Source organism: Cupressus sempervirens, chromosome 6 (genome assembly GCF_028749045.1).
Source record: "Cupressus sempervirens isolate cs-2001-9-10 chromosome 6, ASM2874904v1, whole genome shotgun sequence".
NCBI classification, from domain to species: Eukaryota; Viridiplantae; Streptophyta; class Pinopsida; order Cupressales; family Cupressaceae; genus Cupressus; species Cupressus sempervirens.
The window spans coordinates 251,329,776-251,401,864 of record NC_143123.1 but is presented as its reverse complement, the minus strand read 5'-3'; the positions used below and the strand labels follow the sequence as shown (position 1 = coordinate 251,401,864).

Genomic DNA, 72,089 nt, shown 5'->3' with positions numbered 1-72,089 from the left:
TACATTGTATAGAAAATCATTCTTTTCATTTTGTCTATCACACATTGACCAACACAGGTTTTGCACATTTTTGCAATTTCTTGTGTTGTTTGAAGCGTAGAATTATATTGTTATATTTTTTCATTGGACACCGTTATCTTTTGCAGAGGTTTTATTTTATATAGCTTTTGGTTGACTTGCTCCATTCTTAATACCTTGGCTACAACTCTTTGCAAACTTACCATACTATATTTAATTCCTAAATTATTTAGCCTAATGCATATTTACATTGTCATGTGACCAAAGTTTGTATTTTTTACTACAAACTGGTATTTATTGTATCCCTTAATGATCAGTTTCTATATTTCAGAATTTCTATAGTTCTTATTTTCACCTTGAACCTATGTGGTGCATTCCAACCTCATTTTGTCAATTCTTCTTGTCTATTTTTATTTGTGCCTCTCTTCCTAATGGAATGTCCTACTCCTCATCTTTTTCTTTAGCCTACTATGTTGTTCTTTTATATACCGCAGTGTTTATTTTCTTGTAATTTTCTCTTGTGTGAATTCTTTCTATTTGTGTGTGGATGGTGACTTTTGTCTACTTGTGAGTGTAAAACATGTTCAAATTTGTCAGTGTAGTGGATTGGGCAATTTTTTGCAATTTTCATTTTTTTTTAATTTGAAATTACCAGTCTGTTTGTGCCAAGACAATCTGTATCATTCTCTTCTCAATGGCTAGAGAAATGAATCAATTTTCATCAAGTTTTCAATTAAAAGCTCTTTCCCAAATGGAAGGCATCAAATCCTTATGGAAGGCATCAACTCCTTATGGAAATTGCCTTTTAGGTGCCTACCAAAAATGGTATGATTCTTCAGAATGATGGGGCTCCTGCACAAGTAGCATAATGATATCTTTATGGGATATATTGGATTTTGCCCAAAAATAACAAGTCCCACAACACAAGTTATTTATAAATAGTATTCTATATATATAATACGTAATTGCAATTCAATTTAGAAAAAATTGTATCAAGGATTTATGATCATTATACAAATGATATTGAAAATAGAACACCCTAAATTCACTTGTATCCATTTCACTGCATACTTCTAATAGCTGACCATATTAGGAATTAGGTGGAAAAGCTTGATAGGATGCTGGGAGAGTTGACACTGTCCTCCTCAACTAAGCTCAAGGGCACATAATGAGTGTCCAAGTCATATGGCCCCTTGGTCCACGAGAATGGCAGGATGTCTATCATCTTGTAGTTGTTGTATTTAATGATAGAACTAGTAGTGGTGCATCTTTCTATCAAACATTTTCAAATTGATCCCAAATATGATGTCTGATAGAAATCAGATAGATAATTATTAATCTTATGTTCCTTGTTAAGAGGATCAAAGATATTCTTCCTCAACCAAGGCCAAGGGCATGGAATGAGCCTCTGAGCAGAACCCTTAGTCCATCCATCTCACGATTGGCATACTTGATGAGGGAAGACCATTACTACTGCATCTTCTTAACAAATTTATATGGAGATTAATAGAAGAATACTTACATACTAGTTACTTTCTATTATATTCTTTATTTCTATTATTTTATACATCGATTCTTTTCTAATTCAAACATGATAGTTTGATTTCCATGAGGTTTTGCAAATCTTCAAGACCACAAGATAGATTAAGCATCAATAAGTAATTGTGAAAGATCCCCACCCCAACCTGATCCAATTTTTCCATTTTTTTTGGTTTGATGTATGTTTTGGACTCCCACACTAGTACATTTGACCCTATTTTTAGACCAAAAATTTCAACCATCTATTAAAATGTTTTAGATTTGGTCGGAATATGCAAGAAAAAATATCTTTTTTAAAAAATCCATGCTTGTGTGGGTCAAAATTTTGACCAACACGGGCTTCATATTGTTTTGAAAATGAAAAAGGTCAATGCCCTATTTCATTGTCAATGCGGTTGTTTGATGTTTTACTGTTGGAGTTTCAGGGTTCAGAGAATAACATTGTGATTGTTTCCCTCGTAAGATCCAATGATGATAGAAATATTGGATATTTGGCTAAGAAAAATAGGCTGTGCATTTCTATATCGCGAGCAAGAGGAGCACTATATTTTTGTGGCAATCACAACTTGTTGTTAGATTTCAAAGAAAAGGATTGTTTGAGCAAGGAAATATATCTTCGTTGTCCAAGACATCCTTGCGACCCTCCTTTTGTTCTGTGCATTAAAGATGCATCTTCTTTCAATCCTCTGTTCTGCACATGGCCTTGTAGGGCTCTTCTCCAATGCGATCACCTGTGTGAGAGCACTTGTCATGATGGTAAGCATCCACTCTATGTCGAACAAGTTCTTTTTCACTTCAAAGATTATGGTCACGAAGCAACAAAGAATTACTCACAAGATGAGGAAACAAAGCTTTGTTTGGAGGAAATAAGCTATGCGTTTGATAAGTGTGGATCTTCATCAAATCTCTGGTTTCTCTAGCTGGTCCTTGGAAGCAAAATCTAGGTAAGTAGTTTGGATCTTCTTTTATTTTTTAGGCCAAGACCAAAGATATATGGCAGGATGGAAGATAGTACCTAAATATCTAATGTCAAATGTCCCTTCAAATCAAACAACTCATAAAAATTATTGCATGTGCTTGAATTGCAATAAATCTTCTCTTAATGCATTAAGTGTAGCTGGTAAATACTTTTATCTACTATAATGTAGATCACTGCCTTATGTGTCAACAAATAGAATCAATACCATGAGGAAAAATACAAAACCTGTAGTAGACCCCTCAAAGCAAAGTACCCAAAGGAGATACCACTAAAAAGAATTTGAAAAATTCATGGTACTTTCCTATAAATTTTGCCCATCTTTTCTCATGTATATACATAGACATAGGAAAAGAATCATTCTCTATACAACAAGCTTTGATCTTTTGATCTGATATATTGACTTTAATATTGGAATTCATTATCTTCTTTTCATATTATCTAAATCGAATTGTTTCTCCCAGCAAGCATCCAAAACTTTATCCCAAATTTTTAATTGTATTTGCTACAACCCATGTGAAAAAAATGAAATTGTAGATGGGCTACTTAGATCCAAAACTTTGTGCAGCCATTTTAGAACAAGAAGCATTTTCATATCTACATTCTATCTTGTGTTGTGTTGCATTTAAGGAAGCCTTGCATATGATAATTTTTCTTATGCAAAAACTCCACAAATGGTTGTGTACATATGTCTATGACATCAGCAACACAAAAAAAAACTCAAGGATAGCTCTTCAAAGAGTAGAGGTAGCTACTCACTATACAGAAGCATTTTCCAAATGTTTTTAAGTTTATCAGCACATCCGTGCATCCCCTTTGTGTAACTACTACTATTGAAAATAGATAAGAAAGACTTAGAATCAATTGAAAAACAACACACAATAATCTAATCAACTACATAAGAACTTCATTCAAATCAAGTCAAGTGACTTACACAAAGAATCTGCATGATTTTCTATTGTTGAGAATGTCGATGGGAAAAAATGATCACAGGTTGCTAGTTGAATATTATGACCCAACCAAAGAAGAACTATTTTTATAATGAAATGAACCAAGACTGCTTTCCTGCAACTGCCACTCCAATCCATAATTACCTATGCATAAACAAGTAGCGTTAATAAAATGTATAATATATGTTCAAAATAGTCATTGATAAGATACAATCCATAAGTAGGAGGTATTTTTCCACAACAAGTCAAATTGTGATATTGCTATCAAGGTTTAATTGTGTGATTTTTGAGTCAAATTCATTGACCCATATTTCATGACTAGTGGTTCACCGAAACCATCTCTCATGAGAATGAACGAAACACTTAGCACTCATTGGATCTAGGTGGTGCTCACAAAGGTGAAGCATTGGGACTTCTTGGGAGGTTACCCATCCCAGTACTACTCTAGCTTGAGTGCGCTTAACTATAGAGTTTCATACATAGTTAAATCCACTCTACTTGCAACCCCATTTGCAAAACCTTCACCAAGTGTTATGCCTTATAAACCATTCATTAGAAAGCCCCTTAAGCGTATCAATTGATAAATAAGAGTTATTTTTGCACAATTCAAATTGTGATATTGCTATTAGGATTTAACTATGTGATTTTTGAGTCATACTCATTCACCCATATTTCATGAGTAGTGGTTCACCAAACCCATCTCTCATGAGAATGAATGGAACACTTAACACTCATTGGATCTAGGTGATGTTCATAGAGGTGAAGCACTGGGACTTCCTCGAAAGTCACCCATCCCAGTACTACTCCAGCTTGAGCACCTTAACTACCGAGTTTACTCTATGGTTATACCCACTCTGCTTGGAACCCTATTTGCAAAACCTTCACCAAGTGTCATGACTTATGAACCATTAATTAGAAATCCCCTTAAGCTCATCAATTGATAAGTACGAGATATTTTTCCACAACAAGTCAAATTGTGATATTGCTATCAGGATTTAACTGTGTTTTGAGTCAAACTCATTGACCCATATTTCACAAGTAGTGGTTCACTAAACCCATCTCTCATGAGAATGAATGGAACACTTAGCACTCAATGGATCTAAGTGATGCTCATAGAGGTGAAGCACCAAGACTTCCTAGGAGGTCACCCATCCTAGTATTACTCCAGCTCTAGCACACTTAGCTATGGAGTTTCCTCCATGGTTAAACCCACTCTGCTTGCGACCTCATTGGAAAAACCTTCACCAAGTGTTGCGCCTTATGAACTATTCATTAGAAAGCCCCTGAAGCTCATCAATTGATAAATAGGAGATATTTTTCTACGACAACTCAAATTGTGATATCACTATCAGGATTTAACTGTGTGAGTTTTGAGTCAAACTCATTGACCCATATTTGATGAGTAGTGGTTCACCAAACCCATCTCTCATGAGAATAAATGGAACACTTAGCACTCATTGAATCTAGGTGATGCTCACAGAGGTGAAGCACTGGGACTTCTCAGGAGGTCACCTATCCCAGTACTACTGTAGCTCAAGCACACTTAACTACGGAGTTTCCTCTAGTTAAACCCACTTTGCTTGCAACCCCATTTGCAAAATATTCACCAAATATTGTGCCTTACGAACCATTCATTAGAAAGCCACTTAAGCTCATCAATTGATGAGTAGGAGATGATTTTCTACAACAAGTCAAACAAATGCAAGATACTCCTACAATGTATGCATAAACCCACAAGAGCAAACAATGCTCAAGATGGGGCCATAACATAAAGAAATAATTTCTCAAAGATTGTTTACTTAAAATCTAAGTTATTGGCCTTCGTAGTGGTTTGGGTTCAGGTTCATAGGTCTGGTTTGAGGAGTTTATCAAAAAGAATCTGGTGTTGAGTTCGTCAATACAAAACATATAAAATAAAAATATGCATATTTGCAGCAGTATTTCAGTTCAAAATACTAATGATATATTAGTGAAACTCGAATGTTATAATATATATTAAAATAAAATAATAATAATGACAATTTTCAATAGTGAGTCATCATTTTCTTTAAAAATATATGGGACTTACAAAATATCATCACCATCTATATTAGATGATCTAGGCAGTGGTAAATTAGAAGAACCACAAATAGGGCTCCTCTAGCATTGGCATTGGCACTAGCACTCCAATGCCCACAAATTTTCCCATAGTCATCATCAACATCAAGTGCAGCAAAGTGGGAAGTGGAAGATCCAAGTCAATATGTTATGGGCTTATTATCTCAGTCCCTTGTGTCCCCTCTTAGCCACTTTGTTTAAGGAGCAGTAGATTTGAATGCACATAAACCAAGTCCTTTTCCTTTTTTTAGTGTAGCCAATTGCACTTTACTAAGAAGATCTAGGAGTGTATGTAGCTAATTTCACTTTACTAATAAGATCTAGGAGTGTATGTAGCCAATTGCACTTTACTAAGAGACAAGGCATTGTGAAAAAAATTTAATCAATAAAATAATCCTATTCTCTACAATTCAGTCTCTGTCCCATGGAACAGTGAGTTCCTATGATGTATCAAATGCATTTTGACTAATATTTAATGTGAGAACATTTTATTATTTTTTTTATCTTGTCCACGTATTCTTTTAAATTTCATTGCGGGTTGAGTAAGGAATAATAGACTAGTGCTTTCAAACCAGTGACTGGTTAGGCATAGTCAACTATACTTATTCTGAAGTTTCCAATGTAGATTCTCTCCTACCACCTGTAGTCACTGTTATTGGTGGGAGAGAATGAGGTTGTTATAGTTTATTTGTAATATATTAACCAAATGGAGGAGAGTGGGAAAACTTGGTGTAAGTGCAGTGTTGGATGGTAATTGCTGATGGAGGTTTAGCCCGGATTAGACACTAGTCTAATAGACAGTGGATCGTTTCATGTTTGAAGATGTTTGGGGGGTGAATCCTTCATGTTGGGACATAAATTGAAGTGCCGATGCAATTAGTTTGGCCTAGAGTGGCTTGGAATAGTTTTTTTGATCAAACCCTCATGGTATGTCCCTAAAATCAAAGGTTTAGTAGCTAGGAAAATGGGTATGGGATAAAGTCACAAAAACCTAAGAATATATGGTTTTGAAACATTAGGAAAGACTATTTCAGCCTTTGGAGTCACAAGGATGAATGGAGATGTGGGTTATTTTGTAAATGTGAGGAATTAGGCCTAGCGTGGATAGGTTAGGGGTATTAGATCTTGGGTATGGTCCAAAGGAGTTGGTAATAAAACTTAGGGAGGATTTTTAGATCCCAAAAGGGTATCTAAAACACATTTCCTTGGTGGTTTGGAAAAGTTGGAGGAAAACCCAAATTAGTGATTGGTGAGGGCTACTAGCTTTAAGGGTTAGATGTGAGTGTTGGGTAAGAGATTAGAGGTCAAAAATGAAGGGATGGATGGAACATGGTTGTTAAGCCATAAGAAGATGTTTCATGAAGGAAGAATGAAGGTTGAAGCCTTGAAAGAAGTTATGGTGTTTGGGAAGCATTAAGTGCACTTGCGTAGCCTAGAAGAAAGTTCTTGAGGGGACATTGGAAGTGAGGAGTGTTGCAAAGTTGATTAGATGTTGATGCCTCATAAAAATGTTCATAATATGACCATTTCAATTTGCAAACCTCTGTAATTCCTCTATTGCGATAACAACATATTTGGCATTAATGAAAAAATGTCTAAAAATAAAAAAGGGAGGAATCATAAAACATCAAGGAACCAATTAATCGAGCAAAATCAAAGAAAATAAGAAGTTAAATATGAAAATCATCAAATGGGAATAAGAAAAGATTATCACTTTAGACCATTAATAAAGGATCGATCAAGAGGATTGTCCATTGAATCAAGAAATTCTGAAAAGTAACCAGCAATATACATATATACATGTATAAATTTAGTAAGTTTCTTGAGAATCATAAAAAGAGATTATTCAAGGAATTGATTACCAATTCATCTTGGATTCCTAATTTTTTTAAAAATTCTTTGGAAGATACAGGAGTCATGTTTCCCTCAATTAAGTAGCCCACGCTTGTGGACACCTAAAATCCTTTGGAAAATAAAGTATTTTTATTTTCTGAAAAATTTCTGATCACATCATCATTTATTAATTAATTAATTAATTAATTTTTATACCATTAAATCCCTTTATCTTAATTAAAAATATTTAATTAAGGAATCCCTCCCAAAAATGTTCAAATCTTATTTAAACATTATTTCTTTATTTATTAATTATTTAATTAATAAATTGACCAAAAATCTCAAAATAAATAAAAATTTTATTTTTTGCCCAAAACTTGGCCAATTTCCTTAAGACCACTAACCTCTTCCAAAATCTTCTAATCCTTCTTTAATTTTAATTAAAAGCTAATCCCATCATTTCCTACCCCTAATCCCAACTCAAAATATTTAATTAAGATTAAATATTAATCCTCATGTTTATTAAAAAAGTTTTAATAAATATCCCCTCAACCCAAACTCTTGAAATAAATAAAACTTTATTTATTTCCTAAAAATCTAATTCATCCTCATGCTAAGAAGTTCTAGACTCTTCTAGAAAGTCTTCATCTTCATCCTAGGAAGTTCTAGACTATTCTAGAAAGTCTTTATCCTCATCCAAAGTCTAGACTCTTTTAGAAGATCTCTTTAAACCTAATCCTAATCCCCTCCTAACCTTGTCACATTCCCTAAACATGAGTTAAAACTTACTAACCCTAGCCAAAGTTAACAAATATCTCCTCCTTCACCCACCCTCATTAAATGTCATCCACTTGCCTATCCCTAAGCTAATCCTAAACTATCCTAATCCATCCTCTAATCATTTGCACAAGCCTAAGCAAGCTTAAAACCCTCCTAATCAAGCCCAAGTCGAAATTGCTCTCATCTCCCTCAAAATATCTCAACCATAAAACTTTATGAAGTCCATCAGGCCATAAATGACTCTTCCAAGCCCTTTTATTGCTCTTACAAGCCATTATGAGGGTCTTTATGAAGATTTTATCTCTTGAGACTCCTTCGTTGACTCATCCTTCCCCTTTCCTCCATCCTCTCACCATGTGACATGTGTCACTCCTTGATTGGCTATAAGGAAGCACAATCCATGTGCTCTCTTCTCATGCAATCTGAGCCCTCCATGAGCTTTTCCCCATCCTTGCATCTTAGCCCTCAATCCCTCAAGCCTCTTGCCTATAAATTGGATCCTTCCCCTTTGCAAAATAACACAATCCATGAAGTAAAGTCATAATGCCATTTTGAGAAACCATTTTAAATCAAAACCATACACTCGCACCCAAATTCCAACTCCATTTGAAGCCCTTTTTGAAGCATAAAGCTTGAGCATACATCCTATCTATTTAGACAAAGCTACTCAACAAGAGAGCTTCTCATTGAGAGAGCCCATTAATGGATCATATTCTCAATTGAGAGCTCATCTTAGTCTATCTTGAAGTTTATGAATTTTGTTTAGTTTGGATAAGATTTATTTAAATTTGGTTTCTATTAGCATACTAACATTGCTCATATACAACGCCAAGTTGGTTTGCTTGTGGGCCATAGGGTCGAAGACTTGGATGGTTTTTTTTCTCTAGGGCTAAGTTGTGGGTGACAGTCTCTGTGCATCCTACCATGCTTTCCCCTCAAATTTTTCTAAATGGTTGGCTGTAAGAAAGATGTTATGAATAGATCCAATGCATTTAAGATACTCTTGTTTATAACAATATTTACTTATGATCATAGTCCAATGTTTTCTTCCCTTGAAAAAATTACTTGTTCATAAGAAATTTCATTTTCAATAGCTTTTTTAGTCAAGTTTTGTATGTCATTTGCTGATTTTGGCTAATTTTTCTTGTTTTTGTGATTGGTAGGATTGTATAAATTGGTTTTGTAGGTCCACATGAGCATGAAGAAGATAAAGGAACTCATAGTCTATCTCATAGTATTTGCAGATTTTTCAAGCTTATAGGTGAACAAAGCACTTGGAATTCTTCTTCCTCTTCTTGTCTATATTCTTCTTATTCCATCTACTTCTTCTTCTTCTTCTTGTGGGAGATCTTGGCCATTTTTTTTTTTAAGGAAGAAAAATCATACACACTTCTTTTTAGTGCTTAAAATGAATCCCCAAATCATACTTAAATCCATTAAAAATTTAAAAAAATTTCAAAAAGAAAAAATCTTTTAACAAGTGAAACTAAACCAATCTAATCATTTGCATCCTTGCAAGATCAAGGTTTTAGATGCATTCATGCAAAGTTAGGAACACTTCATTTTTGGGAATTTAAAAAGAACTTCAAGTTTTCATTTCAAAAGGTTCAAAATCAACACTAAGTGCACACTAAAATCTAAATCAAACTCAAAGCATCAATCAAGGATAAAATGAACCTCATTTGCAAATATTTTAAAGTTCTTTTAAAAATCTCGTGAAAACTAAGAGTCCTAAATGGTTGCCAAAAATTGTCCTAAAAGCTTTGTTATTTGTTCCAAACAAATGTCTTGTTGCAAAATCTTGAATGTTTCTTAGGTTTTTCATGCATCAAAACAATCTAGGAATATCGTTTTTGGGCTTAAAACATGCAAACTAGAACACAAAATCTTGAATGAAAACCAAAGTCCAAAGAGTCATTTTCACTTTTGAGTTCAAAAAAATATTGAATGATCTAAGGTTAAAACAAAGCACTTCAAAGTTCTTAAAACAAGACACAAAATCTCAATCTTGAATGCTCAAAGGAAAAAACTTGAATGTTTAATCACTTGTCTTTGAATGCATGTTGCTAAAATCACTCTTGAGTGCCATGGATTAAAATCAAGTTTGTTCTTTTTATGAATGCATGATTAAAACAACAAATACAATCTTGAATGCAAAAGATAAATTAACCATTGCAATATCAAACACTTCATTTGAAGCTTCTAAAATTGAACAAAACAAATCTCTTTTCCACATGCAATCTAGGTAAAGTTTGATTTTTGAACATTTAAGAAACTTTGTTAAGTTAAAATACAAATTTGCAAAAATCAATTTGAGTAGTTCCTTGGACTCATCTCTTTTCTAATCACCCATCAAATATTAACCATTGGTTGCAATCTCAGCGCCATTTATGGGGGTGGGTCTACTTGAAAAAGGTGTTAAATGTTTCACAATCTAACTCACTCACTTGGTCTTTGAACATTTGCTTTAACTTTATCAAAATTCTTAAATAATCAAAACTCTAGATTAAATCGATCACACTTCAAGTTTGGGCACTAAAATTGAACAACTACTGACGTGGAGAGCCTCCGGGCGCATGCTTGAAATCGAATCTCACACACTTTTGTTTTGGGCTTAAAACAAACTCACACTCAATCTTGAATGCCTTAAAAAAAATTAATCGATACTTGACGTGGAGGGCCTCCGGGCGCGCGAGTTTGCTTTTGTTGACCCTAACTCTTCTTATTATTTGCATTCTTCGATCGATTTACTTTTGTTGGCGCTTCAAGTTGGAATTGAACATTGTCTCTTAAACATGAGTGCTTGCAAAGTCTATATTAGCACACATAAGAGTCAGTTGGTAAAAGAACAAGCATGTTTTTTAGCCCAAGGTCATCCAAGTCTTCTCTCCCCTTGTCGTCTTTCGAGGCCATCTTGGGTGCATAAGCTTAGGATCCAAAACCTTGTTTCTTTTTAGGAGGCCTGGTTGGTGATTTCATCACCCCTTGGACGACCTCAACTCCAGTGTTCTGGCAGAGTATAAGAATCAGGAGGTGAATCGAAAGACACCTCTCTTGGGATCAAGATGTTGTCACTCAGGCTAAGCCTCAAGGAACTTTATACCCTTGAGAAGTGAAAGAGGAGAAGTGGGTTACCACTCCTCTCGGCTGTGTGACATCTTTTTGGTCTCATCTACAGATCTGGGCCTCACGTACCTTGCGTATAACGAGGACTCCCTAGCTAAACCAATTGTCAGCCTTGCAGAAAACCATCTAGGGTGTTAATGTGTTTGGAGTGACTGATCGAAACATTTGTAGAAAATACACACTCCTTGGCACAAGTATCACTTTCTGAGAATCAAAAACTTCTATCTGGGTGTTCCTATCTATTGCTTGTTTTTATTTTACTTGTTGAATGAATGTTTGCCAAACTTGGTCAATCCTAGCTTAGGGCACACTTAGCATAGTCGCTGCCTATTTTAGAATTTGAACAAGTTGAAGCAAAATAATCAAGGTATCTCAAAGCCAAGAAGATTCAAGAATTCATGTCAGAGCAACCCAAACCCAAAAAAAAGTTTCACAAAGTCAAAATCAAGCCATCTCTAGCATACTAAGAGCTTTCAGCCAAGAGAAAAGAAATAACACCAAGCTCGTGAATTTCCAAACTCCACAAAGTAGAGGACAAAGTTGCTGACGAAGCACTTCAAGAGGCTTGGTTAGAGCGCACCATCAAATTCAGCCAACAGCCAGGAGTTAATCCTTCTTATGCCTTACCAACTAGGCATGATTTCTATGATTAGACCCCTTGTTTCTCCACATCTTCTTGGAGAAGCTTCACTTTAGAGTCATCTTTGTAGAAAATTCATCCATCTTAGGTTATCTCCTTAAGAATTATTAGCTCATCCATCTCATTTAGAATCAAACCATCTAGCCAGCAATTCAAAAACTGTACATCTAAGCTTTCAAAATTGTTGTCACCTTGCTAAAAGTTTTCCATTCCTAAAATCTTTCAAATCCACCAATCTCACCAAGGTTATCCCTTTGATAGAGATTTGTCTAGGGTAATCTAGCTTTGTCACTTGTCATCCCTCATCACCTTGAGCTAAAGGTTGGGATCCACAAGTGGTCAATCTCGTGTTCTTCCTAAAGAATCATCAGTCTATCCTTAGGTTGACACAATAACCACCAAGCTTGCATATAGGAAAGTAGACCTTTTGTGCTTTGGCAACATATCTTTGAAGTTAGAATCCCAAACCCAATCCTCCTTAGGTTTTTTCATATAGCTTTGACTCAACCTAGGAAATCATTTGCATAGAAAAGCCTTCCCCCTTTTGTATCCACCAGCATTTGTTGCATCTCATCCCTAGGAGCATTTTTCATGCCACTCGTCACTCGCTTAGCCAAGAAGAAAGAAACAATGGAGCCCTATCATTTAGATCGAACAGCCTCACCCCCCTTGAGCACTCATCCATCCTTTAGCCCGGAGAAAGCTATGCCATCACCTACTAACATTGAAGCTTTCATGAACCAACCAGGAAATGCAGTATTGGTAAACACCATTATAGACAAGAACAAAGAGACAATCGTGGCTAATTTTTGAAGGGACAATGTAGGAACCTTTGACTTTGGAAGAACCCCTCCATTATCAGATCCATCTCACCCATTGTTTGGGCAGCTGCCACCACCCATAGGCTCTTATGATCCAAATTATCCTTAATGTATGCCAAAAGAAGAGCCACCAGCCAATCCATATGATCCAACAGACCCAAACATACCATCATCCACCCAAGTTGAAATCACCATGCCGCAAGCCAACCCAGCCACCACCACTCCATCCTTGGTTCATACCTCTCTGCTCCAAACCCCCTTTACCCAAAACACCTCACTGTTCACCCCCTTCACTATTGTTGCTGCTGCTTCCCAACCCAGCCTTCCAAATCCACCCATCTCCCAAATTAGTGCTAGCATCTTTGGCCAACCTCAGCAATATACAACAGGGATGCCACCCATGGGGCCAAGTAATCAAACTTTCATCACCCCCAGCTTGTTCACTACAGCCCAAAGCACAATCCCATCATTTCCATTAGGTCTTGGAAGCTTAGTGCCATCGGCCACAAATACACAAGCTACTAACCTCACTCCACAAAGCTATCAAACCCCACAAGCTACTACCAATGTTCTTCCTAGCTCTCAAGTGACCCAAGCTCCCACCACCACTCTACCAAGCTTCCAAATCCAACTGCCAAGCTATCAAACCCCATCTATTCCATTTCCTAGCTTTCAAATCCCACCACCTCCACCACCAACTAATCCATTACCTCCTATTACCAACTACTTTTCAATGCCACTTCTAGGAGGTAACCCACCAATCCAGCCAACCACCAATTATTTGCAGGTACCATCCCAAATGGGGGCACAACACACATACCTTGGTCAAATCCCACAAGCCCCCCGATCCTTTCCCCAAGCTTCACAACCATCTTATACCTTACCTCCTCAAAGCCATTCATTTATCCCACAGCCAACTTATGTTCCTCAATCCCAACCTCAAATCCCATATCAACAGTAAGCCTCGCAGCACATGCAGCAATATGTGCCACATCCCCCTCAACAACCCGTCATCCACCATGCAGCTGCCCAAATAATGTACAATCCCTATCAGTAAATCCCTCATAGTCATCCATATTCAGTGGCCCCATCCAGCACATACCTACCTCAAGGCACTCCTACATTGGGGGCACCCCAGCCATCACCTATCAATTCAGAATGGGAGCAAATGAAGACAGCTCTGAAAGCCATCCAAGAAGGGAATGATCCAAAGACATTCAAGTTTGAGAATATGTGTCCTTACCCATTTGACAGAGCCATTACCATGACACCATTTCCCAAACACTTTGAGGTACCCAAATTTGACAAATTCAGAGGAAAAGGAGACCCTGTCACACATATCAAAGAATTTTACATGCATTGCCAGGACATGGCATACAATGATGTCTTCCTCTTGCACCTTTTTCCCAAAAGCTTGGCTGGACTAGCTCTTGAATGGTTTTATAGAATCCCCTATGGCACAATTAAAAACTTTTCTGAATTATCTAAGGCATTTGTAGCCCAATATGCCCATCTTGTTGAAACAGAGCTATCAATAGTTGATCTTGTCCACACCAAGAAAAAAGGTGGAGAAAGCCTTGCCGAATACCTGCAAAGATGGCAAACCCTTACCACCCGCATATCCTGCACCTTGCCAGAACACCATGTGGTGAAAATGTTTATTGATAATACACATCCCAGCTTGGCTCACCACATGACCATGAACTATTTGCAGACCTATAAAGATATCAAAGAGAAAGGAATGATCCTTGAACAAGGACTCATTAAAGATGGTGTGGTCAAGATTTACAAAGAGGCCAACCAAAATCAATCACATTCCAATGACAAGTCTAGATATTGGAAGAAAAACAAGCACGTTGCAATAGATGGCGTCACTGACACCAGACATGTGAATATTGTTGGTCCTTCTCACAACCAGTCCAACCCACCATATCAACCAAACAATCAACAAGCTATCAACTACCGACAACAGAATAACCAAAGCTATCAAAACCACAATCCAAGACCCAACTTTCAAGGGTCTAGAAATCAAGCTAATGCCATCAATGTAGCTATAGGACAAAAGCCCAGATTCCAACCTACACCTAGAAACTATACACCCCTTGGTGAGCCATTGGATGTCATTTTTGAGAAATTAGTCAAGGAAAACCTCATCAAATTTCCTCCTACCCAGCAAATTCACCCAAGCCAATCCAAAGCTGCATGGTACAAAGACAATGAGTACTGCAAATTTCATAGGGTAAAAGGTCACACTACCCTTAGATGCATGAAACTGAAAGACTATGTGCAGGACCTCATTGATCAGAAGTAAATCACTGTTGGTGCCCAAACCTCTCCCAATGCAGGCTTACAGATCTATCAAAATGCTTTTCCTCCTCACAACAATCAAAATCTTGGAAAAGCACCTATCCAAACCAACAACAACAACACCAACAACCATCAGCCAAACCAACAGGATGGGAAGAACAATGACCACACTTCATCCTATATAGACTATGGTAGCCTTATAGGTTGTATATCTAAGAAAGAGCCTTCTATTAATGTTATCAATATCCAAGGACCAAACAATGAGTGTGCAGTCACCACTCAAAGAGTGCAATTTAACATCGCAGGCCCACCCGTTACACCAACACCATCGGCTCCATCAAAAAGCTAGTATAATATCTTGAAACACCTTAGGAACATGCCAGCCCAAATCTCCATTTTAGACCTTCTTCGCACTAGTCTTGTATACAAGAACATCCTTGACAGTGCTCTCATAGAATCCCGTGTCCCTTCTGATATCAATGCTACTAATTTTTGTAATCTTGTTGGACACCTCTCATCCTCATGTGCCCTATTGTTCAAACCCATCGACATACCCGTGGTCGAGCCAGATCACACCCTTTCGCTTCACATAGCCATCATGGTATCCAACTTTACTATGAAAAGAGTAATGATAGATAATGGATCAGCCTTGAATATTTGCACCCTAAAATTCATAAAACAAGTTGGGTATACTGAGGCAGATATGATCAGTGAGGTTATCACCATCAAAGCTTATGACGATTTGGAAAGAACCATAGAAGGAACTATTTTGTTGCCAATCAAGGTTGGGCCAGTCATCCAAGAAACACTCTCCCATGTTATTGATCTAAACCTACCATTCAACATCCTCCTCGGTCGCCCATGGATTCATGCCATGAAAGCCGTTCCATCCACTTACCATCAGTGCGTCAAATTTTTGCATCAAGGCACTGAGGTAACCATCCATGCTGATCCAGAACCCTTTGATTACTGCAATGCGGTTGAAGCTTCATATACAAGCCATTTCCCTAGAATTGATATCGGCACATCCATTGCCAGCTCATCCCACACTTATAATGACCCAAAAACCATCCTCGCCTCTACCCTATCTACCGTGAAGATCAATAACAAAGGTTGTGGAGAGTATAGTCTGTCAGATGCATTTTCTATCGGGGCACTCCCACTTGATCCACATGCCCATGGAAGACTGACATATCACAAAGCTAAGGAGATTCCACCTCCTCAATACAAACAGTTTGGCCCAACAACCTTTGTATCCTCGAAAATCCCTCTTCATGAGGAGCTCACTCCAGATATCAACAAATGGTTACATAAGGATGCACCTCAAAGAAATCAAGCATGCCTTGATCACTTTAGCCAAAAGTATCCCCAAGAAAATAAGCTCATCACTGACAAATGGAACTATCAAGGTCGTGGTCTAGGACCAGAAAAAAGAGGCATGCAGTGCCCCATCGATGCACACAAGTGGGAATCGAAGTCAGGTCTTGGCTTTGGCATACCCACAACTGGGGGCACCAATGAGAATGGTCATGCTTTTTTGAACATTCACTGTGACCTTATCAAAATTGAAGACATTCCTGAGGAAGTTGAAAAGAGAGCCTACGACGATATCCTAGACCAAATCTCCCTCGGAGACTCTATTCTCCAAGAACTATCCATCCACCTCATTGACCTACCACTTGCCCATCCACAACTCATAGATTAGGACCAACCAAGTGTCATACACATTGATGAGTTCACATCAGAGGAAGCACTTCTGAGATTCATGGGAGCTGAAACACCTCACAAGAAAATAAAGCCAGATTCTGCCTATATCTACAAGCTAGATCCCAAGGGGTATTTTGGAGAAAATCCCCAACCTAGTTCTGATACACCCAAAACTAGAACTAGGGTGAATCTGAGACTAGCTAAGGTAGTGAAGAGAACCCCTCAGCAAGAACATCCAGAGCCACAAGCAGAACATGAGGATTTAGCATTACCTCCTCAAGATAATCGATCAGAGATATCTTCTATTCTAATTGAGGATACTAGGGAAGTCAACATCGGTTCTTTAGAGATCCCTAGGCTTATTCACATTGCTGCATCCCTATCACAAGACCAAGTTGATCTCCTCTTTGAGGTCTTAAGAGAGAACATTGGCCAATTTGCATGGTCATATCAGGATATGCCAGGGCTTGATCCAAAGCTTGTAGTTCATCATCTTGCAGTCAATCCATAGATCAAGCCTATCAGACAAAAGCTTAGAAAAATGCACCCCAAGGTGGCATTACTGGTCAAAGCTGAGTTAGAAAGAATGTTAGCTGCTAAGGTTATCCGACCTATTGAATATTCAGAGTGGATTTCCAACATGGTCCCCATCACTAAGCCTTTTGGTGACATCAAAATCTACACTAATTTCAGAGATCTTAACAAAGCTTGTCCAAAAGATGATTTTCCCTTGCCCAACATAGATATGATTATAGATCTTACAGCTGGACATGAAATTTTGTCCCTCATGGATGGATTTTTTGGGTATAATCAAATCAAGATTGCAGAAGAGGATCAGCATAAGACAACATTCACTACCCCTTGGGGAACCTTTTTCTACAACATGATGCCTTTTGGCCTAAAGAATGTTGGGGCTACCTATCAAAGAGCTATGACAACCATTTTTCATGATCTCATCCATAGCATTTTGGAGGATTATGTGGATGATATCTTGGTCAAGTCTCATACCTTCATGGATCATCTTGCTGACCTAGAGAAAGTCTTTGATAGGTTAGCCAAATATCATCTCATGCTAAATCCCAAGAAATGTGTCTTTGGGGTCACATCTGGCAAGCTTCTAGGCTTTATAGTTTCTAAATGAGGTATATAGATCAACCCCAAGAAGGTCAAGGCTATCTTAGACATGCCTCCTCCCCAGACACTGCGACAGCTTCGTTCTCTTCAGGGAAAGCTTCAATCTGTTCGGCGCTTCATCTCCCAGCTTGCAGATAAGTATACACCATTTTCACATTTACTAAAGAAGGATTAGAAGATTTTGGAAGAGGTTAGTGTTCTTAAGGAAATTGGCCAAGTTTTGGGAAAAAAATAATTTTTTTATTTATTTTGGGATTTTTGGTCAATTTATTAATTAAATAATTAATAAATAAGGAAATAATGTTTAAATAAGATTTGAACATTTTTGGGAGGGATTCCTTAATTAAATATTTTTAATTAAGATAAAGGGATTTAATGGCATAAAAATAAATAAATTAATTAAATAAATAATTAATTAATAAATGATGATGTCATCAGAAATTTTTCAAAAAACAAAAATACTTTATTTTCTAAAGGATTTTAGGTGTCCATATTTTGTCCCTCTTTGATGTGATGCCGCAAGTGGCATGGTATCAAAGATAAGAAAATAAGATGCCCGCTCCATGCTTCCATCTTACCACCTATCCAAGCTATTCCACCATCTATAATCTACCCTCTTGGTTCACTTACGTTCATCCACGATGGCCCTCTCTCAGCAGAAGAATTAAGAATAGTATCTCCCCATTGCAATACACCTAATAAATCACTTCTACCATTTTCTGCAAGCAAAAAGTTTTCTCAGCTTGTTCAAATGCTCAATCGATGGCATTATCAAGGTCAAGGTTTAGGACCACAAGAGCAAGGAATCAGAGAGCCTATTATTGCACAAAAAAATCTAGGATTTCATGGTCTTGGATATGTATCCAAAGGCTCACCATCTAAAGGTGTTGGTACACCACACCCCCAAACCAAGCCTATCTCCAAACCCCCCATGCCAGCCTCCCATCACTCCTTCAAGAAATCTTATGTCATCCCCCCTCCACCATCTTTGCAACCCAAAACAACCTACCATATCCCCCCTTCATCCACTAAATCCATTTTGGGTCCCTATGTCCCAAAATCTACCATCCTCCATCCTCCTATCAGCCATCATTCAAATCCTATTCCCTCCATTCCTATGCAAGATCAGCAAAGGCACATATCGAGGTACATCATCCATCATCATCCCCCTACACGCTCTCCCATATCCTCTCCATCTCACAAAGCTTCTCCTAACCATCTTCCCAAAGCTTACCACAGCAATGTAAATGCCAACTTCAAAATGCATAAAGCTAAAAATCCACATCCTAGGAAATCATATGTCTATTCTAAAAGACATACTCCAAAAAGGCAAAATCCAATCAAAGAATGCAAAACAATGCAAAATCCTATGAAAAGAAAATCCAAAACCATGTGGATCCCAAAGAAAAAAGTTGAAACCCAATGCATAATGGCATCCACCATTACTAATCCTCCATCTCGTGACTCATGTCCCCCATCTCCTAACTCCATCTTGGGTGCCTATATCCCTAAGCACGCTTCCACAAATCCTCCATCACGCCCGCATCTACCATCTATACCCCATATGCTCTTTTCACACCCATCCCAACATGTGCCAATGTTGATCCTACAAGCATCCTCATCTCATGCTCTTTTCCAACCTTTTCATCCCTTCATCTCCTACCATCAATCCCATCTAATCCAATCTATTGCATAAATCACACATCCAATGTACCAACAACTAGCAACAAAATTGAACATTCCAACAGCCAGTGAAAAATCTCAAAAAAAAGCCAAAATAGCTGAAGAAAGCCAAAATCATTCCAACTAAGTCCAAAGTCAAAAGGTCAAAAAAAGAAAAAAAAGAAAAAAGAAAAATAAAGCGTCCACTGGTGAAAACTTGGCAATTCAAGCACCTTGGACAAGTACCATGATGAAAACTTGGCAAACAAGCATCATGCGTAATCCAACCATCCCCAGCTTAGCCTATCACCCTCATGCTTTTGGTCATCTCTTGACATCCAACTCCATCTTCCAATCTCTACACCTATCCTCCATCCTCCAGCTTCCATCTCACACCATCTACTGATCTTCTACAGCTTCAGCCAATCATCCCAGCTATCATCCATCTCCCTAGCGCCTTCCGCTTTTCCATCCTAGCTTGAATCCTATCACATCCATCATAAGACCTCCTTCCACATGTCATCTTCTAACTAGGGGCACTACATTCCTTGGAGATCTTGTCTTGTCCATCCTCCCTTGTCATTGGTATCTAGCTCTAGGCTATCCTCATGCAAACCCAATGTCATATCTTTATATCCATCATAATCCTAGCTATCTACCATCCTATCCAGCCATCTCATCCTACTCCTCTAGCTATCCTTGGTCACAAAATCTCTCATCATCATTGGATGCATCTTGCCAAATCCATATCTTTCGCTATCACCCCACCCTTAGCTTTTTCATCTTGCACAACATCGAACCATCCCACTATCCTATCATCCTGAGCTTTTGCCTACTTGTAACTATCTTGGTTAGCTTTAGCTTGTAAATATCTTGGTCTGTCAGCTTGTACATCCTCTTTAGCTTAGTATCATTGTATCTATCCAGCATTCATGTTAGTTTGTCCTTGATCAGCATCTTGCACCCATCGTACATCTTGGTTAGCCATTCCAATGCATCCTTTAGCTAGATTTCCTGTCACCAAAGTGTTATCTTTCTTAGTTTAGCTTGCTAGATGCATCACTCATCCAAATCCACCAGCTTAGGTGCTCTCCGATAGGTCCTTGCAAGATATAGCTTTCCTCATGTCTGATCTTGGTCTATTAGTACCTCGTCCTACCCATCTCATTGGCAAACGGTTCTCTTTTGGATTTTTGCTTTCTTTTGATTTGGACTCTTCCCTGTTGGGTCTTGAAATATCTTTTCCAAGCAATCTCCTTGTTCCCTCCTCAAGGTTGCCACGATCTTCCATATCATGGTATACTGCGAATGGGGCAATCAAAGCGTAAGGTCTTGATCATGTCTTTTTTTTGTTTTTCTTTTCTATTTGTGGGTTACTCAGTGTTGGTTCCACGCCGCTTCCTTTAGGAATCATGTGCGATGTTGGGGCAATCCTTGCATGTTTGTTTTGAGTCAGTTTGTCAGTCCTCTGGATAGTTGGTGAAAAGGCCTTGATGTTTTTGGTAACCTTGGCAATTAACCAACAATCCTATAGCAAATCTAGTGCTCAACTACATGGTGGTACTTCTCTTTGAAGTATCCCCCTGCTCAAAAAAAGCTTCAATGGTTTCCCTTCATCTCCATTATCCCCCATCCATATCCAGCATTCGTCTCTCCTACCCTAGCTCATGCATCATTATCTCTTTGAATCACTCCTCACCTTTAGCTTTAGGGATCCACAATCCTAGTCTTAGGGATCCACCAATCCAAATCAATCCACCAAGCCTCATCTTTCAAGATCCACAATTCTAGTCCTAGGGATCTTTGAAACCCATCTTCCACCAATCTGACTCTTTTAAATCCTGTTGCATCAGCTTTTTAATCCCCTCATCCATCTCCCATCCTGGATTCCTTTTATAGCACTCCGCTCCTTGATTCTCTGCAATCCCTAAGATCTTAAGCTTGCTTTCTCTTGTGCCTCTGATTCTCCTTTATCATTCTCTCATAGTGAGAGTTTGAGTTAACTACACCTCTTCTCTTAAGCCAATCTGAGTCTTCTTGCTCATCTTGAATTCTTGTACTTTTCAAGAAGCCGTTGAGCCTCACTTTCTCTCCCCACCGCTTTCTTGAGGGGGCATCTTGCAGTCCATTCTCTTCTCTTTTGCTCTAGCCTTGGGCATCTTATTTTCTTATCTTTGATGCCATGCCACTTGCGGCATCACATCAAAGAGGGGCAAAATGTGGACACCTAAAATCCTTTAGAAAATAAAGTATTTTTATTTTTTGAAAAATTTCTGATGACATCATCATTTATTAATTAATTAATTATTTAATTAATTTATTTATTTTTATGCCATTAAATCCCTTTATCTTAATTAAAAATATTTAATTAAGGAATCCCTCCCAAAAATGTTCAAATCTTATTTAAACATTATTTCCTTATTTATTAATTATTTAATTAATAAATTGACCAAAAATCTCAAAATAAATAAAAAATTTATTTTTTGCCCAAAACTTGGCCAATTTCCTTAAGACCACTAACCTCTTCCAAAATCTTCTAATCCTTCTTTAATTTTAATTAAAGGCTAATCCCATCATTTCCTACCCCTAATCCCAACTCAAAATATTTAATTAAGATTAAATATTAATCCTCATGTTTATTAAAAAAGTTTTAATAAATATCCCCTCAACCCAAACTCTTGAAATAAATAAAACTTTATTTATTTCCTAAAAATCTAATTCATCCTCATGCTAAGAAGTTCTAGACTCTTCTAGAAAGTCTTCATCTTCATCCTAGGAAGTTCTAGACTATTCTAGAAAGTCTTTATCCTCATCCAAAGTCTAGACTCTTTTAGAAGATCTCTTTAAACCTAATCCTAATCCCCTCCTAACCTTGTCACATTCCCTAAACATGAGTTAAAACTTACTAACCCTAGCCAAAGTTAACAAATATCTCCTCCTTCACCCACCCTCATTAAATGTCATCCACTTGCCTATCCCTAAGCTAATCCTAAACTATCCTAATCCATCCTCTAATCATTTGCACAAGCCTAAGCAAGCTTAAAACCCTCCTAATCAAGCCCAAGTCAAAATTGCTCTCATCTCCCTCAAAATATCTCAACCATAAAACTTTATGAAGTCCATCAGGCCATAAATGACTCTTCCAAGCCCTTTTATTGCTCTTACAAGCCATTATGAGGGTCTTTATGAAGATTTTATCTCTTGAGACTCCTTCGTTGACTCATCCTTCCCCTTTCCTCCATCCTCTCACCATGTGACATGTGTCACTCCTTGATTGGCTATAAGGAAGCACAATCCATGTGCTCTCTTCTCATGCAATCTGAGCCCTCCATGAGCTTTTCCCCATCCTTGCATCTTAGCCCTCAATCCCTCAAGCCTCTTGCCTATAAATTGGATCCTTCCCCTTTGCAAAATAACACAATCCATGAAGTAAAGTCATAATGCCATTTTGAGAAACCATTTTAAATCAAAACCATACACTCGCACCCAAATTCCAACTCCATTTGAAGCCCTTTTTGAAGCATAAAGCTTGAGCATACATCCTATCTATTTAGACAAAGCTACTCAACAAGAGAGCTTCTCATTGAGAGAGCCCATTAATGGATCATATTCTCAATTGAGAGCTCATCTTAGTCTATCTTGAAGTTTATGAATTTTGTTTAGTTTGGATAAGATTTATTTAAATTTGGTTTCTATTAGCATACTAACATTGCTCATATACAACGCCAAGTTGGTTTGCTTGTGGGCCACAGGGTCGAAGACTTGGATGGTTTTTTTGCTCTAGGGCTAAGTTGTGGGTGACAGTCTCTATGCATCCTACCATGCTTTCCCCTCAAATTTTTTTAAATGGTTGGCTGTAAGAAAGATGTTATGAATAGATCCAATGCATTTAGGATACTCTTGTTTATAACAAGATTTACTTATGATCATAGTCCAATGTTTTCTTCCCTTGAAAAAATTACTTGTTCATAAGAAATTCCATTTTCAATAGCTATATTGATAAATTGCCTATCTGAAGATAATTTCTTGGATGTATATCCAGGTCAATCTTTATTAATCAGTATTAGTCCTTTTGTGCACTCTTCATCCTAATTTCTTAGATAATACTTGATGATTATATTTTGCTCATGCAGGGGACTACTATTAATTGTTGTTTGATCTGGTCATGCCTTAAACTCTAAATTGTCCTTTAATGAGTACTGGTTGCTGGTTGAGTACTGTTTATTTATCACTTAGATTCACATCACTTGTATCCCTTTCAATGTTTAAACTTTAGATGGAACCCTCCTTTATTGGTGGGAGGGTCATTGCCTTCCATAAGGATTGTGAGTCACTACTTTTCATTGTTACCTTATGAGTAATATATTATTCTCCAAATTGATCTTTGTATCCAAGTAGAACACCAAACTAGTAGAGATGAATGGATTTTTTAGTGTTGTAATACAGAATGCAAAATGAAAATGGAGAAGATGACAACAATTCTTATGCACAGATACCCTTATCCACATGAACATTTACAACATGCTATGATTGCAGTTGTGGTTGGTTCTCTTTTCTTCATATTAGTTGATAACTTCCAAACTCTTATTCACAAGTTGGATAAAAACAATATAATGTGGTGGTCTATATATGCATGTTTCTTTGGTTTTCTCTATTTATTTTCCTCTCCTTTCCTGGGATGAACCATTCAGCCAAGCTACTCAAACTTCAGTCAATGGTACTGCACAAATTTTCAAATATGATATAAATTATGTGTTTAAAAGCTTAAAATTTATTGGATAATATTTATATGGCTAAGTGACATTTTTGTCCAAATATTCCTTGCTTAAAAAAGTTCTGAACCAAGGAATGGATTTACACATTGTAGGTATGTGTTGTGGCTTTTAATTGCTGGCGTGTACCATTTACCAAGCATGTAGTCAATGGGAGTCAACATCAAAATGAATGTGTCTCTATTTTTGACATTATTTGTATTGTCTATCTTGGCTCTTTTGGTTTTCCATATTACATTTCTTGGGCTGTGGTATATGGGCCTCGTTGCACGCTTTGCAGGAAAGTGGCCTGAGATTCTTGCCATTTGCAAAATAGTGTTGTAAGAGCTATTATTTGTCTGAAACTAATCATATGTTAATTTTTTTGATATGAAAAGTTTAGCATTGAAACCCAAGCCTTTCTTCTTATGATTAAGTTAATTTTGTCTGTTGTTGCTGCAGGTTTTAAGCACAACATGTTGTGTTTTTTATAGCTATTGTGGCAATAGAGCCCCAGCTAGAAAAAAATCATTTGGAAGCAAAGATTTTGGTCTTGTTTTGGATACATTTATAAAAGGGTGGCCACAGGTACATGAATTGAAGGAGCAGGTTTTCTCTAATTGGCTTGCATCTGTTGGATCTGCAAGTGACTATCCAGTATTTCCCAAATGGGTTATTTATGGTCAGGTAAGTGGCTATCTATTTGAGAGTGACTTTCTTATCTCCAATCTAGTAATACACAATTTGCAATCATAATTTTTATTGGACAAACTATGTTCCAAAGTAACAACTAATCTTTACAACTTAAGTATGTTCTGAAGTAAACAAATAAATTTGGATTGTTGTTTTTTCTAGATTAGATCATGTGTGATTTTTTGTATTCAGAAATTCATAGATGGTCTAATCCAGAAACAACAATGATTAAATTTATAGATTGTGGGAAATCTGATACCATTAAATAAAATTTGGTCAATGCGAATATCTTTACTAACCATATGTTTATTTTGCAGTCAGCTAACATAATCTCACCTATGTTTTCTTTGTGGGCAACATTTATAGGATTATACATTGCAAATTATGTAGTTGAAAGGTCAACTAGGTATGTCACATTGAAAATTTCTTTACAAGTTTTATTGTTTTGAAATTATCATTTGTCACTTTATCTTGAATTTTGTGAAATTTCATTATTTCTATTTCAATTTGTATTTTTAGATGGGCTTTGACACATCCTTAGTCAGCATCAGTTTCTAATATTTGGAAGGCATCTACAGCTCCAAATTTCTCAGACATGGTTCCTTGGTACTCAGGGTATGTACTTTGTTCCACTAATTCCAAGGTGTACTTTTTCCATTGAGGAAACTTCTGTTAGTGATTCAAGATGACAAGAGTGTACTATTTTAGGACATCGACAGATTTGTTCAAGATAGCATTTGATCTTTTGGTATCTGTAACATTGTTTCTTGGACGCTTTGATATGTGAACTATGCAGGCATGTCTACTCAATAGATCAAAGTTTCTTAATCTGTAATCTTGTTATGTTATTCTCTTTCATTGTAGTAAGTAATTTTGATATTACTTGCCATGTTTTAAAATTTGTCGAGTCTTACTTTGTGTGATAATTTATAGTTTCTTTATTTGATTAGGCAACAATGACTAAGGCATAGAGTAATGAACCAAAGGAAGGTTTTCTTTTTAATCATCTAAGTGCAAGAGAAGGACTATGGTTTGACTTCATGGCAAAAACTGGGGATGGTGGCGATTCTACATACAGTGTTGCTCGATTGCTTGCTCAACCTTCCCTTCAAGTAAGCCAGAACAATATTGTTAAAGAACTTCCACGTGGAGACTTGCTTCTTATTGGAGGAGATCTTGTGTGAGTTGATTCTCATTTTCACTTATGCTAGGATTAATCAGAGAAACAAAAATGAACTCTGCAAATAATTCAAAGTTTTGCTTGCCCAGTGATTTTTTCTATGGCAATTTTATACTTGAAGGATTCATATGTTGAAACCAATGATGAAAGTGTGACATGGATTAGCTGATTGGTGCCTAGGCTGGTTCAGAGTAATTTGAATGGATTTTATTTGCAAAAGACTAAACAGTGTAGATTACATATATTTAATATTAGCCAGTGAATTTGACTTTAATTCTAGAAAATAATGGCAATGTTTTGCACTAGGGAATGACATATGTGCTAGATATAGATTTAGTTGATAAATATCTTCACTAAAAATTGCATATTTTTGTTAATGTTCTAAGCTTAAATGAAGTAATATAGGTACTTGAAGCAAAAAAGTTACCGATTTTCATGTGTCAAGCTAGACTGAATTTATGAAATTTTCTTGAAGCTTGTTTTGATTAATACTTACAGTCATCAATTACTTTTTCAGCTAAAATGGCGAGCATTACCTTGTTACATTGAAACAATTCAAGAGGAGATCAATGCAAAAATGAGGGGCATACTTGTTGATTGGCTTTTTGAGGTTTGTTTCTTATTGCATTTCTTCATGCTATTTGTATATTTATTTTTCCCTATTGTAGTTGTGCAATTAATTTTTATAATCAATTCAAAATTAGATTGTTGTAACAGTTTTTCGAGGAGTACAAGCTTGTGCCAGATACACTTTACTTACATGCTTGTTGCCTCATGTGTACTTCTTGCATATTGTAACATTTTCTTTTCTTTTCTATTCTTTGGTCACTTTTTAACTACTGCTTTGATGTCACTTTTAGGAAGTACGAAGAAATTTGTGCTCCACATGTGGAAGAATTTTGTTACATTACAGATAACACTTACACAAGGGAGGAGGTACAATTTTCCTTTTGTATTGCAAGATGATTTGTCACATCTCTCTTGGACGGTATTCTTAAAATGGGAATTATCCCCGATCTTCAAAATCCTATGCTAGAGCATTACATAGGCTATAAAGTATTAGAGATGAAGGATTGTATTCATGCATTGCATAATTTACAACTAAATAGCAAAGGGTGTGCATTGACTATAGTTAGGGAGAAGTATCACCAACACAAGGTATCTAAATATCTTCTAGCATTTAAAATTGTAAATTTATCACCCCCATAGTCAATAATTTCCAGCATCTTTCTTTTGTATTTATAGTTCAAATTTGTGGCAAACTTTTCTTTTGTACTATGATTTGACAGGCTTCTATAGAGAAAAATCAAAAGAGAAATAACAGTATTTTATGCATTGTAGGTCAAGACCCAGTGCACAAGCTCATCAGAGAGTTGATAACACTGAAAAGAATCAGTGAACAAGTCGACTCCCATTGATACCCCCACCACCAGGACTTTAAAATATTGATACTCACGGCCAGAAAACTAAGCAGACAATGGATTTCCTTAGTGGTGATGCTTACGAGTCCCCAACTACTACAACTCCACCAACAGCTAGCATAGTTAATGAGAAATACACACATTCACCACTAGTATCTCTTTCTCAGCAAACTTTTCCATATCCTTTGAATTCACAATCAAATTCTCCATATCAAAATGAAGGTTACTCTTCAGGGATGTCATCAACACAATAGAATGAATACCAAAAGTTTCCACACCATGGCCCAGAGTCATATTTTGACAAATCTAGCTAGGGTTTGCAATGGTCAAATCCAGCAAGGCAGTCTCTTTGTCCACAACAATCAGTTCTGTTATATGGGCCACAATCACAGAATTCAAAGGCATCAACACAAAAGACTTTTGAAAGCCTTCCTCTCACTCCTTGGGAAGTGGAGCAATCAAAAAATACATCACAAGGTGTAGATAATCTGCAAGGACCTCCCATATATAATAGCAATGTTATATCAATTATTCCCCCTCCTCTAGCAAAGTACAATCAAAGACAACAGTCTTTTCAGTAGCAACAAGCTTTGGGTTTTGGCCAGTCTACACATGGTTACAGTGAATCAACACATGATGAGTTGATATCAAGGACACAAAACATCTCCATTCATGATGGAACTTACAATGATGCATATCCACAACAATCTTTAACTTCTAGCAAACAAGTTAAACTTGAAGATAAGTTGTTTGAAGACCTAGTTGACTTTGCCAAGGCAAAAAGTAAAGCTTCACCTAGTAAAAGCAGAAGTTTTTAAAAATTAGAGGTTGTTCTCTAGGATGGTTTGTACTACATATCTTCAAGTAGCTTGCTACAATTGATGGTTTAGGTGTAGCATCAGTTTTATTGAAGCCATTGTATAGTCTTTTGTTCAATTGAGGTTTAGTACTCATTATTTGCTATATTATTCCTAGTGCACTGCAATTTAATTTATTTTTTGTTACTTTTATTGTCTGATATGAAATTCCTTTTGAAGATTTTTATATTGAAACAAACTTATGTTCTTACCTACAAGGTAAATGATTTTAGTAACAGTGCCAAAAGATCCATATATATATATATATATATATATATATATATATATATATATATATATATGTTGCAATGTATTACTGAAGCTTGTTCTGTTTAAGATCTCAAGTAGTGTGTGAGCATTATCTTTTCTTATCATAGTATTTGTGAGAAGTAATTGCCTGTGTGGCCTTGCACTATTCTCTAGTTCACAATTTGATTGTGGCATTTTGTTCGAAGCAAAGCTTTATAATTACAAATCTAGGATATTTTAATAGATTGTTTACCTATTTGAGGGGATAAAACCCATTTTGGTGCCCTAAAATAAGATAACTATATATAGAAACTCAATCATTAAGACATTTAGTATGGACTTGAGCTATCTTGATGGAACTATTTCTGATAAGAGTAGGAAAGAATGGTTACTGTTGATGTTTTTTAGGCATTCTATAAAATAGTTCACATGCCTTGCATATGATTTAACATTTTGCATGCATCCTGCACTCTCTCATCTGGCTAATAATAGATTACGAAGAGTGGTCTGAAACAATGATGCTAAAAACACACACAATCAAATCCAAAATGAAATTGCATTACAAATGGATTGTGAAAATTTGATATTGTTAATTTTGCATGCATGTCTACCAGGACAATCACAATTTATATGTTTAAGTTATGATTGTCCTGGTAGACATGGATGCAAAATTATATGTTTAAGTTGTGATTGTCCTGGTAGACATGCATGCAAAATTAATAATATTAGATTTCCACAATCCATTTGTAATGCAATTTCATTTTGGATTTGATTGTGTGTGTGTTTTTTAGCATCATTGTTTCAAACCACTCTCCATCATCAACCGAATGAGAGAGTGCAACATGCATGCAAAATGTCATATCGTATGCAAGGCATGTGAACTATTTCATAGAATGCCTAAAAGAATTTGACACCCACACATTGGTAGAAATTTCTACCTTCATTGGTCAAAATTTCTACCTTTATTGGTCAAATTTTTTTACCTTCATTGATAGAAATTTCTACATTCATTGGTCGAAATTTCTACCTTCATTGGTCAAAAGTTTTGACCTTCATTGGTCAAAATTTCTATCTTCATTAGTCAAAATTTTTTACCTTCATTGGTCAAAATTTCTACCTTTATTGGTAAAAAATTTCTCTCATCATTGGTTGAAATTTCTACCTTCATTGGTCAAAATTTTGACCAATTCCTGGTAGAACTTGCATGATGGCTATGGCAGTTTTTTGACCAACATATTGGTCAAAATTTTCGACCAATGGGTTGGTCAAATTTGGTCAAAGTTTGGTCGAAAATTGGGTCGTAATTTCAACCAATAATGGTCAAAAAATGGTCTCAAATGTACTAGTGCTTGCACAATCCATTATAGATCTATTCCTTCTTTTTGTTATTCCATTTTGTTCAGGAGTTCTAGGTGCTGAAACCTATCTTTTGATTCCCCTTTCAATGCAAAATTTATTGAACTCATGTGAAATGAATTCACCACCTCTATCAAACCTTAAGCATTTTAGTCTTTTGCCTGTTTCCTTTTTCTACTCTGGCCAAATACCATTTGAATTTTTCAAATGCTTCTAATTTCTCTCTAAGGTACATGACATGCATCATTCTTGAATAATCATCAACAAATAGAATGAAATTTTTTTCACTAGTATAAATTTCAATGCCAATAGGTCCACACAAATTAGTATGCACAATTTCTAGAACTTCTTCAGTCTGATAGTTCTTTCTTTTAAAACTAGTCTTTCCCTTTTTACCAATTTGACAATTCTTACATAGACCAACCTCAGGTTTCTTTATGTCAGGAATACCTCTTACTTTCCTAAATTTACTAATCTTTATTAAGTTGTCAAAGTTTATATGACACAACCTCCTATGCCATAACCAACTTTCTTCAATTTGAGCAATGAAACATGAACATTCACCAAGTTCAAGATAAAATAAGTTACCTTTTGTTTGAGTGCTTGATCCAATTAGCTTTCCTTTGCCATCGAGAAATATTGCTTTTCCATGCATAAATTCTACTTTGAATCCATTATTGAGTAGCTGTGCCACACTCAAAATTTTTTGCTTTAGTCCTTCTACCCAATATGCATTATCACATACAAGTTCCTTGGTTAGTGAGATTCTTCCTTTTCCTCTTATACAACAAGGTTCATTGTTACCAAATCTTACACTGCCACCATCATAATCTTCAAAATATTCAAACTTAGTTTTATCACCAATCATGTGATGAGAACAACCACTATCTATGATCCATGTATCATTTTTTCTCATATGAGAAATTAGTGTCATTTCCTCATCATTATTAGATTCATCTTTTACAACAATGTAGACAATTTCATCTTCTTCTTCATCATCAGAATCATTAGAATCTTTTGCCATAAAACATGTTTTCTTACCTTTATCCTTGAATGATTTGAAGTCTTTATTGCCATTGTACTTGTGACCTTTCTTCTCATCTTTGTTCTGCTTATTTGGGCACCTAGTAGCAATATGTCCAATTTCTTCACAAGAGAAATAGATTAGAGGAACCTTACCTTTGTATTTCCCTTTGCCTCCTGTATATTTTCTTGCTAGTAGGGCTTCAACCACCTCAAGATCACTATCAAAACTTTGTTTTGATTCTTCATCATTGTATGATTGTGGATCCTTCATCTTTTTCCCTTTTTCTTTGAGTGAAAGCTTGGCTTCAAGTGTTGATTCAACATTCTTAGCAGCTGGAACATAATTTTCATAGTTGTCTAGCTCAAATGTAATCAATCTTCCAACTATGGCCTTTAAATTTATTTTATGATTTGCCTCACATCTCATTTCTTGAATTGCATAGACTCTGATTACATAAATAGGAATTAGGGTTCTAAGAACTTTAATTATAACTGTCTCCTCATCGATATCTCCTCCAGATGCTTTGATTGCACTAACACATGCTTTAACTCTTCCAACATACTTTGCAATGTTTTCATCATCTCTCATCCTCATTTGATCAAATTGTCCTCTCAAGCTTTCTGTTTTGGCTCTTCTTACATTATCATCTCCTCCATAGATTTCTTTCAGCTTGTTCCACATTTCAAAGGTATTTTTGCAATCCTTGATGTCATCAAATTCTTCATAACTCAAAGCAGATGCTATATCTATCATCATGTTATTGTGATTCTTCTTTTTCAGAAATATCATTGACAAATAATGTACCAGAAGGTTCTTCATATTTTTCATCAAGATACTTCATCCCTGTATCACCAATAGAAGCCAGATGAAGCCTCATCAATCCTTGCCATCCTGAGAAGTTATCTCTATCAAGTCTTGGAATTTCCCTTTTGTAAGACATCCTGATCTTTAGCTTAGATCCTTGAAATATTTTTCTGTAAGCACCAAAAGCTTTGATACCAATTGTTGGAATTACAGATAGAGTAACTGAGAGGGGGGTGAATCAGTTACTAACAAAAATTAATCCACAAATCCCTTAGATGTCTTAAAGATCTAGTTACTGCTTGTACTTGGAAAACAAATGTCGTAACTCAATAAATTAAACTATTACTTTCTTTTCAAGCATTCATGCATGTAATTGAAAATAAAGTGAACACAACAGACACCAGATTTAACGTGGAAACCCAATATGGGAAAAACCACCAAGTAACTAGTCACCAATTGTTCACTCTTCTGAAGTGAGCCTTGTTAGGAGCCAACCCTGTTAAAGGTTACAATACACACTGTTAGGTGTGACCCTATTAGAGGATTTAATCACCCTATTAGGAGTGTCCTTGCTAGAGGTCTTTAGAATAATTCAACTGAACTGTCACCTTATTAGAGGATTTACAAAATGACTGTTAAACCAACTCTATTAAGAGATTTGAAATCACTGCCACAATGGTTAAAAAGAAACAATGAATTGACCTGAATAAGATGCAACTAAATTTGTTGGATACAGGTCTCTATTCAGCATCATTAGATCCTCCTTGATCAAATATGACTCTACTACTCCTCAATGATCTCTGATCATCCTTCAAATTCACTTCCACAATAATCAATCTTCATATCACATTAATTTCTCATACCTCCACACCATACCATTTTGAATTCGCAACTTGACCTCTTACTTATACCATTCAAATTGTCAAGTCAGCCCATTTACATGTTACATTTACCAATAAACCATTCATCAATTGGCTACAGATATTACTCTGAAAAAAATAAATGTTATTTCATAAGACAATGAAATCCTTTATTGGCCGACCCTTCTCGGTAAATACTACTTCTAGGAATTTCTAGAGTTAACCTTCTTGACTCGATTAACATTACAATATCCTTAAAATCCTTTGGATTTCAATTTTACTCGATAAGAACTACTTTTTCAAACTACCTTTGATGACTGAGTGAACTCGGTAAGAACTATTTCTGTCATATTTTCTTCGATTACCGAGTGAGCTTGGTAAGAACTACTTTTGTCATATTTTCTTTGATTACCGAGTGAGCTCGGTAAGAACTAAATTTCTTTGATTACCTTGAAAGCTTGGTAACCAACTATCTAGTCAGTAGACACTACAAACTATCTTTACTAACTTGTTGGGCTCGGTAGACACTATCTATTGTCTTGCTGACCTTCTGAGCTTGGTAGACACTGTTCTTTGCCTTGCTAACCTTTTGAGTTTGGTAGACACTATCTGATGACAGATATGACATTTGTGTGAGATCAAAGACAACACACAATTGAACAACTATATCCAAAAGAAAAGAGTGGCACTGGCAATGGAATTGTAACCCAAAAGAAAATGCAGGGGACCCAGAAACTAGTTTTTGACATGCACAAACTTGTTAAAATGCTAGGTTTTACTGATGAATTCCATGATATTTTGGATCATGTTATCTATGGAAGGAGTATTAAGGCAATCAAATATGCAATTTAAGATAAGTGGAATGATGCACAAAAAGAATCAAAATATATTAAATCGAACACCATGATAAGTACCATTGTAAAAGTTGCAACTTGGATTGGTGGAATTGTCTGCTTGGGGTTCCCTCAAGTATTCCCTTGTCCATAATTTTTAATAGTTTTTGCTAAGAAATATGATGAAAACAAAAAGGTAATTGTGAATCAAAACACACAGGAAGTAATTTTTTCCATCATGCAGAGTAAATTTGGTAGACTATTGGACCTAGGCTTTGAAGAACAAAACCCAACCCACATTGACCTAGAAAAACTGGTAGAAATATATGATAAATCAGGTTCAGATAATAAACATTGTTATATCAGAGGGTTAGTAGATACATTCAATCTTCCTTGTGATCATAAACCTCCTTACAAATTGGAGAATTTTTTGTAGTGGGTTTAGGATATTGTATCTCAGCTATCAATTTGTTTAGGTTTGGAAAGTAACGAGAAAGTGGGTGCCAATGTTTTGGAAATGATTTTCAATATTCATTATCTAAAACAACCTATAATATATAATTATATTGGGCATATTGTACATCACATGAATGAACAATTGTTAATGATTAAAAGAGGGGCAGAGCCACTATCACAAAAGACATTTAGATACACAACCTACTTGTGCTATCTTTTGTTATCAAAGCATCATCAAATTTTTGAAACAAACAAGCTTTAGCTTAATTTTGGTAAACCAATATTCAAATGAACAATTGTGATTAGGATAGGTGATCCCTAAGGGAACTACAACCACTTTGTAGACTTCTTTTTGGCACCACTTTATCATAAAATTACATGCACTTCAATGCCTAGATTGCTTGTGTCTTGTAAATGATTAATTCAACTGGGAAGTCAAATTAAATTGGTTGATTGGTACTTAATGAAAGAGTGTACCATATTAAGATTTTACAGTTCAATTGTAGAGCCCTAAAAACTTCTTGTACATGTGATAGAGAGGGTATTTGCATTGGAACATGTACGGTAGATGGAAAGCACAGATGTATTGCTTCATGGTCAGCAAAAGTAAACCATTTTTCCTTCATTTCCTATTGGATGTGGAGGATTCACCTTTGAGAGGAGAGCATTCAATGTGGTACAACAATTGTTTGAATTTTTTAAATTGGATGTTGCTTGGCACTGGTAGTATGACCCACTAAACATAATTGGTACAAATCTTGTATAGAATGGAAACTTCACAAGAAAATGTCAACATGAGTGTGTGTCATTGATTGAAATGTTTAAAAAATGGACTAATGGGAAAAGGTCAAAATAGAGATGGAAAAATTCTCCAATGAAAAAAATATGTCAATACATGAATTGTTAGCACAAATTAAAAAAATTACACAGATAGAAAGAAAAAGTGCAGCCTACAACATCCTACAATTTCTACCAGAAAGTAGATCATCCAAGTAAAAAATATCTTCTAGATTCCATAAATCATGATTATGTAGCTACAAGGTGGTGTCGATAAAAAATTAATGCATTTTGGGAGATGAGGAAGAATCTTGGTGAACCAAACATCTCTACTAATTTTGAAGACTTGGTTGAGGATGAAACATTTAGCAAATTATGGGATGATGAGCATCTAGATACAATAGTAGCACAATGTGATGCAACTGATGAAGGAAATGAGTATGAGGTTTGTAAGGATTCTTCATCCATGGCCACAGGTACTACCACTGGTTCCACTAAATCTACTACTCCAAGTAGTAGTACATTTGATTCAATAACAACCGGACAATATGTTTTACTTAATTAGTAGACAAGGGAAAACTATGGCATAGGGGAAAATATGATAAAAAAAAATGGGTTATCCAAGTGATGGTGGGCTAGGCATAATGGGTCAAGGAAATTGGTATCCACTCCCAGTACCAGATGCACCAAAATGTGGTTGTAAACCAAAAATTGGAGATGAGTTAGATAACCCATCAAGTTCAAAAAAAGGTGAACCTAAGCAATTTTTCATCCTAGATGGATATATAACCTCCTAGGTGGAAATAAAAAGAATTATGAGGTGTCTAAAAGGTATTGAAGATTATGGTTTGTGGTATAAGAAACAAGACAACTTTGAATTGAAAGCCTTCATGTTAGAATATATAGCCCACCAATATAAGCCCACTAATTGGGAGGGGGTGTGAATTAGTTATACAACTAATATCACAATTATCAACCTTATTAAACTTTAACCATATGGGAAATATAATTAGAAACCACAACAAGATACTCATACACAATAACACTAGATATCTTAACTAGGGAAACCCTTGATCAGAGGAAAAATCCCAGTGGGTATGGTACCCACAAGATAATGTACTAATATAAATATTTCTTGTTAGAAGATGGACCTTGTTAGGAGTCTATGAATACACTCAGTACATGTGAGTCCTTGTTAGGAGATTCCAACCCTGTTAGGAGTTGTGCCAACCCTATTAGGAGTTGTGGAAGATAGTTTGACCTACTCTCCAAATAGCTTCAAGGATAAGACAAATGAACTCACTATCCAAATGAGCTCCATATTATTCCTTTCAAAATAATAGAAATGAAATGTACTTCCTTCCTCTTCTTCTCTCATATTAATCAAACCTTTGCTCCTTCTAACGTTGTAACTAGATCACAAAAATCGCACCCAATAATCTCTTGGATTTCTTACACACATTTATGAAACACTTTGCTCCTTGTCACACTTGAAATTTTAGTTGATTACTTTACAAATAAGGAAAAAATCTTTCATTTATACCATATCTTCAAAATAATTCCTTGAGTCGGCCTTGAGGCTTTCCCAATTAATTATAATAAGATAATTAATTAATTACAATAACTATAACATTGTCGATGCAGAATCTATACAAAACTTCACACATATAATACTAGGGCTTGCACACTTATTGACATCACCAATAGATTTTCCTATGTCACTACCTAACTGTGCATCTTCTCACTCCATCTCATATGTAAGATAGTGAACAAACATCATGAACTGCTTTCCAATAATCTGTCTCTAAACTACTCTCTGTAAATCAAGTAGAAATTTCATATGTCTTCAACTTAGACTCTATGCACTGAACTACATCATTAGAACATTGTACTAAACATTTCCATAACCATACATCACCTTAAAATCAAACCATTATTCATACAACTAAAATCTGTGTCTACCACTCAACCAGTCTTTACAATAACCATACTATGTTGACATCAATGACAAACACAATCATGAATGCAACATATCAATACTCTCGAATTCTTGGGATAATACCCCAATGTAGTATCATCATAATTTATGCTAACAATCTCCCCCTTTAGCATTGATTGCAACATAGATGAAAAACCATCTAAGTTCCAAGAATACCAAAATAGTGTTCTGTTGTTGCTACTAAACAACATTAGTTTTTCACATGCTAAATAATTCTTACTACTTTTTTCTTCTTCTTCTTCTTTAGGATTGACAACAATTGTTCACTTCACATTAAAATTCTCACAACACATCAGGTACATATTCCTACTTTCTTACATGATCTTTCTAAATCTCCCTAAAGAGATATCTCTTTCCCATTTATACTTAGGAGTTCTTCTCCCCCATTTCTTAGGAGATTTTTTTTATGCATATTCTCTCCCCCATTGACATCAATGTTAATGAACTCAAAATTACAAGATACCAATTGTTAAATACCAATTGCTAATATTTTGCTCCAAGTCTTCAACTAGCTCAAGTGTCCAAAGACACTATTCAAAACTAAATACTAAGAGTCCTTAATGAATCAACTCATCATAGATACTTCCCCATAGGGAAAGCATCAACATTTAGTCTAGTCTAACAATAGTGCTTTGTACCATTGGATTGATGCATTTACTACATCATCTACTCAAAAGTAGGTAGGGACATAACCCTAAGCATGACTCTTAAATACTCAAATGTATCTTTAGGAAAAGTCTTTGTAAAGATATCTAAAATTTGATCTTTAGTACTCACATACTTTAATCAGATCTCTTTTTCTATTGCTTTCTCTCTCAGCACATGATACTTAATAGATATATGCTTAGTCTTAGAATGCAATGTAGGATTCTTAGATATACTCACTATACTTGTGTTATCATAGTAAATGGTAATAGGTTCTTCAAACTCAATTCTGATATCCTTCAACATTTACTTCATCCACATAACTTGATTATAGTTATTTGTTGTTGCAACATACTCTACCTTAGTTTTACTATATGAAATACAATATTTCTTCTTTCTTAACCAAGAAACCAATCTTCCTCCAAGAAATAATGCTCCACCAATGGTGCTCCTTCTACCATCCATATTTCCTACCCAATCTACATTAGTATATGCACATAGAGTGAAATCACTTAACTTATCATACCAAATTCCATAATTAGATGTTCCTTTCAAATATTTGAATATTCTCTCTACTATTACAAAGTGATACTCCTTAGGATCTGCTTGAAATCTAGCTACAATCCCAACTACATTTGCTATATCTAGTCTAGTGTGAGTCAAATGTTGCAAACCTCCAATCATATATCTATACTTCTTCTCTAATGTAGGTGTCTCATCTTTGTTGGATAAATTGTGTCCAGTTATCATAAGTGTACCAATAGGTTTGTAACTTTATAATCCAAACCGTTTCAACAAACCTTTTAGGTACTTAGCTTGTGAAATGAAAATACCATCACTATTTTGCACAATCTATAATCCTATGAAAAACTTTGTTTCTCCTATCATGCTCATTTCAAACTCATTCTTCAATTTTTTAGAAAACCCACCACTTGCTTCATTATTACCTCCAAATACAATGTCATCAACAAATATTAGTATTATCATCAAACCATTCTCAATTTCTTTAAAATACAAGTTACTATCTTTTATACTTTTATCAAATCCAAGCTTTTCCAAATAACTATCCAACCTTACATACCAGGTTCTAGGTGCTTACTTTAGACCATATAGAGCTTTCTTTAGTTTGCACACCATGTCTTTGTCTTCTGATAAAGGAAAACCTTTGGGCTACTCAATATATACCTCTTCTTCAAGTTCTCCATTTAGGAAGGCTAATGTAACATCCATCTAATAAACCCTTAATTTCTTATTTGCTACATAAGCAAATAACATCCTTACTACTTCCATTCTAGCTATAGGTGCATATGTCTCCTTTTAGTCTATGTCTTCTTCCTATGAATATCCCTTGCATACAACTCTATCCTTTTTCCTCACAACTTCACCTTGCTCATTCATCTTGTTTTTGAATACCCATTTCATTCCTATCACATCCTTATCTTTTAGTCTAGGAACTAATTCCCATGTATCATTCTTCATAATCTAATTTTATTCTTCCTTCATTTCTTGAATCCAATGATCATCTTTACATGTTTCATTTGTGCTCTTAGGTTCAACTTTAGATATCAAACATATCTGCTCATTTACTATGTTTCTTGTCATCACACCATTGTCTTTGCTTCCAATTGTCTTCTTAGGAGGGTGATTCTTTATCAGATTCCTATTAGGGTTAGGAGTTGACATTTGAACTCGTATCTCATCTCTAGGTTCAAATCTCTTCTCTCCTCTTTGCTCAATAATTAACACATCATTCTGCAAAATATTTTTAGTCTCAAAGAAAACGCATGTATTTTGTCTAATAGTTCTAGAATTGTCTTCTTCTCCATCTAAATTATAATCTAGCATCTTTTCCTTAGTTCCAAACTTTTCATCAATCCTTACATTTTTGCATTCAACTATTGTCTGAGTTCTATACTTTAAACATTTGTATGCCTTGCTTTTCAATGAATAACCAATAAATATACCTTCATCACTTCTTGGATTAAACTTACTAATATCATCATCTCTCTTAATGTAACATTTTTTTCTAGATATTCTGAAATACTTAACTAATGGTGAATGATCAAACCATAGTTCATAAGGTGTCTTGACCTTTTCTAATCTATACTCTGTTTAGAGTGTATACTATTGTATTGACTACTTCTCTCCAAATTTTCTTAGAAACATCATTCTCAAACGACATTGCTCTTGTTTCCTTTGCTACTAATTTATTCCTTCTTTCAGAAATCTTATTTTGTTTAGGTGTTCTATGTTAGGATAGTTACCTTTTAATTCCATTCTCTTCATAAAATATATTAAACCCTTTAGAGGTGAACTCTCCTCCTCTATCTAATCTGAAACACTTTATCTTAACACCAGATGCATTCTCAACTCTATTCTTTAATATCTCAAACTTCTCAAAAAAATTAGATTTCTCTTTAAGAAATTCTATCCACATCATTCTAGTAAAATCATCAATGAAAATCATAAAGTACCTTTCACCATAGAATCGTCTTGTTCTTGAAGGACCACTCAAATCTGTGTGAATGATCTCTAGCTTCTTTATGGTAGTGAATTTCTTACTAGGAAATGATACTTTCTTTTGTTTATCCAAAATACATTCTTTGCAAACAACATTAGTAGGATTTGTAATCCTAGGCAAGTCTCTGACTGCAAATTTACTTCTGATCTTTAATATATTATAAAATTTTATGTGATAGAATCTTCTATGCCACAACCAACTGTTGTCCACTTTAGCTACCAAACATATCATTTTAGTAGGATTCAATTGAAATACATTACCTTTGGATCTTGTGCCTATTCCAATCAGCTTGCCATATCTATCTTTGATAATGCAAGTATTTTTAGTGAATTTCAACTAATAACCCTTTACCACCAATTGTCCGACACTCAAAAAAATACGCTTCAATCCATCAAAAAAATAAATATTGTTAACATTAGTTTTACCATCAAGAGTAATTGATCTAGTTCATGTTATATGATTGGCTACATTGTTACCAACTCTTACAATACCTCCATTATGATTCCTAAACTTGACAAAGTTATTCATATCACCAATCATGTGATGTGAACAACCACTATCAATTATCCAATCAGATTTCTTGTCTACTTGGGAAATTAGAGCTCTTTATTCTCTAATTTCTCTATCAAGATCATCTCCCTTGATAGCCACAAATCCCAATTCATCGTCACTTTCACTTTGACCTTTCTCATCAGATTCTTCATCTTCATTTGCATAAAAATAATTTCTATCTCTTCTAGGCTTAAACCTTCTTACAATCTTTTTCTCTTCTCACAAAAAGGGTTGTACCTTTCTTAATCTTCTTGTCTTCCTCAAACCTATTGCTACCAAAAAAATCTCCATGTGTGCTTGCACTCCTTCTCAAATTAGGTCAAATTTTTAGGGCACTGAAGGTTGTTTTGACTCTAGCTAGTTCTCCATACTATCTCAAATCTACTTCTATAGATTCTAATATTCCAACCAATGTTTCCTTGGTTAAATCCTTAGTGTAGGGCATTAATAGTTGAATTATTTGAGCTACTTTCTTGAATGGTGGCATCAAACTTTTTAAGATCTTCCATAGTACTTCATCTCCTTCCTTGGTTCCACCAAGAGACCAAATTCCTACAACAATTTTTAATATTCTACCAATATAGCTTCTTACAAATTCATTTTCGATCATCTTAGCATCTTGAAATGTGCATATATAATTTTTTAATCTCATTATTTTTCACTAGTACATCTGAGACCATTTTTTGACCATTATTGGTCAAAATTTTGACCCACTTTTCGACCAAAATTCGACCAAAGTTGACCAACCCATTGGTTGGAATTTTTTCGTTCGAAATTTTGACCAACCTTCTGGTTGGTCAAAATTTTGACCAAAGTATTGGTCGAAAAATGTTCATAGCCATTGTGCAAGTTTTGTCAGGAATTGGTCAAAATTTTGACCAAACAAGGTAGAAATTTTGACCAAATAAGGTAGAAAATCTTGACCAAAAAGGGTAGAAATTTTGACTAATGAAGGTCACAAATTTTGACCGTTGAAGGTGGAAATTTTGACCAATGAAGGTAGAAATTTTGACCAATGAAGGTAAAAAATTTTGACCATTGAAGGTAGAAATTTTGACCAATGAAGGTCAAAAATTTTGACCATTGAAGGTAGAAATTTTGACCACTAAAGGTCAAAAATTTTGACCATTGAAGGTAGAAATTTCGACCAATGAAGGTAGAAATTTCTACCAATGTGTGTGTGTAAATTTTTTTTAGGCATTCTATAAAATAGTTCACATGCCTTGCGTATGATATGAGATTTTGCATGCATCCTGCACTCTCTCATCTGGCTGATGATGGATTACGGAGAGTGATCTGAAACGATGACGCTAAAACACACACAATCAAATCCAAAATGAACTTGAATTACAAATGGATTGTGAAAATCTGATATTGTTGATTTTGCATGCATGTCTACCAGGACAATCACAACTTAAACATATCCATCATCAGCCGGATGAGAGAGTGTAGGATGCATGTAAAATCTCATATCATACGCAAGGCATGTGAACTATTTTATAGAATGCCTAAAAAAATATTGACAGTAACTAATATGCTTCTTCATTAATATTCCTGATACAATAAGAAAACTTGGCAACTATGCACAGCAAGTTATACGCTAAAAGGAAATCATTTAGGAATACAAAATTTGAACAACCATATGTTAAGATTCTACAATTTGTATCACTTGCCTGAGTCTGACAGTTGAGAATAAGTTCATCATCCTCCCTACAGTATGTTCCAATGGCCTACACATCCACAAAAGTTTCAGCATCTCAAATTTGTAGAATATGAATTGTCACTCTCCAGGTCAGCTTGCCAAGTCACTCCCACCCAATCACCTCAATGAGTTGACTCTTTCAGTCAGCTCACCAAGTCTACTATTCAAGTATGCACACCAGGTCAGCTCACCAAGCCAGCCAACCAAGTCATGTCACCAAGTTGACTGTTCAAGTACGCTCATAAAGTTGACTCTTTAAGTTCACTCATCAAGTCACACCACCAAAGCACCTCATCAAGGTCAATCTTTAAGTCCACTCACCAAGTCAGCTCACCAAGTCGCTGCACCAAGTCGACTCACCATCTTGCCTCACAAAGTGGACTTGCTAAGTCAACTCGCCAAATTGCCCCACCAAGTCAACTGTTCAAGTATAGTCACCAAGGTTACTCTTTGAGTTCAATCATCAAGTCACCCCACCAAAGTGCCTCATTAAGGTCAATCTTTAGGTCCACTCATCGAGCTTTCTCACCAAGTTAGCTTGCCATGTCACGTCTCTAAGTGGCCTCGCTAAGTTGGCTTGCCAACTTGCCCCATCAAGTTACCACTTTAAGCCCACTCACCATGTTAGATCATCAGGCCGGCTCCCCAAGTTAGCTCGCCAAGCTAACAATTGAAGTATGTTTACCAAGTTGACTCTCTAGGTTCACTCACCAAGTCTGACCCCTAGAATAACTCTCCAGGTTAGCTCACCAAGTCACCCCCACTTGCCCCACCAACTCGCCACTTTAAGTTGACTCGCCATGTTAGCTTGCCAAGTCGACTCCCCTAGTCAGCTCGCCAAGCTGACAATTCAAGTACGCTCTCCAAGTCGACTCTTTATGTTCGCTCACCAAGTCTACCCCCTAGGTCAACTCACCAAGTCACAAACTTATCTTATCTTGTGTAAACATGGTTGTTAAGTTTTATTTTGCCAAGTCTTTTACTTGTGCTTATCTAGCATTGTAGGAGATGTTCATACTCTTGACTAACTTATTTGGGCCTAGAATGACCAAAAAAAACAATTCCAAACTCCTTTTTCCAATTGCTTTCCAAACTAGCTGTATATTTCTTTGCAGCCCTTTTTGTAATTAGCCCTCCTATGTAGGTTTTTGATCATTATCTTGCAAACTTTCTTAACAACCTACAAGACAAACAACAATTTAGGATACCCATTTGGACTATGTAAAGGGTTTTACTAGTTTAGACCTTTGATACTGCCTGTACAACACATTTCCCAAAAATAAGGGTTTTGTGGCTTTACAAAGATCTTTGTTGTATCCTGCAATGCTTTTGACCACTAATGTCAATAAGTCATAATATTAGTAACAATTATGAAGCTATCTGTTATTGATACTAACTCAAATAAAAACCAATGCACCAGAGAAGACCTATAAAGTATACTTAAGAGTGCCCTCAGCTATTTTTAATACATTTGAGGACACAGAGGAATAGAAAAGAAGCATAAAATAGATATCTTTGCTGCTACTCATAATAAATAGAAGACATACTCAGCCATGGTTGCATGATATAATCACAATGTTACACCCATTAATAAATAGTATGAAATGCTTGCTATAACAATAATCAATATAGTCTTAATCAAAAACAATAATTAATGTTGCCTCAAAATAACCAATATTTAAGAGAATTATATGAGAGCTTCTAAAAGAAGAATGATTTTTCACCACCCACACCGCCCAATTAGCAAAAGGAAATTCAATGTAATAATGTGATCAAATGTATATAGAATGGAAATCTCTCCAGACTAAAGGCAGGCTTATGGGTTACAACAAAAAGAACCTAATGCCCACACTTATTCTCAATATGGTAGAATGAGTTGCAATCAACTCTGTCGCTCTGATTATAAAACTCCTGTAATAGACTAAATTACTCAGAAGTTTCACAGACATCAGATTCGATAGCTGTATAACTATTATTTATAAGGAAAAGCTTATAATGCTCCAACAACAAAATTTACAATATCTTCATATTGATTGTTATCCATGTACATTTAAATGAAGCACAGAAAATGAAATTGGTACATATAAGAACTTCTAAAGCTGAAATGTATACATCGAACACCAATATAATTCTAACAATCAATTCCAATGGCACACCCCCAACATCACTTGAGGAAAGGCAACAAACAATTAAGTACGCATATATCACAGACTTAGGAATTAAATTGCAATAAAATAGTCCCATAGAAGAACAACCATGCACTGAGTCATGTCAACGAACCTAGAAATTCCTTGTGGCAGTGGCAATGCAGCAGATACAACATTCAGTTGATTTGAGAATCCATTTGCTGAAAGGTTCACTGGCTGGCCTTGACTCTGATTTGTCTGATACTGTGGTACACGTTGTCACCTTTTTTGCTCCTAATACTTGGGCTTGTCACCTGAAGGTGAACTTCCTAGCATTCTTTGAGAAGCACTAGGTGAAGGTTGAGCCTTTTTTGCTTGATAATAATAATTGTTTTGCCTGTGCTGAGGATATCTGTTTGGGTAGGAACCATTTGTCACTATTGCCCACTGCTGAAGTTTTTGGAAAACTTCTTCTACAGGAGGAGTGGAGGAGGCATCTTTTGGTGCCTATATCGACAATCAGCTCCATTCAAACAGATACCATGTTTATACCTATATCTTTTGGTGCCTATATTGACAATCAGCTCCAAAATCGATAGAATTCAAAAATTGTCAACTACAATGCTCATATTTAACCAAATCTAGGACCTAAAGCCAGTGGATATCATAATGCATGAGTATCCAATAACACAGTTCACAGCTCATCACTAAATAGATACTAAACATAATCCTAAGTAAAACTCACCAGTGAGCTAGAAGATGGGGTTGTCATAGATGTTGTAGGAGGCCTTTGTGTAGGAAGAGGCATCCTCATATTGTTCATCTATTATAATAAAATGACCTAGTAGTGAGGAATTAAATAGGAAAAATAGTCACATGGATAACAAACATGCACAAATAGCAAAAACAATAGATCGACATGCAATAATCAATGAGTCTCAAACATAACAGGGTCTTGAGAAATGTGATTGCTACAACAAAACACCCAAAATCACAACGAAACTTGTTTCAAAGTGAAAAAATTGCTCAAATACAAATTACATAATTAAAATTTCAAAATTAACTTACTCTAACTGCTATCACAAAATGACAAAGTGCACATTTTACAGAAGGTGCTCGAAATGGATACATAAGTGTTGTGCAACAATTCCTGCAGTTCACATGTGCAACCTAATTTTCTGTTTCAAATGCACATTGTCCACTGCCAAACTATTATAAAAATCAATAGGAAATTTCAAAATAACATATTACATGTATTTTCCATCTTGAGTTTCATTAAAATGATTGCAAGAAAAAAGTTCTTTACCCATCAAGCTATAGATGACTTTCACCTAGCTAATCTCACTGACATAGATAATGACAACACAAAAATGTTAAAAATAAATGATTAAAAAAGAACAAGAATATTTAATGCGATAAAAAATTGTTTGATGATATAAAAGTGTGAATTTTACTTTGTGGGGGAGAAATAATAAAAAATATTTCATTCCCACTTGAACCATCCTTAGTGAGGAGCTGATTCAAAAGAGGAGACGTCTCTCAAACAATCTAAGAAGACATTTTCAGATAGTTTAATCAATCCTATTTCACTAACATAGCTGAAACTTGAAAAACTTGGACTTGAGAATAACTTGGTAGGTCAAATATTAAAAAACATAGGACTCTACAAAAAAATCAACAATTTTCCTAAAAAATTTCATAGACAGAAATGTTATTCCTCAAAAACACACATTACTAAATTCTTTTTGTGTACTACAATTTTTCATCATATATAAAGTAGAAATAGAATTTAATATATATCATTGACCAAAAAATAGCTATAAATGAGTTAAGAATTATAAGGCCACTTTCATTAGCCATATCAAATGTAGAAGTTGTCTCATCTAATGAGATTATTAGCAAGTTGTGCAATAATAACATCTTAGCAGGCACGCTCAAGAGTTCTATCCATATTCCCTGTTGTCCCCTTGTAATCAAAAAAATTATTTGGATTTGGGAGTGGGGACCTCGATATGGGATCAAGGAACAATGCACCTTGTAGGGGTCTGAGGGCAATGGGTGAAATATTCCTTCTAATAGTTCTTACTTGGAATATTAAAAATTCATAAAACTATCTCAAACAAAACCCATTTTTCACAGTCCTGAAGGATTTATGCATCATGCAGACATTTCTTAATGATAATACCCTTGTTGGAAAAATAGTCAATTACTTCTACTAGCTAGAAATATTTTGGCAGAATTACTGAATTTTTTAAGTGATTAATACAAGGGGTAAACATAGAGATATAAGATGTGAAAGCTGCAACATACCAACCTGCACCTACTTATTTATCATTCAGTGAACTCCAAGAATCCACTGGCAATGCCCAGCTGGCTATAAAAATAGTGGGTTTACCTGTAGTAGGAATAGGTCAAACATGCAACAATTTCTTTTCAAATTGATTCTTCAATAGTGCCTTGAAAATTGGGAATTGTTTGACCTATTCTGTCTGGAAATTGTTATTGCAATCCTTTCCCAAATATTCATAGATACATAGATGATTTTCCCAACTCCAATTGCTAACTTAAAGAAAAGAAAAACATTAAAGGTAAAATGCCAAAAAGAAGTGATTTCTATTGGCAACTAAGATAATTCCCAATGTTTTATTCATAGATTTTAATTATCAACTTGGGTTTGTGTCAATCCTTAGATTTCCAAGGGTTTCGTCCTAGAAAAGTAGTATCTAAACTTGCAAAGAAAAATTTATAGATAGATAGATGATTTTCCCAACTCCAATTGCTAACTTAAAAGGAAAAAAAAAACATTTGAGGCAAAAAGCTGTGGTTTCCATCTTGGATGACAAGAAGATGTGATTTCTATTGGCAACTAAGATAATTCCCAAAGTTTTATTCAAAGATTTTAATTATCAAAACAACACTTCCTAGTTGCCATAACATTGTAATGAAAGGCATGGTCCCACCAATCAACATAATGAGAAATTAAAATAATAATTGCCAGGACTTAAGCTTTTCAGGCTATTATTTGAATATTCATTCATTCCCTTACTATTCAATTAATTTTCCAACCTTGGGGAATTAAGAGTCCAAATTTGTAAATTAAGCTCTTTCCCTTGTACTTTAAAAGTTCATTTTATAGTTCATTCCCTTGGCTATCTCTTTCCCTTGTACTTAATTTAAGCTCTTTCCCTTGTACTTAATTGTTCATTTTGTAGATAAGAAGGGGCTGCCACCTAGACAAATAGTAGCACTCATTAAAGAACAAGAAGATGCAAATAAATTAGTTGCAAAACTATAACAAAGCAGTTGTAGTTCCAGGAAAAAAAACAACACCACCACTAGCCACTCAACCAACCTCTTAACATCCATTCTTTCCTATTCCTTCTAGGTAGGAGGATGACGATGTAGATGAACCACAAGCCACCACCCGCAAGAGAGGCCCACTAAATCAAGCATTTCAAAATGAGGCAAGAGATATTGCTGATGAAAACTTGCACATTGCCTCTATGCAAATGGTCTTCCATTCAACTTAGTGAGGTCACCCTATTGGAGGGAGATGATGATAAAAATAAATAATACACCTTTTAGTTACCAGGGTCTTAGATTTGAAAAGGTGTGCACCACCTTATTGCATAAAGAGAGAAAAAATGTAGCAGCCCAATTTAAACCAATTATAGATTCTTGGGCTCAAGCAAGTGTATCTATTGTGTCTCATGGGTAGAGAGATTGCAAAAATCACCGCTTGATCAATGTTATTGTTCTATCCCGTAGGGGGGTGATGTGTTTCAAGGTAGTTGACTGTGAGGGGAAAGTAAAAGATGCAAAGTGTATTTCCTAGATTCTCATTTATTGCATAGAGGTGGTGGGTAGTGATAATGGTGTCCAAGTAATTATGGATAATACAGAAGTTTGCAAAGCTATAGGTGCTTTGGTAGAGGCTAGATATATTGGCTACCATCCACCCTACATTTACTTAATTTAGTAATGCAAGCAATTAGCACCCAAGTAGACTAGGTAAAAAAAATTTATGAGGATGAGGAGATTGAAATGTTCATCACAAATCACCATATGTCACAAGCAATTTTCAGAACTTTCTCCAAATTGGAACTATTGAAGGTAAATTTCAAAATTTCATTTATTGAGTTTTATTTATCATTTTTTAATATTTAAGTCATGTTTTGCATAATTGAATGAAATAATTTGTGGTGTTTACATATTTTAAATGTTCTTATTCTTAGCATGTTCTTAGGTGGTTGAAACTCATTTTGCCTCCCACACAATTGTCTTGAGATGACTTGTGAAGGTAAAAGAAGCATTGTCACAAATGGTGCTTGGCAACCAATGGGGGCATTTGGAAGCAGTCCAATACAATAAAGACCCAAAAAGTGAAAGCAATTATATTGAATGATGATTGGTGGGGTTGTATGGGTATGCAGTGGAACTCACCGAGCCAATCATGTCCATGCTCAACTCTGTTGATAGTAATGAACCATTCCTCGAGGATGTTTGTGATGCCATGGACATCATGTTGAAGAGGATAAGGGTGATAAGTTATAAATTTTAATTTATAATACATTCCTCTATCATTCCTTGTTAAGAGATATCTAAATTTTTAATTGAAATTAATTACATCAAAATAACTTACAAAAACATCATTTGATATCACAGATGATAAAAAGAAGAGAGAATGATCCTAAGGACACGTTTTTATTAACAGAAAAAAACAATTGTTCTTCATTGTTGGAAAAAAATAACCATACCTTTTCACCTCCTCACCTATGCACTCTCTTCCAAATGTTGTGAGCAAACGTACTCACTATTCTTGGTGGAGTGCCACCTTATAGAGATGTTAAGGTTGCTAGTGGGTGGAAGAGGGCACTTAGAATTGGAGTACTTACTCCTTTATCCACTCAGCCAAGAGTAGCTGATTGGCTGCCATAAAAGTTGAGGACTTAGTATTTATTCACACCAATTTGTGTCTCGTAGCACACAAGGATCCAAAATATAGAAGCCGAGCAAAGAAGTTGTGGGAAGTAGCACCTGAGTCCGCTCAATTGGATATGACCATTCAAGATCTTGCTAGAGCCACTCTGCTTGATATGGATGATGATGAGGACATGGCACTTGATGGATCTAGTTCTACCAGAACTAGTTTGGGTGATAATGGGGGTCTACTAGCAGCTGTGGAAATTGAAAAATCATGATGATTTTTTGATAATCCGTTTGACAATTGATCAAAACTTTGATTATTGATGAACATTAAACTTTGAATCACATTTCAAATTTCAAACTTGCATGAACTATAATTTAATTCAGCAACTCAATGCAATGATTTTCATTAGAATGATAGAATTGTGTTTTAATGTTTATCTTTGGCTTTTGGGATTGATCAATGATTGAGCATCATACTATGAAACAATTTATTTTTAAAGTTTTGTAAATTTCTCTTATTTTGTTATATATATACATACATTAATATACAAAATGGAAAACAAATTCCTCAAACCCACGAACCAGGTTTTGGTACCTAAAACCATCCCTAAATCTAAATCGGTAACTTAGAGAATTTCTATCCAATTACAATTTGAATATGGCTAACAAATACAATTTCATTTCTTATGCTTTTTTCTATTTGAATTTACTATGTCTAGCATTAAACAACAACCTTAGCTCTATTTTAGTTAATTTTTACAAGTATTTCATCAGATTTTAACTCCTAAGATTTTAAAGTTCTAAAGCAGAATAACTAAAATGTATTTATATCTGTTTAATGTGTCAATGCCATTTGAACAAATTATTACCATGCTCGCAGTGATAGAAAACATCCACTATAATCAGGGAAACGCACAGACAAAAAATGCTTGATTTACAGAAAAGAATTGGACCAGTCAGATTAAATATTATAAGGCACTTACAGGCCCATAGTCATTGCATATGTGTGAGTTCTTCAAGGACCTTGGAACAATAACTTCCTGAGCCACAATTTTCATTGCTGCATCTGAAGATAACTTTTATCTACTAGGTTTTGCTCCCAGAATATGTCTACAATCAGTTGTACCACAATAACATTGTTGATCGGTGCCAAATTGAATAAACCTGAAGCAGGTAAGTTTAAAGAACTTTTACTTAAATCTACACAAAAGATGCCAATTGAGTTCAAAAAGAAATGTGTACCCTATAAGAAAATAGAAAATTAACATTTAGATACTAAGCACTAAAATGTGATCTTCCATTTACAAATCAAAATTGCCTAGAGTAAAAATGTACATACTGATAGTCATATGTGACAAATTTCCCTTTCATTATATCAGTCTTTGCAAACACCCCAATTCTTGTCTCACCATCATTCTGCCTGAAATAGTAGTTATATTAAGTAAATTCCATGTACAAGTGAATGCCATGAAAATATATGATCCTTAGTCCCTTACTGCATATGAAATAGAACTGTTATGATTCAAACATCTAACCATTTCTGAAGCTCAGTATTTGGCTAGCAACTATGATTGATATATCATGATTTGTTTGCTTTGTGTGTCACATCAATGACCATTTCACAACTAATCTTACACAAGTAAAAATTAGTTTCACCTCGCTCCTTCATCTTCCATAGTCTTTCCTCACAAGTTTTGTCATCAATAACTTCATTCAAGATGGATAAACCAATATGAGATTACTCAATTCATATTTACATACAAAAACAAAGAAAATACTCATACAAGAAAAATTACAATAGAAAAGAACCTAAACAATTACCTTCTCCAACATACTCTATCAAGAATTCCCCTGCCTTAATATCTTCACCAACTTTCACCCCCCACCCACATTTCTCAGTCTGTAAGTGAGAACAAAAATTTCAATGAAAGATCCTATTCATCGCATGCTGATGTCAATGTTAAATTAGATTTTTGGGAAACCATATTTCAAATCAATCAGGTTACCATGTAAGCATTCAATTGGACATCATACTCTATTTCTCAAATGAAAAATGTCAATATATAAAGACATTGAATAAAGATCCAATCAAATGTGAAGAAACACTCATTCCTAATTATGAAATCCATGTCTACTGTTCTGAATATATATAAGAGACATTACCAACAAGTGCAGCTGACTGGCTATACATAATTATATAAACTGATTTCCTGTCTTTAATATAGTTAGTTGTTTCTAATATTTCATTGAGGTCTAAGGCAAGATTATAATATAGGATACCAAAGATTCTCTCTACGCCTAAAATATTGTAGACTGAGTATATTTATGGAGGAATTGGGAATTGTTCAGTCGGGCTCTTCCTTTCAGCTTGGAACCTTCTGTTCATGCAACTATTTTGTAAGTACATGAGCTTTAAATCTACTTACTCATCTATTGATTTTTTCCCTTTCATTTAACTGTTGCATTCCTCTCTCTTGTCCTTGATATAGTACTAATTTTTCCTTTATTGTTGGAGCCTTTGTCCTTTATTGTTAAAGTCTTTGCAGCACTGTCAATTAGCTCTTACTAGTACTTTTACTTCTGGGTCTCATATGTTAGTGTGAAAAGTGGCTTTTTTCATCTAGTTTTTACATCTAGTATTCCTATCACTCTGGCTTAACTTGGTTAGTTGTCTCAATCTATAGGCACTTGCCACATGTAGAACACTTGGAACACATGCCTTACATACTTGTCCCAAGCATCTTACATGGGTCACACCTCCTGGAGGGTTAATCAGCCTTTTTGTTTCACCTTCCTACTTCCTCATTCACCTATATTTTCAAGGATAGTTTACTGTGCATACACTTTTATGATAGATTATTGGATAATTCATTGTGCATCATTTGTGGAATTCTAAATTTTACATTCAGTTGTTGCTACTCCAACATAGTATTAGAGAGATAAATTGCAACATTTTGGTGAATTAAGCTCACATCTCTATCAATTAAAGTGTCATTTTGAGAGCCATTGACCCTCTCCTCATTTGCTTCATCACAATAACATTATTTGGCATCTTTCCTAGCACATAGCATCTGTGTGTTTGTTGCAGGAAATTTATAGCCATTCTGGCCTAGTTGTTTGTATTTTGCAATGCTTTGTAAGGTGCAAATAGCATACAGGGAGCTGTTACCAGCAAGTAAAATAATGATTTGAGCAGAAAATGCTAATATTCTACAAGTTCACAGCAACAGTGTGCTTTTTTGCTTTGGTGTGTATCTATTAAACCAATGCTTGAAGCCTATTTGAAGGCACCACTCTGCTCCTTTGTGTCTTCTCAGAATTTTATGGTCACCATTATTGTTTTTCAAGACATTGTAGTCTGCATTGAGATCATTTGTGTAGACTATTTGGAAACTTGAGAGGCATCAACTAGAAGAATTCTTCCATTTTCCCTACATGATCATCTTTAGTGCCATTTCTTTCTTGTTTTATAGCTGACTTTGCAAAGTAAGAGTTGCATGTGGCTTCCTTGTTTAGCTTCAGCAAAGTACATTTATCAGTGCCATCCATTGGGCACTATGACATTCACCTACCACCTCAAAATCTATTTGTGTTTCTATAATGCTTCCAGCTTTGGCACACATGGTTGTTGTTTGTTGCTTGCTGTTTCCACTCACCAGCATACTACCAAGGCAGCCACTCTACCACTTTTCTATTTCAGCCCCTATTTTTAGGGGCTTCATTCAACAAATCATAGATTTCTTGCACAAATCTCTGACCAACAGTTGTGTTGCAGTCCAAGAAGAAACTTTCAAACTAATTGTGAATTGGAGAAAACTTGATGTTGGAGAGTTGTAATTTCTATTTGATTTAAGTTTCAAATTGTCAGATCATTATTTGACTAGCATAATAACATCATTTTTGCTTCTACACTGCTTCCAGCATTGGCACACCTAGTTGCTACTTGTTTCTTGTTGTTTCCACTCACCAGTATACTATCAAGCCAACCACTCTGCCACTTTGCTATTTTAGTCCCTATTTTTAAGGGCTTTATTCAACAAATCTCTGACCAACAGTTGTGTAGGAGTCCAAGAAGAAACTTTCAAACTAGTTGTGAATTGGATAAAACGTGATGTTGGAGAGTTGTAATTTCTATTTGATTGAAGTTTCAAATTGCCAGATTATCATTTGACCAGCATAATAACACTCCAAATTTAGAGCATGTTTGAAAAGATAGCCAAGGGCATCAGCTGCTAAAAAAAAAAGGAATGACCTAGGAAGCAATATTGGTAGACAGAGTTTTTGTGAGTGGCATTGGAGGGGCAAGGTTTTGTTGACAAAAAATCTAGCATTATCATCAATGAGCGTGATCTAAAATTTTGATAGTAAAATTGGACAACTTAACAGCAACCTTATAGATGTGGCCATGAGATTGCAATTCCTGCATATGAGGACACCTCTAAGGAAGATCTGAAAGATACTTCTGTTGGGACAAAAAATAGATTACCCCGTCTTCTGTCATACTTTAAGATCAAGAAAGTAGTGCATCTATCCAAAATTAGGCATATCAACCTTTGAAATCATAATTGCTCTAAATTCATGAAACCAAGTTATTCCTAGTGTAACTACATATGAGATCATAAAAATTAGAAGATCTTCCCCAGAATCTCTTATATAAATATTATAAAATCCTACAGTCTTTTTACAAAATCACTTTGGTGAAGATAAGAATCAATTCTGAAGTGGTATGGGTGCCTGTTTTACACCATACAATTCAACTTGTGAACAAAATGCTCTTTACAAAGAACTTCAAAAGCTTGTGATTGAGAAAAACAAATTTCCTCACCAATATAACCAATAAAAAATGCACTTTTAACATCCATCTCCATATTGAGCTAATAGTATCCATCCTGGCTAGAGTAACAAAGAATTTGTATAGTCAATGATAACCAATAAAAAAATTAAATTCTCAAAATGCTGAACTGTTAAAAGAGTAAATGATATATTTTAGAGGCATAGAAATTATTGCCATCAATATCAGCTGATTCAAAAGTCTTGACAATGTTTGAAACACAAAACAGGGTGGTGTCGAGGCCTATTTTAGGTGTCCCAAAGAGGGTATAGAAGATCATAGGATCAAAGTGGTTCCTTGTAAACTTTTGATCAGGGCGGATGGGATATGGTCTGTTGTTCACAAACAGATGGTTGGGGATGCTCCCAGATACCTGAAAATGCGAACATGGAGTGCATTAGTCCATGATCCACATCTTAAGTAAGTGAGAATAATTCCTCCTCCATATAATTAGGTTTAGATATAGTTCTCAAGATCCATCAGGCTTACCATGATGTGTTGCCTTCTATGTAGGCTGTTTGATGAGCTTCACAAAGGAGATTTCATTGTGCAAACAAAAAGAAGGACTAGTACCACCTTCATCACATCTAATATAGATATATGTGGTTGCCCTACTAATTCATGAAATTTTGAGACTACTCTGACGTAGAGAAATACTAACCATGTTGTCCCTGATGGCACTCATATGACATTTGTCTCGCAGTGCAATATTTGAAGTTAAATTATTTAACACAAACAGTATATGATAAGGTTCTACGATTCATATTATGTTTATATATGAATATTTAAAAACTCAATAAGGATTAACTCCTTAAGTCCTCTCACCAAGCTAGCTCTTTAAGGCCGCTGACAATGTCCCAAAGTAATGGTATATTCCCAAAGTATTGGTTTATTCCTTCTAATAAAATCAACTTTGCCGCTTGGTATTAGGAGATGATTTCATAAAATTTATCTATGAACCAAAACTGTGATAACATGACAAAATAATTAGCTCCTTCGACTAGTTTGGAAAATTTAATTTAAACTCCTTATACAAAAATAAATTTTATAATCAAAATCTACAAATCACGTGTATTTGTTCATTGAGATTTTCCAATTAGAATATGCTCAAGAATGAGCATTTACAACTATTAAAAATATCACTAGCCCATGTTAAGCATAATGATCACAATATTCAAAAAATTGTCAAAGGTGGGGTTGTGTAATAGACTACTTGGGTTGGGAATTCATTAAAGATGATAAATTTGCAATAATGCATTAAACATTGGAACCTCTAATTATTTTCTTCTTTGGAAGGTGAAAAGATCTAGCAAGTGACCTTAACATAAACCTGCAACAAGATTATTCATAAGCACATTTTATCAACATTGGTTAGGATGAAACATAAAATAGGGTTTGAGTTACTTTATTGGGTTTTGCTCTGACTTACATGAAAGTGCGTCTATTTGAAATCTCATCTTCATCTGCAAGCTTGAAATACCCAAAACTACCAATGTATCCATGCTTTCTATAATTATTATAAACTTTGGTATATATAGAATTGGTGATGTGACTAGGCTGATAAGGATTCAATGGCCATAACTTCGCTCTTCCTCCTATTTTTCTAATAGTCTTGAGCACCATCTTCTGATCCACAAACCCAACAACTATTATCTTGTGCATTCTCATCTCTATGTGCACAGTTTGTACACCTGTAGAGTTTTATGATAGAATTATCAGCTAAATTTTGAATGATTTAACATATCTTGTTTAATACCCTCCTTCCTTAGTTTCTCCATATTGATATTTTCTTTAGCAATAGTTCAAACAACAAAAATTTTCATTCCACACATTGTAGCACTTACAGGATTCATTCCATGAGCTGAGACAGTAATGATAGAATTTTTGATGCCCATCTCCCCTTGCTTAATGATAAGCATATAACCTTTACAATATCAAGGAATGGAGCATCCTCAACATTAACAGTGCCCAATTTCTTTAATCCACTAATAAATGCTCCCGCCAAACCATGTACACATTCTACATTTTTTTTCAATCCTTCCAGACCATGATAGATTGCATACATAGAAGATATATTGTAATTAATGCCTATATCAATTGAATTTGAAAGGTCTTGAATATAAATGGTTGGAAGCTTGTTGCTTCTCTTTTCTGTAGAGAAACCACAACCATATGTAAACAATAAATTACATACAACTAGAAGAAGAAGAGCTCTACATTACACTCACTTATTTCAATATTAATAAAAGATATCCTATTGTTTTGTCCCATTTCAATAACAACTATTTCTCAGAATTCAAACTCTCTATTGTAATCAATTCAAGGATTGATTATCACCTTAAAACTTATGTGGGTAATTGAATCTTTGTGGTGTTAATTTGAATAAAGACAAGGTCATAGTGAAGTGTTGTCCAATTGGTTCTTCTGTGAAGGTTAAATTTGGTGTGGTAGATTAATACACAAAATTCATTTCATTCACATTGACAAGATTAGGTGATTGATGATGATTATTGTTTTTCCTAGTATTATCTATTGAAGGAGTGCATAAGGAATTCAATGCAAGTGACTCTTCGCCCAATTAGATAAGGAATTGATCCTTGGTGTTCGAAAAGTGATGAACATTAAAGGTTAATGAATATGTCTTTCACTTTTGTTCAAGTAGAAGGATAAGTAGTAGTGAGATAATATGTATAGAGTAATAGGAAGTTCTTGTTCTTATACTCTAGGATGTGCTACCCTAGTGTTGAACATTATTGGAGAACATTTTGATGTATCTTCTATAAATATATTTGATTCAGGAAGAAGCTAGAGAGAGCGTACACCTACCCAGCTCCTATAGAATCTAAAGAGTAGAGAATTACAATCATTCTTTAATTGAATTATTTTGATTGGCCAGATCAAGTTGGAGAATTTGAAGATAAAGACTAGCAAGATTTTACTCATTTCCAGTTTGTTGATTTTACCCACATGGTAATACTCACATTCCCTCTAGTGTTATCATTTGCATGCCCAAATCAAAAGTCATGTCCTCAACCTCTACCAGAAGACAACACCATAAAAACAAGTCTTGCGATGAAAAAGTTTTTATATATTTTAAAGCAAAAAGCAAAAGTTTTAACATATTTTATTAATACCTAGAATCTTATAATGGAAAGTTACCAAAATTGGAACCTATTGTGTATTCCATGATTTAATAACAACTTTTTTATTGACAACCCCTCTCTTAAATTAAAGACCAAGGCTCACAAAAAAGTTTAAATTTTCAATTAAGGAAATGGATACATATTTTGAATCTATTAAAGAAAACAATGTGCCCTACTAGTCTACAAGATTGGCTACTAAGCCAAAGAAAAAAGGTAAAACCCTAAAAGTGGATTCAAATGAGGGAGTGATTCTAATGTTAAAGAGGAATAAGTTATTGAAAGGGTGGTCTACATTGTTACTTCAATTAATTCCTCCCATATTTTTGAGAGCCTAAAAACCAAATCCCTAGACCTTATGAAGGAAGCATCTATTGAGGTGAAAGCTAAGTCATCCAACACTGGCAAGGGTAAGACTACTCTTAGTGGAGAAAGTAGTAATATTATGGACACTGGGAAAAATGTGAAAGCTAAGTCATCCAACAACATCAAGGGTAAGGATACTCTTAGTGAAGAAAGTGGTAATATTGTGGACACTGGCAAACAAATAAAAAATAAAAATAAAAATCATAGATATGGAGAAGCGTCTCTGCACTAAAGATCATTAACAGCTCAACCATCACATTATGCTTGTTGCAAAATGATATGTTGTGTACAGAGGACAAGAAGGAAGGTAACTACAAGAATATTTATAAGTTCCTTACAAAGGACTAGATGATGAGAATGTTGACTAGATCATGCAAATCAAAGGAGACAAGGATTAGTTACCTCTCTTTTTGTATTATATCTAAAACCAAAAAAAGGGCTTTGATATATTCTCATTTAAAGGCATTGAATTGTTTTGTATCAAGTTAAACTATTGCTGCAATTGGAAGATGTGAAATACATTCACCAAGCAAAGAAGCACACTGAGACAAAATGTGCTAGATTGATATGAAAACATAACTGCAATTATATATTAGATTCGAATATTCACTTAAACAATCTTGAAGTTATATTCCTTCATAAAAAAGCTGAAAGAATTCAAAAATATATAAAGTGAAAGCTTTCCCTATAGACACCAAGCATGTAGAGGACAAGCCAAAAACCAAATTTCAAAAAGATGGCATATGGGTTTTGTTACAAACTAGGGTTTTCATTGTGCCAAAAGATCAATCTATCAATGTCTAATAGAATCACTAGACTTGTAGAACATAGGAGGCGATTAAGCCATGTCATGAATCATAAAGGGGAACATTCGTAGTTAGTCCAACAGTTTCATCGTCACCTTCTCATCATTACCGAAGAGATTCCAACCTATGACCAAGCTCTGATACCACTAGTTACAACCTAGGGTTCTCATTGCACCAAAATATCAACATGTTAACACCTAAGACACCCACTAGACTTATAGAACACAAGAGGTAGTTAAGTCATGTCACAAATCTCGAAGGGTAATGTACACAAATAGTCAAATAGGTTCACCAAGAAGCTTGCAAAATTTGTGATTGATGATGAAAGGAAATCTAATAAAAACCCATTTTAAGAGCCTATGTATATATTTTAATGCATAGAAATGAATTCCACCCACTACAATAAGATGACTTGAATACAAATTAAAAATGGCTTGTCCAATATATCCTACACTCTTCCACTATCTTTTTCTCTAGAATTCTCACCTTCTAAAGCATTTTTAATCCTTTTTAGATCATTAACCTTTCTCACAATACCATCTTAACCGAAGCCTATGCACTTTAAAAATCAAATGTGAAATGTGTACCTCATAGGTTGATAAGGAAACTTAAAATGCATACCTCAAAGGTTAATAATGCAAGGTGTTAATATAAGTTGGAGAATGTATCAAGGAAAAAAAACTAATGCTAAGGCCATCAAGAGGGTAATAATCATGCAACAAGGGCTACTCTAGTAACAAAAATTAATCAAGCCAGTACAAATTGCAAGAGAAATGTTCTCAACAAATATTAATATATCATGACTTTGATGTTTGATTTGATTATCTTTACAAGCAATTTCACATCATCCCTCCCAGAAAATACATACATACAAGCTTGTCTTAGAATATACATACAGCCTACCAACTCAGTCTAAACTATCTTGAAAATAATTTCACTTGGAACTATTTATAGGCAATTCTTTCAAAATGCAATTCTCTATTCTCATCTCAAAAAGGTATATTTCCATCAAAAGGGGTTATAAACCAAGAAGACAACACAATGAATACAAGATGGAAGCTTAAGACACACAACCATTGAATTTCATCTGGGCAAATGCATAAAGAAAATAAAGACCATCAGTCCTTAATGAGAACTTTAATTGCATTTAATTTAAAACTAGCAAAAAGGTCGTTAATGAATTCACGCATTTTGTTACAGTTAAATTTTGAATTCTATTCATTCATGTTAACTGACCAAATAGGATCTTAGTGTCTTAAACTTAGCAAATATGACACATAATATGTGTTGAAAAATTCCTCATTATTACCAAAATAAAATTGTCATGATTGTATACTTCTGAACCCTTGCAATAGCTTTTGCAACTCCTATTGTATGGCATGGATAACAATTTATGATATCATAAAAGGAAGTAGAGAACCATCACTACCATAATGCTTTGAGTCGTTCCAATAGATGTTGTAATTCAGTTAATATTTCCTCTAAGTTTAGAAAAAATAGGCATCAATCTCATTCTGTCAATGTGTTTTCTTTCTTCCTCGTTGATATTTGTTCCATCCAATGGAGCAATATGTGGTGGGAACTGCAAAGCAAAATCAGAGTCTATGGAGTAGTACCAAGTCCATTCATTGAAGAGTACATCATCAGAGCTTTGTGAACTAAATATTCATTCTTCCTTATGTTCAGTAAGAAAGCTGGTTAGAAAAAGTAAAATTTGATTTGACTGGTATTTTGAAAAAGGATACTCGTTGATCACACATATTTAAGGGCCACCTCAACAAAAAGGTATATCATCTATAATAAATTGGCTAAATGGTTTCTTGAAGACTCTACAAGCTTAATTTTTATGAAAACAATTAAAAGCGAAACATAGGGAAAAGAGGCACTAAATAATTGAGGAGCTATAGTCAAAAGAGAAGCCAATATAGTGGGGCCACCAGTATCACAATTTCTTGAAGGCTTATTCGAACTGGTAGATTCTCATTTTATGGATAAGTGTTGAATAGAAATTATTATGTAATTGTGAGAAGCAAAGAATCCATTATCAGCTATCTCAATAGCTTTTTGCATTATGATGTAGGTGATGGATGCTTAAATAGGGGAATAGAAATTGAACAAATGTTAGATGAACTGGCAGACTCTCCAAAAACATTAAAGCTATGGTGATGGAAAACTGGTGCAAGCCAGTGGTTGATCGCCTTTGCAGGGGGTCAGCTGAATCAAAATTGGAAATGGAAAAAGCTCTTGCAAAATTTGATCTTGATGATAGCCGTAGAGAGTCATTAATTGATGCACATGTAATAGAGGCTTTAGTTGACATCCTAAAATCAAGGCAACTTGAATCAAAGCTTGCATCTCTTAAAGCTTTGGAAAACCTTTCGTGCCAATCCAAAGCATCAAACCCATAGTTGGGGAATCCACCATGAATCTAGCCAATGGCTAGAAGATCACAGCTTAAAATAGAGGTGTCTAGCAGTGAAAATAAAACTCCCAAACCAATAAATAGAACATCCACGCAAGGCATGTAAGGTGGGAGCCCCCTGAGGAAAATTATATGTTATGAATTCCAATCACATTGAAGATGATGTGCTGAACAACGAAAAGAAGGAGATATAACAGAGATAGAACCTTACTATTTCGGAAGAGGTTGCACTGAAGCTGCCAAATGCTGCTGGAACTCACATAGTAAAATGCTAATGGCATGTAATCTTCAAACCCTTCCTTTGCATGTAATGGCGCCACAAAATGCAGTATACGATAAACATTAACCGCATACCCTTTCGATCACACAAGATTAAAATTAGGGCGCAGCAAATACCTTGTTTTTAATTTTGGGAAAGTGTAAGTTCATGTTGGTCAAAATTTCGACCAACACGGGCTTTTAGTTAAAAAATTATATACATTGCCTGCATAAAACGACCAATTTGACCCCATTTTTTTAGATGGTCAAAAATTTTGGTCTAAAAATGGGGTCAAATGTACTAGTGTTTGCATGTGTATCACCTTCAAAAGTAGATTCTAATGCTTTCCAAATTTCATGAGATGTTTGAAGTGACTTTACCTAACTGTATTCATTATCTAGAAGAGTTGATAGTAGGGCTTCTCTAGCTCTCATGTTACACATAAAAAAATATCTCTCTACTTCAGTGCATTTTTCAAGTTCTTCTTCTTCCACAATCATCTTCTCACTCTTTGTAAAAATCTAATAACCCAGAGTCTTCATCTTCCTCTTTCAATTTTCATAGTTGGCCCCATAAAATCTAGACTATCTGTTATGAAAAGATTCATCATCGATCTCTCAAAGTCATTAAGCTTATCCTTCAAGGACCTAATGCTCTAACACCAATTGTTAGAATATATAGTCCACCAATATAATTGGGGGGGTGAATTAGTTATCAAACTAATATCACAATTATCAAGATTATTAAGCATTAACCATATGAGTAATATAATCAAAAACAACAAAAATATATGCATACACAATAACACTAGATATGTTAACTAGAGAAAACCTTGATGGGGATGGTACCCACAAGATGATGCACTAATATAAATATTCCTTGCTAGAGGATGGACCTTGTTAGGAGACTTTGACTCCCTGTTAGGGGATTCCAACCCTGTTAGGAGTTGTGGAAGATAGTTGAACCCATTACCCAAACAACTTCAAGGATAAGACCAATGAACCCACGGTCCAAATGATCTTTGTATTATTCATTATAGAATAATAGAAATGAGATGTACTTCCTTCCTCTTCTTCTATCCTATGAACTAGACCTCTACTCCTTCTGATCTTGTAACTAGATCACAAAACTTGCATCCAATAATCTCTTGGATCACTTACACACATTTACCAAACACTCTTCACCTTTTCACACTTGACAGATCAATTGATTAATTTACAAACAAGGAAAACATCTTTCCTTTATACCATATCTTCAAAATATTTCCTTGAGTTGGCCTTGAGGCTTTCCCAATTAATTATAATAAGATAATTAATTAATTACAATTACAATAGCATTGTCAGATCATAGTCTATACAAAACTTTACACATGCAATACTAGAGCTTGTGCACTTGTTGACATCATGATTAGACCATCCTCTATCACTGCCTAACTATGCATCCACTCACTACATCTCAGATGTAAGATAGTGAACAAACATCAGGAACTGCTTTCCAATTCTCTGTCTCTAAACTTCTCTTTGTAAATCAGGTACAACTTCCATATGTCTTTGACTTAGACTCTGTGCACTAAACTGCATCATTAGGATATTTTACTGAACATGTCCATAACTGTGCATCACCAAACAATCAAACCATTGTCCATAAAACTAAGATATTTTTATTCCACTCAGCCAATCTTTATAGAAACCATACTATATTGACATTAATGATGAACATAGTCATGAATGCAACATGTCAATACTCTCCAGTGCTTAGGATACTCCCCCAATGTAGTTGTTACCCATTTTTATCACCATGCACAAAATGGATAGGTTGACCAGTCATATTTTGTAGGGTGGTCAAAATGAAATATTTTTAACTCATCAAATCCCCATGTAATTAGGGGATATGTAAAATATTGACTATGCTTTATCATTGTATCCCTATATTTTAATCTTCTAAATCTACAACTCTTATGGTTACAAAAATTATATTTATTATAATCTTTAAATTTCTATGGGTCCCATTATGTGTCATGAAATCAAAAAATCATGAGAGCCCTTGATCTTCAATAGATCAAGGGTTATCACTTTATCATTTTGAAGAGTTGCAGGGTCATTACTTATTGTGATAAAGTGACAATTGGTCACATAGTATGTGGACCCTCTTTTCCTTAGCTCCTAGTAGGTTCATTGTGCATCTTCTCGGCCATCAGATCTTCCCAGGATCAATGGTCCTCACTATGTCATTATGGAAAACCACAAGTACTTTAATTTATGTGACATATCAAGCACTTGCCACATGGATGTGTGGGTTTGACTTCGATCTAAATAGATTGGCATACATATGCATTCCCATTGGCCAAAGTTTCTAAGGACATAGAGAAGATTCAACAATATTTTCCATGGTAGATCTATGGTTATCACTTTGTTGCTAATAAAAAATGCACGATGGTTATCCATGGCAACAAATCAAGGAGGTGACGTGTGTCCTAGTGGACCCAGTTAGCAGGCCAGTGGAGGTAAGTGAATCAATGGTTGATACATGGCACATTTTCAAAAGGAAGTAGAGGTTTCTCCTGATCATAAGATCATATATCATTATATCATGGGTCAACCTAATTGACATGATGATATATTAATATAGAAACACAAAGGGTGGTCAGTCTAGCCTATCTAGTGCTAACTCATGGGTATGACTTAATGGTCAGATATTTTGACTCCAAGGTGGCGATAATATATTGATACAGGGTATAGTGTAATTTGTGGCTTGGCATTGATTTAAGGAGTGAGTTGGCTATCAAGGTAGCCCAATTTTAATGAATATTTGATTTGCAAATGAGCATGAAGAAGATGGAGATCAGATCTGATTGATCCATGGGACAATCACCAAGAAATATGATTCATTGCAGAGGTAATTGTAACTATTAATGGTTGTGGTGGTGGGGTTGGTTGTAGATTTGATCTTTGGACACAACAAGAAGAAAAATATAGTTAAGGTACTTCACGGCATGTAGCACTAGAAATTCATGATTATTCTCCTGGTGTTATCCATAATGGAAAGATGAGATACTTAAATGTGAATGTAATTCTCTAAAATCTTTGACTCTTCTAGTAGATTTCTGATATGTTCCCCTCCCATCTGAAGCTTGTTTCAATCCTTATCTATTTAAGGATTCCCAAAATGTGGAGAAATAGCTAGTGTTTTGAATTTTTAATGCAAGATATCATAGTCAAGATCTCCCAAGAGTCCATGTTTTCCTCTGCATATCACTTTGCTTTTACAGTCAATAAGGATGAGTATGATTCAATGACCTTTGAGATCTAAATGAAGGAATGGTCTTAGAACCCTTATTGTGTCTCCTTATTGCTTCAACAATTGATTTGATATAACTTCTTATGATTTAGTCTTTGAATCCTTGGGTTATGTCTTAGTTTCAATTGCAAGAAAGGTCTTGAATTTTTTATATAGGTTGCAAGTCAAGATACTTTACTTTCTTTCAAGTTGTGACATTGTGAATGTTGTCATTCCCTTCAACTCCTTGTTTGAAGTACATCCTTCTTGTGAAGTATGTATATGTAAATGATCTCCTATAGTATTGTGCTCTTGTTTGTCCAAAAGTGTTTTATCAAGTTAGGATAGCAATATCTTCATCCTACCATCCGTTGTATCACCCCATTTTACTTTTTCAGTATTCACTTTCAAGAATCCTTCTATCCCTTTCCCTTTCAAGTTTATTTTCCTATTTGAAGAAGTAAACTAGTGAGACATCAAGAGGAGCTGACCTTTAGCCTAAAGATTCACTCCTAACTTAGGTACTTCCCACTACTTAGGAGTGTTTCCATGTTACTCAAAGTGACTGAATACCCAAGTTTTTGGTTTCAGTCAAGGCACAACTTTAAGAGATAACAATTTTGGCATGCTTGATGGGACATAGAGAAAAGATTTTTATGCCTTTTCTCATTTTTTTTCTTGCTAGTGTTGGTGTGTACAGTAGTAAATCAACCTATGTATAGGCATAGAATATACACATCTAGTGACTCTAACTGTGGAAAGAAACAAGTTCACATGATTTATGAGAAAAGTGCAGCCAAGAAAAAGCTTTGTAAATTTTGAATATAGAGAACTATCCCCATCTAGGAGAAGAGGTGGAACAACTAAAAGAATTTAGGATACCCTCATTCAAATGAGAAATTCTCGATCTACCCCTCCACCATCAAGTCATGTTGTTGTTATGACAAAAAATTTTGTCCCAAGAAGAAGAATCTTTCAACCACCAATGGCAAGATAGTTTTGTTTTGTTCCTTTCAACCAAGGGAGTCCACTACTCTTTTCTCAACACCATGATATTCCCCTAGCTACCCTAAAAAGTTTACCAAAATTCACTATAGAGGGTCCGATGACAACATTTGACCATAATAGAGATGTTGCTACACTATGTAATGTGCATCATATCATAGAAGAGGACATTGTCATGAAGTTGTTTGCAGACTCATTCAAAGGAAAAGCTCTGCAATGATTTTGAAGCCTTGTTGTGGGCTCAATCACTTCATGGGATGCATTCAGAGATGTCATTACAAAACACTTTGAACACAAGGCAGAATTTTTGTCTCTACTTGAGCAACTCACAACCATAAAAAGGGAACCTCACAAGTAGATGATGGACTTTAATTATAGATTCCAAAGAATATGGACTAGAATACTAGTCCAAGTAAGACCTTCAGAAGAACATGTTTTTCTCTATTACTTGAGAAGCTTGAACAGTGATATTTCTATCATGATACAATCTATGGGAGGTTATTCATTACCACAAGGTTATGATATAGCCATAAGAGATGAGAATAGCCTTATTAAAGTAGGTAAGATTACCCCTAGACTTCTGTGTGCTAGAAAATATGACCTATTGAGAGCATGAATCAACAAGGAAACATTAGTTCAAATCAAAACATGTAACAAGAATTCATCAAAATGAAGGAAAACTAAACTAATGCTTTCTTGAGTTTTGCAACTCAAAGTAGCCAACAAATCAAGTCTTCTAGCCACCTCTACAACTCAACAAAGGCACCCATGAAAGACCTTGTTGGTGTGTTAAGATGGAGGGTATGTTTGGTGTGCTCTCCCAAACATAACAATGGGGTGAATCTCTTGAGTGAATGTGAAAATGTGAGTGATGATGCAATATGATCCTAAACTGCATGAAATGAAGAATACTTCAAGAAATGGCTATGGAGAAAGCCATACTTAAAGCATTCAATGGTGAAAATATGAAATGCAACAAAGAAACTAACTAGGTATGCAAGCTAAACTAAGATGTAAATGAAATGGAGATGAGAAAATGCATAAAAACTAGATCAATAATGCAAATACAAAGCTAAACCAGCTACCAAATGGTTAGTATTCACCTAAAAATCTCTATGAAAACTCACACTACAATGAAAACCCTAGCATGAAAACTCAAGACTCAAAATGGCATGGTAACAATGCAATAATGGGAGATGCCAATGCTTGAGACAAGGCCTCTATTTATAGGCTCAAGAGAGGGCATCCATGTAGATGCCACATAAGGTGACATGCAAGCCATACAAATGGTCAAGGATTCAAAGTTTGCTCACACATGTGTGAGCAAACTTTAGAGGAAGAGTGGGAGACCAGAGTGCAAAGGGGAGTTTGTAGACATGCCATCTCACATGTGTGAACACACTCTTAGGCTAATGAGGGGGATTAGGAAGGAGATTCAGAATGATTAAGTGGGATTAGAGAAGAAGTAGGCTTAAGAGAATGAAAATGATGGTTATAGGCTAGGCTCTAGGTTATGCTTAAGATTAAATTAAATGAAATTTAATTTAATCATGGGTTTAGAGGAATTAATAGGATGTGAGGATTAAATTAAAAAAAATTATTTAAAAAGGGAATGATGGAGGATCATGTGTTAAATTAATTTAACACATTAAGGCTAAAAGTATTTAAATTAAATTTAAATACTTAGGAGAATGAACTCATTTAATTAAAATAATTTAATTAAATAAGTAGAAGAATGTGAGCAATATAATTACTTAATTAATAATTAATTACAATGTCACAAGAAATATTAAGAAATTAATATAGCCTTTAGGGATGATTTTAAGCATCTACAACTTCCAATGCCTATATATCCAAATATCCAGCCCATTACATCCCTAGTTGTACCACCTCTAAATTCAATACCAGCTATTCCAAGACAAGAAGTAGTAACTATAGGTTCTTCATTAGAACTGCAAGAGCTAAGGGATAGCCAAAAAAGAATGGAAAGTCTAATGAGGCTATCAAGCTAGGAAACCATCTCAATCTTAGAACCAAGTTTTGAATCAGCCTGCTCAACAGTAGTTTCAGAATTAATGCCAACCCAATAGGAAAAACTATAATCAGAGACCTTTTAGGCATTATAATCCAAGTCCTATGAATATTGCTCCTCCTCCAAATACTACCAGTGATATGGTCCCTACTCAAAATAACTTAGCAGCAGAATATGAGTGGTGTTACTCTTGTAATCAGCAACATAATCAGGCTACATACTCCAATGGAATGTTGAACCAAGCCTTAATGGTTCAAGGTTTTTCTAGCTCACAACCTAAATCTAATGTTAATTTTGAGAGACAACCAAAGGTTCCTCCTATGGATACTACATTCATAAACTAGAAATTGGAAGAACATTGTGGTGTGAATAGAGATAATATCACAAATGGTGTATGCACTAGAGCAAAGAAAATAACCTTAGACAATGATGTAGGTACAAGTAAAGATGTTATAATTGAAGATCCATCCTTAGTTCAAGTAAGGAAAGAACAAAAAATAAGTACACTTGTTGACACTCAAGAAAATCCACAATAGTCAGTACCCCTTGCTGCCCCTAAAGTTCAAACAAGGGTACAAGCTACTGTGCCATTTAGCATTGTGGAAAAAATGAAAAGGATGAGTACCACCATGTCTATGTGAGATTTTCTAGCTATTCCAACATAAGCTGAGTTATTAAAGGAGGCTTTGGCAGAAGATGTTCCAAGCCAAGTTGCTGATGAGACTTTGAAGGCTATATTTACAAATCAAGGAGCTGCTACCCAAGATGAAAAAAACAAAAGAAGTCAAACCCAAGGTAAGGATGTTAAGCCTCTACCATTTTATGTTTCATTGATAATTGGAAATAATTTGGTCCATAACTGTATGGTTGACAGTGGGGCTACAAGTTTTTTCATGCCTAAGAAAATAACAAACCAACTAGGTTTAAAATATGAACCCTTGGAAAAGGGTGTGGTCTAATTAGATGGTTCATGTGTTAATACCTTAGGTATCATAAAGAATGAAAACCTAACACTCCATGCATGTCCTACTTTTTCTATTCCCCAAGATATCTTTGTGATAGATTTACCCCCATATTTTTTCATTTGCTTGTCCAGAGAATTCACAGCCAAGATAGGAGGCTATCTATCAATAGATTGGTCTCATATGCTATTTAGGACCAAATATGGAACCAAAGTAACAATCAAGCCTGAGTCACTTTCCAAAGACCGCACTGAACCTTACACACCTAGTGTGATCAATGCTAATTGTATTGCACTTGATCAAAAAGATCTTGTCGCCCAAGATACAAATAATCAAGTTGATGGTATCCTTGTTGTCTTACTAGATGAGTGGCCAATAGAAAACTCCCTAATAAATGATATCAATGACATTAGCATTGAAGATATTATAGATGTTGGTCTAGGGAATTATGTCTTCCAAGAAGCTGGGCTAATAATCCCAAACCTTATAAAAAATACAATTGATCATCTTGAGCAACAAAATCATGTTTTGGAATTATACTTTGATGACTCTAGGAGCAAGAATGGTTCAGGTTGGGGAGTAGTGTTGATCTCTCCTCCAGGAGATAATTATTATACAACCTTTCATTTTAGTTTTACATGCACCAACAATACAACTAAATATGTAGGGCTAACTCAAGGATTAGAATGGGCCAAGATGAGAAGTATCAAATGCATAAAGGTGTCTAGAGATAGTGAGTTAGTTGTCAACCAAATGAAAGGGTTGCACGTGACAAAAAATGATAAGCTAAAAAGTTATAAACAAAGAGTTTGGGACCTAATTGAGGACTTTAATGCTTTTAACATAATTTCTATCCCTAGGAAATTAAATCAGCATGCTGATAGGTTAGCTATTGTAGGGGCACAATTTGATATAGTTGATAACATTGGTAAAGAAGATGTACAAAAACATGTCAAAGTCATGGTTAGGCCCTCCATACCTAACAATGATGTCAATTAGCAAGTCTTTGATAGTGATGAACAAATCCTAAACTTTCTACTTAAGGAAGACCTACATTCAACATTTAATCAATTAAAGATGTAGGAACAATATGGTGATTAGATTATACAACTAAGTTCTAATAAACTTCCCATGGGGTTGGTCACTCTAGAGTCTATCTTTAATGCTGATGAACAATTCAAGAAGAATAAGACCATCTTGGTTAGTTTAGCAGGATTATTATGAAGATCTTGAGATTATAGAGGGAAAGCAATTAAATTTTGGCAAAGCAATTCCTACTGAAGAAAGGCAGTCTTATGTCCATCTTTTCCAAGATTATAATGATGTTCTTGCTTGGGGATATGCTAACCTTAAAGGATTTGATCCATGCCTTTCCCAACATACAATTGAGTTGGAGCCCAATTCCAAAACCATAAGGCAAAAGCAAAGGCCTATTAACCCAAAATTGGAGCCCTTAGTGTAAAAAGAGGTTTTCAAGCTCATTAAGAGTGGAATAATATTTCCTATTAAACACACTAGCTAGGTGTTAAATATGGTTCCTATCAAAAAAAGAATGAGGAGCTAAGGCTATGTGTTGACCTTTAGAGACCTCAATAGAGTTTCACTAACCATATATGGAGTAGATGCTCCAATATGTTTCAGGTTTAGAAAGGTTTTCACTCCTCAATGGATATTCTGGGTAGAATCAGGTTCCAGTTAAAAAGGAAGATGAATTCAAGATTGCATTCACCACCAAATGGGGTACTATGGCTTATAAAAGGATGCTTTTTGACCTATCTAATGCATGAGAAACTTTCCAAAAGGCCATGGAGATGGCTTTCAGTAATTTGATATGCAAATTTGTGCTGATCTATCTAGATGATATCACTATTTTCTCCAAATGTGTTGAGGATCATATTGAACATTTGAGACAAATCTTAGAGAGATGCAGAGGATTTTTCATATCTCTTAATCCAAATAAGTGTGTATTTTCTATCCATGAGGGGAAGTTATTGGGATATATTGTATCCAAATAAGGCATCACCATTGATCCTAAAAGGGTTGCATCCATCCTAGAACTACCTTTTCCACATCATAAGAAGATATTACAAAGTTTTATTGGGAGAATCAACTTTGTTACATGCTTTATTATGGATATTGCTAACTAGTTGAAGCCATTGACATCAATGCTTAAGAAGAACACTATTTTCAGTTGGTCAAAGGAGCCAAGCATAGTTTTGAGGTGATAAAGGAAGCATTTTCTATTGTTCCTACTTTGGTAAATGATAACTTTTCAAAAGATTTCACCTTGTATGCATATGGTAGTATGGATACAATTCCTACAATAATTGTTCAACAAAATGATCAATATATAGAATAGACTATCACTTTCTTTAGTAAAGGCTTAGAAGATTATGAGCAGAGATATAGCTTCATTAAGAAGCATGTGCTTGCTATGGTAAAAAACCTAAAGAAGTTTAGGGACTTGGTATCTAATAACAGGACTCATCTTATGGTGGCCCATCCTAGTGTGATAGAATTCTTGTTAAGCAAGAACCTCAATGAGAAAAGAGCTGGTTGAATAACTAGGGTCATGGAATATGATATGGATATTCAAGTAACCAAACTTGTTAGAGGAAAAGGGTTATGTGAGTAGTAGCTAATGGAAGAACTCAAAGTATAGATGACATAGTATAAGTTTTCCTAAAAAATCAAGATGTTCCTCAATAAGGTCAACAAGAAAGCTAGCTATAAGATATGACACATTTTTTGCAAACTAGAGAATGTCCCCCCTCACTTGATAGGGCTAAAAGAAGCTATTTTAGCTTGTAGTCTATACCCTACATATTAGTGGATGGCCTTTTTTTTAGAAAGGATATGAATGAAATTCTCCTTAAATGTATTGACAATGATAATACTAGAAAGTTTCTAGAGTAGCTTCAGGAAGCAAAAGGTCACTTTTCTCCAAAAATGATAGCATATAAAATCATGAGGGTTGGATATTATTGACCCAACCTATTTAAGGATGCTTATGCCTAGGAAAGAAAGTGAAAACAATATGCATTATTTTATGGGAAGGAAAGGCTAGCTACCTTACCCCTAAATCCTATTTTGATTGATCATCCATTCATGAAGTGGGGTATAGATTTTGTGGGCACAATTAATCGAAATTATATTGTTGCATACAAATGGATTTTGACTGCCATAGACTATTTCACATGTTGGACAAAGCAAATAGCTCTAAAAGAGGCCAATGAGACTTCTGTTCTATACTTCTATGTTGATCTAATCTATAGATTTGGAGTTCTTGACTCCATTATATCCAACAATACCTAAGCATTCGTGGAAACAAGAATAACTAAATGGGCATTGAAGAATGGAGTTAATCTCAACACTTCATCGAATTATTATCCTCAAGGTAATGGATAGGCTAAGAGTACAAACAAAAACTTGTTGAGGATATTAATGAGGACTTTAGCAGACAAAAAACTAGACTAGCATTCCAAATTGAGATTAGCCTTATGGCTTGATAGCATCACTCCCAAGAAATTTTTGGGAAACTCACCCTATGTTCTGGTGTATGGGAAACAAGCCAAATTATCTATCTCTATAGATTTTCCATCATTAGATCTTGTTGATAGTTTGATGCTTTTTGAAGAGCATAATCCTCTGAAGTTGAGGTA

General features: G+C 35.2%; 2 pseudogenes; one reads left to right on the top strand and one right to left on the bottom strand.

Moving 5' to 3' along the window:
• The first annotated feature begins 24,044 nt into the window (after nt 1–24,044).
• On the top strand, nt 24,045–26,218 carry LOC149552191 (uncharacterized; annotated as a pseudogene).
• An 18,475-nt stretch (nt 26,219–44,693) lies between these two features.
• Nucleotides 44,694–61,405, bottom strand: LOC149552190 (histone-lysine N-methyltransferase ASHH3-like; annotated as a pseudogene).
• Between the last annotated feature and the right edge of the window lie 10,684 nt (nt 61,406–72,089).